Here is a 60948-nt window from a genome sequence, read left to right as displayed (position 1 = left end):
ATTGTTTCAAATGAAACTATAGCTAGATGCACTCCTAAAATTATAACTAAGTGCGTATATAACTACACATGTCAACAATTAGTGAAAACCAGCAGTGATTCTATCATCATGTACATTACAGGATGTCTGGGATGCCATCTCTGGAAGACTACTTTACTTGTACAAAAATCTCCCAACCACACTGCATGAGGATGTCAAAGTGCAATATGCACCTCAAACACTGCAGATTATACATATAGCTGTGTTCTTCAGTGTGATTTAAAGCTATAACCTTTTCCCTAAACATTCATTGAAGAAGTTGCTAGCTAGGTTATGCAGGATTATTGACATACATACATGTATACATACATGCAGTCACACACACACACACACGCATGCATGCACATACAACACACACATACATCCCAGCTATAGACTAAAATGTTATACATACATACACAAAGCCTTTGATCTGTATCTATAATGACAGCAACATGTGCTGCAGCCTTAGGATTACCTAACCTAATTTCAAGGAGTTAGACGTATTGACTTCACTGGGTGACTTGACTTAATGACTGAAAAGGTGTAACAGCAAAGGGGCCAAATTAAGAAAAAATCCCTCCAACCCCAGGATTCGAACTGCAGGTCACCCAATGTCTAGTCGGGGCCACACTCAGTCTTCCTTCAGGAGGGATGGATTTTCTTCCTTAAACCTAAAGTATTTATTATGCAGATCACTGTAAAGTGTTACTAATAATAACTAATAAATAATAATAATAATACTTATACAGTAATATTATGACTGTGCAACTTTTATTAACTTAAGCAACTTGTCTACAGCTGTTCAATTAACACAACCAATAATAGATGGCAAATGTCATGGTTGTTCTAATAGAGTGAATGTTCTATTAGAGTAGTAGCTTGCAATGGCCTTCTCGCCTTTAAACTTTAAAAGTCTAGGATTTCACCACTTCTTAGAAACCTCAGATATTCTTCTGGATCTTCTTCTGATTTAAAGCTCCTAGGAAGACAGTTTCTAACAGTAGGAAAGAGGCAACCCACTAAAATCATTGAAGATCATTGCACTGAAAATTTCATCTCTGCCAGCCAGATGGTTAGAAAGGTCGCAGCTCTTTCAAACTTGGTGTGTAGAATACTTATACATCCAACTTCATTACCATCTTATGTGATAGGATTGGCTTCTCTTCTCTTGGCTGGTAGAGCACCTCGAACGAAAAGTTTTCTCGACCCATCCGCAGAAAATCAGCCTCCTTGGAAAACACAGGCAAAATTTTACTCACTTCTATACATGGTTTGGTAGGCCAACAACACTTGATATCACACTCAGAATCTGGGAGCTCTGGACGTCTTCTTTGGAGCGCACGGAATAAAGATCAATCACGTGAGATATTAAAATCATTGTGTTGCTCCAACAAGGGAGCTCAGTTCCAAACCAAGGGTAGTATTAGTGATGGGGCACTAAGGGTAACATACTACGATAGTAGGGGATTTGTTTCTTGCAACTTCATTTTTCACGTTGCGGACCCTACCCCAGGCTATGGGCCTGGATCAGTCACAAGCTTACAAGTTCTGCTAGCAAGAAAGACCGGTGGGATTTCATGCAATACGTGGCATTTGAATTTCGCCGAGTGAAGTGAGTGAACATGTCATTCTTTCAGCAGTGTGCTAGGACTGCAACACAAGCTGTGGCTAACGTAAAGTAACTTGTATTAAATATTAACAATATAGCTCTACCGGACTGGATGAATTTGTTGGAGTACAGTTGTGGCACGTGTGATGATGCTCGACGAATGAATCATTGATAAAAGATAAGCAATCAATACTGAAGTAGTTACGTAGCTAGTTGTGTGAGCTGTAATAATACAACACCGTATGTTGGCTAGCCCACCATTGGGTCATTAGCCCTTTTTGCAATCATGAATTATTTTGAGCGTTTCGTGAGGGCATGCCTGCCCCTCCATCACCTTCTGGCTAGCTACGCCCCTGTTAGCAGGTAGCTAGGTGGCACCACCAGGAAAGGTGATGGGCTATGCAAATAATTTGGCTCATTACTACAACTCTAACGCTAGTGTTAAGTACTGAAGCAACAAAGGAAAACATGTACGCTACAACAATAGCCTAGCTCTGTCACGCTTTATCACTGCGAGTACACACGTATCGTAAGTGTATTCTAATTGATTAGTGCATGCGCTAGTGTCATCTGACTTGTAAGGAAGAGTAGTACCAGCAATTATAGCCCAATAGCGGTGTCTCCAGTGTTGCAAGAGATGGATAATTCCTGGATTATTGTTTAAAGGCTGTTTCCAGCTCAGTCCGTGGAATAAAGTAGTCCGTGGAATAAAGTAGGCCGTGTCAGCGGCACATGTGTGTAAGTAGACCCAATGAGTTGCTGTAATAGGTTTAACAGACAAGCCGATAATTATTTGCGGAGCACTTATTGCTTACGAAGGTAAAAGATAGCTACTTCAAGTGATATCAAGACACACGATAGTGTGGTGTGCGGCCCAAGAAGCTGGCGCACCACACCGTGGGTATGTTGACAGGGAGAAAGAAAACGTCACCTTTGTATCTCAGTGATACCTTCTCCAATTCAAACCAAATTTGCTGCAGAGTTTCCCGCCAGCTACGGGAGTCCACATTCCAAATTTGAAGGAAATCGCTCAAGCCATGTCCGAGTTACGAGCAGCCAAAGTTTCGGGTTTTTTTCTTCGTCTTTTTGCACACTTGCAAATATTGCTATAAAACGCAAACGCGTACTCCAATTGCTTTGAGATTTGGCACACAGAATGGGGGTACAAAGGCGAATCCTAATATCAAATTTGATGCAAATCCAATGAACGGGTAAGGATTTATGACCAATTATTCGTGTAAAATAAGATCGATTTGTTTTCACGCTTACAGGGTAAACTTTTTATTATTTATTGTTACTGGGCAGACGGCAATTCCTGCCCTAATAGCACTCCCATCCTCCCCGATCTCTAGCTAGAAGTTAAACCTAATTTAATTTATAAAAGACAAAAGCAGCCAAACCTACAGAGCCTACACAGACCTACAAAAACACCGCATGGACCGCCAGCATACACACAGCAAACCCCCCACACCTTCGACTCGATCTTTCCTAAGTGCGCCACCAGAAATATTAAAAGCTAGACGGTGTGGAGAGAGTGATAACTGAAAACCAGGATCTAGCCTTCGCTAACAGAGACGAGATTATGTACAAACGAAGATGATAAAGAGCTAAGTCTCTTGGATACAGACCCACGTAAGTTTGTGTTGTGCGTAGTGTATTGTGGTTAAAACCTACCAAACATTTAAAAAATTTAGTTGCCAGCCTTAGACCACCTTCAACCCGACCATTTAAAGTACTGCATGTAATGTTATGGTGCAGGTATTACTTTCAATGCAGAGCCGAGTTAATGTTTAACCTGTTGCTGTAGAATTCCATTCAGCACTGTATATTATTTTTGCTTCTCAAATATCAGGCCTTTTCTTACAATGGGTAGTTCCAACTGCAGCCCCCAAGTAAGGCCTACCCTCAGCAGTAATATTAACATTGATGCCATCAAACACTTGACGTGCCAGCTCCAAATACTGTGGCTTCACCACTAGCCATGTCTTCTTAGCATTTGGGTAGTCACCAAAGAGTGGTCCAAACTGAGAAAACTAATACTACAGTTTCGTGCACATAAGCGCCTTTAAGTGTGTTGAATTATGGAAATGATTACTCGGCACAAGTACAAGCTTCCAGCGAAGGCTAGATTACATACACTTTCAGGGGCGTACGGAGGGGGGTTTCCAGGGGTTTCAGGAAACCCCTTTGGATTTTACACAGTGCTTGAAACATTAAGAAATTGACACTTCAGGTTTCCAGAATCTGCATGGAACAGGACACATTTAAAACTTTTATCTTAGTTAAATAATAGTTTCTAACATGATAGCAACGCTTATAGCATTGTTCTGAATTATGATTTTGGTGAAAAGATCGAGATACTCTAATAGAGCTGTCAGGAAATATAAACTACTCTAATATAACAGTCACTTAGCTGTAGTGGAAACCCCTTTTCAAAATTCCTGCGTACGCCCCTGACTTTAATCAATAATGGCATGCAAAATGCGATTTATTGCACAAAACCAACTCTCTCGCAGCTAATATCTTTTGATTATTTTCTCGTAGCTAATATCTAATTTTACCAAAAAATAATAATTGTGGAATGTACTTGACAACTACTTTAAGTGCTGTTAAATATTTGTTTGTGATGGTTGATCTAAAACTTCAGTGACATCATGTACAAAAAATCTTTTTTTGACTGTTCTATAAGAATATCTGACTGCTATATTGGAGGGGGTTTCCTTCAAGTTATGCATAGCTACATTGTGTTCAGGGGCAGTGTAGAAGGGGTGGCTGCAGCCCCTATGAAAAAAAGTATGGAGAGGCTTAGACCCCCTAAAATTATTTAATAGCATTATTTGAGATACTCTAATAGAGCAGTCAAGATCGAGATACTCTAATAGAGCAGTCACAGTATTCTTTGAGGAGCAGTGTAGCAAGATACGTTTGTAGTTATAAATAAGTAGATATAGTCTAGTTGTTAGAGGGCAACTATTGCCAGCAGGTAGCCAGCAAGTAATGACTTTTTTTTTTGGTCTTCAACTTACAACTAGGCCATGGCATCATCAAGCTAGACCCCCCAGCCCCCCCTAAATATAGGTGTCTTCGACGCCTCTGATTGTGTTGGTACCAACAGACCTATTATAATGTGATGCTGGCATATAGCTGTATACTGGCTCCATGCAATAGTAAGATTATTGTGCCTTTTTTGAAAGGTATCTTCTTCCTCATACACAACAGGACTAACTGGTAGTCTTAACATAGCATCTTTTGCATTATGATATGCAATGTACTATTTGGTGTGTATAATAGTATAATTATATTATTATGCTGAGCCAACTATAGGGATGTGGTGGTTATGCCAGCATAATTTCGGGAATAATAGGTATGTGTGAGAATGGGCTCCGCCTCGGTGATTATTACATCATTCCTTCGGGTTGTTTATCCACTGAAGACTCCTAGCAATGCATGTCTTACCTATACTTGTACAGTAAAAACTATTACATGTTAGCAAATGGGCAGCTAATGTATGGCTAACTAAATCACTATGTGATTATGTATGACTAACTAACTCACTATGTGAATAGCTTAAGTAATTGAAAGCATAATTTGCTTTGGTATGTCAGTCAGCACTTCTAATTGGTTACTCAGAATATCAATACTTATTGTACTTTAATTCTTCTATTATTAATCAAATAGATTGGCTATAATTTATCATCTTATTTTCGTACAGTGCAATTATGAAAAAAAATAAACTGCTATTAATGCATGACAAACTAAATCACAACACACAGTAATCTGTAGTGAATTTCACTCCTAGTTGTGCATAGCTTTACCTCTTTACTGAGTCACCATCAGAGATATCTCAACGTATAATTTCTGCCACAATGCACTATTTTAAGTTATGATGTTCAGCACTTTAAGTTTTGTAGTGACCTTTGCTACATTACAGGCTGTAGGACCAGACCTTCAGCACTTGTGCTGTAAAACCTTAATAAATAAAAATAAAAATGAATAGTAGACCATCACTACCTAAAAACAGTGAGTAGCTATTGTGGCAGACAATAGTAGTGACCTTTACCATAGATATTATAGAAAAGGGATTGGAAACTGATGACGTCACATAATTAACGTGTGTACAAAATGGGCAGACAAGGTGTGTTACTATGGTGACGAAGTGCCTGTTAGACAAAACCATCTACATAGACGAGTTATGTTCCTTGTGTGGTTCAAAAGATTAGTAATTTGTTGTTGTGTTTACAGAAATTGTTTTGTAGCCATTGCGCCTGTACAACAAACACAATTTGCCAGTCGCCTAAACTGTATGTCATGATTTACTGTATATTACATACTACACCTACACCCATATAAGGCTGTGGAATATATTTATTAGTGCAATAGAACCAAGCAAGAGTTGGTATTTGAGGTTATGAAGTCAAATTATTAAGTTCATGGTGAAAGTTATGCATCTATCAACATTAAGCCCCATACCACCGCATATGTATGGGGTATTTGACAGTTTGCAAGAGCTAAAGCTCCACTGCTGGGGCATAAGGTTTGTCTAATTCCCACCACAGTTGAAAGGCGATTTTAGCCCATAGAGGGATAACTTTTACATCAATTAAAATGCGTAATGACAAATTCCATGGGGCAACAGACATCAGGTTAGTTACAAGGATAGGCTCAAAAAAATGATTGTCACCAAACAACACTTTAGTAAGAAATAATAAAATATTGTATGTTGATTTGTTGATATAAATGTTGTGGGAGGATTCGTCTATTGTACTTTTGAAAGTGTCAAAATCCTTGTGCCCACACATTTTTTGCCAATTGTTTGCTGTAACCTACTGGTAGGGAATATATAATCTATGCTGTAATTCGCCCAGCATAACCCTACACTAAAATATCTCTTACACTAATTGCTTCCTTGCTCCTGGTAACATGGTCAAATTTAGAAAGACAGTTTCAACAAACCTGAGGTTAAATGCATACATTTTCTATCCCAACGAAATGATTACATAACCACTGTGACATCATGTGCTAACTGGGGAGTACAAATAGTAATTAAATTTTCATTGTAGTTCTGTTGCTGTGTTTCCAGAACAACCCTCCTCAATGTCTTATATCTGACAACTAAAGTATAAGGATCAGTGTCATTTTAAACATAACATAAGTTACTGTAGCTAAATTCTGTTTTTTTTGTACTGTTTGTTTGTAAAGTATAAGGTTGAGCTTTTTATGTTTACATTTAGGAATACCTCTGTGAATGAAAGGTTGTACCTGTTATTATTAGACAACTACCCCTCTAGGGACCTGCAAGGATGCTAACAGTAAGCCTGTGAAGTAGGGAGTCAGAAATCTAGCTGTAACTGAAAACTGTTATGAAACACAGCAGATGAAATCTTCCATCATTTTTACCATTGCCACCCAGTTGGATGAAGTAGCTCCTGCAGGAGCCAGTCAGAATTATGATTTATAAAGCATGTGTGTTGTCGACTTTGTTCACAGCCTGTTAACACTGTTCAGTATGTTTTAAACACTGTTTACTATGACTACCTGAGGTGACTGGCAACGTATTATATACATGGAAAACACTGTGTGGCTGACTGAAATGAAAAATGTGCACTGGGTAGCCGATGTGTACCGTTATACTGCATGCTTGCCTTCTGAGGCTCATCAGCACATGGTACCACTAAAGTCCCCTTATAATTTGCCACTGCTCTCAGCATACTGCACAGACAATCCATGCACATAGCTAAACACTACAACATAGTTTATTAATTATCAACGTTAGGTCAACTGAAGTGATGTAACAGTTGAAGTAATGTATGGTACAGACAAGTGGACCAACACCTGGAGCAACCATACCAAGTCTGAGAGAACATGCTTGTTGTTTCTGTATTATTTTCACTAACTAACAAGTAAACACAATTAAGGACAGGTGCTCCCTACATTACTTTAATGAACAGATGAACAATATTGCTAACCAGCTGCCCGTATATTTGACGTCATCAGTTTCCAATCCTGTTTCGTAAGCTATAATATCTATGCCTTTACTCCCTTTAGTAGTGACCTTCATGTCCTTTAGTAGTGATGTTCCAATTTTACTGTGTATATGTGGTAATGATGGCAATTGAAAAGCATATTATGATAAGTTAACAGCTTATTTAGCTAATGAAAACCATCAATAAGAAGTCTTGCAAATAGCTACATGCACATTGAATTTCTTCACAAATCTATTTTGATGTGATGCAATATGGCTATTTCTTTGATATTACGTATTAAGGCTCTTTCTGATATGGCTATTAAATTTCTATATCTTTAATGAGTATTTCTACTAAGGCTATTTCTTTAATGTACCCACATGAGCAAAGAGATCTAAGATGGTCATGCTTTTTTTGCTCTGATGCAGGCTAAGAGCGCTCTATATCTATTTAATAGTATATTCACTGAGCATTGACCTCCATTTCTTGCTTTAATTTTCAGTGGCTTTTCAACAGTGTACATAAATGTGACTGGATCTGTGAAAAAGGACTTATAGCTTTTCCAAATTTCCAGGTTTGATGAGTCATAGCTCATCATGTATTTAGCCCATTGTCTTAAATCTATATCCAGAATAGTTCCATGTTAGGAGTGCAAGGTGACCAAATTTCAGGATGGTACCATACACACAAGTCAGTTAATTTTTTCCAGTCACAAAATTATTATTACGGTCAGGGGAGGATCCAGGAGCTGGCAAGGGGAGTGGTACAAACAGGTAGGTGGTTGGGGACAGCCAGATTATCCTGTTGCTGCATTTTTGAAGTAACAAATAATCACAGTGTCTCACTGTTGATTTCCATTTTGGCCTTTGCAGATGGATGTGAAGTCTTAAAAGCTGTTTAAAAGGCTCTGAATGTCTTGAACAACAACAACATAATAATTATTTTAGAAGCGCTTAGTACGCACGAGGGTGCTGGGTGTCAATTTCACAGCTAGTTTGACTTTGGTTTACTTTATAGTTTCAAGTGAATTTGTGCTAGAATGCATATTTTCATGAGATTCATAAACTGATTTTGGCATAATCTAATCAGAAGCATGGCTGGCTCATCCACAAGAGGGGGGTTGGGCATTGATGGTTTGTAATAACATTTTTCATGTAAAATTTAGTATGTGTGTGGTGTGTGTGTGTAGTGTATGTGCGGACGTGTGTGTGTGTGTGTGTGTGTGTTAGTGCTGTACACCGGTGTCCAATTAACCGGTTATTAACCAGTTATTAACCAGTGTTGTCTGAGTCAGCCAATAACCAGTGAAGAAACCTTTAAACTGGTTATTGCCCACCCACTTGGTAAACCATAAATTACCCCTGCTGACAAGTGTTAACATCATAACATAACCTCAAAGAATGTGTAAATATGTGATTGTAATAACTGTTATTGCTAGACAGGATGTTGATGGTCACTTTGGTAACACCCTAAACCTTTCAGCAGGCTTGTTGACTTGCGTTATGTCTGCCAATATACAAACAAACCAATTAACCAGTTATTGCCAATTATTGGTAGGCAATTAACCAGTGACAAAAATTTTGTAGGTGTACAGCACTAGTGTGTGTGTGTGTGTGTGAGAGAGAATTTTAGGCATAAAAGAAATTCAAATGAACATTGGGTTAATGCATAGCCATATATGGCTAGCTACTGTGGCTATTCTTGTAAAAGTTTAATTAATATGAAAATTTGACCTTGTGAGAATACCCTGATTTAGCTACAGGTCACAAGACGATTAGTTTCATGAACATGAACATCACGGGTGCTGCATAGTAATTACATTCTATCCTTAATTTATACACCAAGCTCGGCACTAAAGTAGGGAATTCCCGGAAATTATCAAGTGTATACAGTAATACACATAGATATTAAACTAAGTACTGGTAACATACTACTATTTATTACCTAACTACTACCAATATACTTATTACTAGCTACTCACTTAACTTAACCAATGTCAAAAGCAGGAAAATCCTCCTCAGTTAGTAAATACTGGCAGAGTATCATTTTCGCATGGTACCTCCACAAAGTCACAGACAGTTGCTGAAGAAGTTGGCGCCTAGCAAACTTTCGAGGTAAACCGTTTGTAACAGTTGTTCTGTCAGCTATGGATCCTTAAATTGATAGGGCATAATTATGGTGACCAAACACCTAAGGTCTCACATATGTACAAGAGGGATAAAACCTCTTCCGTTATTGAGTGTCCTTAGCTATCTCACCAACAGAAGCAGCCACCCCGGCCTGAGAAGAAGCAGCAGACGATATGACAGCCAACTGAGTGGTACTCCTGAAGGAGAGATCAAAATAGGCAGGATGACCAAGATGGAAATCAGTGTGGTATATGCCCAGGACGAGATTGGTCAGATGAAATTTCTTACTCCCTAAGAACACCAGGGTGAGCAAGGCATGGTGCACAATAGACACTAAAACATTATGACGCTAGATCCTCAAGGGGCCATGCAAGTACCCCAGCAGATGATCGCCAAACTAGTCAATCACAGATAGACAAGTAGAGAGACTGAGGTAAGGAAGGGAACAATGGAATGCCAAGCCACAAACGTAAGGCCCCTATTTGGTGATTATTAGTTTCTCATCCAGCCTTTCTAATTATTATGATGCGGGCGGGAGGGTATTACCATTATGCCATTATTTTATAATATTAACACACTGATGTACAGACCTTGTCCAAATTGTTTTTCTTTCTTACTACAAACATTTCCTTCACCACTTTTCGTGATCGCCAACTGTTTTTCGACAGTCAACTGGAAGTCTGCATTGATGAAGTCGATAGAACACGATTGCAACTCCATGGTACTGCAGCAATTTTCTAAGGAAAACAGCAGTTCTCCTGGCGATATATTGCGCATTGTAGCGTTCATCAACAAAAAAATTGTACCAGTTTGTGTTCTTCTGAGCATGCATAGAGTAAATAATGGCTTACAATGCGGTAGCTTAAGAAGGATGCGGGCGGTGGATGAGAAACTAATAATCACCAAATAGGGGCCTAATTAAAGCTACAGTGAAATTATGAGGAGGAATAGCTAGACCCAAAGCAGGCTGTGGCAGTGCTTTAAGCCAACCACTGCCGGTGCCAGAAGAATGTGATAAAGCACACAGACGTGCTTGATCGCGCCGGAATAGTAGAACTGCTTAGCTACAAGCTGTTTGCAAAGTGAATCATCTAAATTGACTTAGACTAAAACAACTTGAAGGTCATTTTAAGATTCCTCTACAGGAAATGGTATAAAAACATCAAAACGACAAACGTTTCCACTGTGACTAAACGTGACAGTGAAATACGGGCAGAATTACAGGACCCCACGAAAGCAGGAGCAGCAGAACACTCAGATTCACATACGCCCAAGCCTCCTAACTTCTATGGCAAAGTGGTTTGTGTCCAGCTACTATCAGAAATGCCACAACGCAAGATTTTACGAAGGCATTCTCATAACCTAAGAGCAAAACGTGAGGGAAAGGAGCCCAAAGAGGAAGATGGCACACAACGTAAAAGGTGAGTGACCTTGCAAACACTAAGACAGCTCCTAAGCAGATGCAACTCGACTTGAGGGTCCTCAATGTCAACCAATTTATCTGAATTGCAACTACGTATTTTCAAGTTGTAATCTAAGTACACGTGCTGAAAAACGCATGCGCAAATTTGTAATAGGCGGTCCCACCCTTTCCAAGAAGTCACGTCGACAAGGGTCGGCTGAGCAGTACACTAAAACTGATCATCCTCCTTAGCAAAAGATGGCGGAAATTTTCACTTTCCCTGTCAGCGTGAAGGAATCGGGCGGGAAGAACTACATGATTAACGTGAGGTCTGACTGGAACGTGACACAAGTGAAAGAAGCCATCGTTAGACAAAGTAGACTACAACTAACCCAGTTTAAACTGGTGTTTGCTGGAATGGAACTAAAGGAACAAATGACACTGCAGGTGAGCAATTAATGTACCGCGCATTTAATTTAGGGGTGGGGCTACATGACGTATCATTTTCAGAACATTCCTAGGAGCTAATAAGGAGTATCCTGGGGCGTAGTCGCCATTACTGTTCATCTTGTATCTTGTATAAATTATTCAGCTACATGAGAGAGAGACATGTCTTGTTTTGTTAAGACAATAAATTACATAACGTAAGTACAGGGGTCTATGCTCAGGGGTGCCATGCACTGGGTGGACAGTACTGGAGCCCTGGCAAGACTTACACTATTAAAGTACAATACAAAAATGATAATTATACATGGCATGCAGAAAAGTTCAAAACCGATAGGTCCCAGTCCGGGGATATATAGTCTCATGTAGCATAGATTATATAATCTATGCTCGTAGCCAAACCACTACTTTTTCTTTTGTATGTGGGCAGGAATTTTACACTTCCTGCCCACACACAGTCTGGCTATGCGAGACTAGTCCGGGGAGGCTCTAGAATTAAAAATCCTGTTTGAGCAGTAGACAGCAATGCGAGCAGCCTGCTCAAACAGGGATCTTCACTCAGTATAGTCTTCTTTGTCACTTTAAAAGCATTGGCTACTTGGGTAATTGTGTCTGGCATAAAATGGCCTAAACAACCAATCTTGATGGAAATGAGATTAACAGATAAGGTGAAAGTCATATTGTAAGCAGCTATACTGGTCTTCCTTCCAAGCTCTTAGCAGCCAAAAGATGTTGGTGGAAATAGTTAGTTCAAGCAAACAGATGGAATTACTGGTGACTAACACCAAGTCAAGTCTCCTAAGGGTGGAGGAAAGATTGGTTGGAGTGGCGCTACACTAGCAAGACATTCGATATCCTGGAAGGTCAGCATAGGGTTTAAAACTGCCAGGATTTTCAGGAAGGGAGTTGGATTGGAATATCTTTGGGGGAAGGCTGGGTACTTTCCTTGGACCACTTAAAAATGATATACAAAATGTAGCAATATATAATATATAAAAGGTGTTGTTTGTAGGTATAACTACATGTAGTTAAAACCTACACACTAGTACTGCTACTTATAGAAACTATAAAGCTATTGTAATACTATACTGTGATTGATTGGATTCATTGTACATTTTCATTTCAAGTCTACCAGTTGGGCACTGGAGGGTTTGCACAGAAGGCAGAGCCTGTACGAGGTGCTTCACCACTAGCCCAGGGAACCTAAGCGAAAATCGTTCCTCTACGGCAATGTGTATAATAAGTCGGTCCATTTTGTATCCTTCTAGTGATGCTTCTTCATAAATGGGACAGTATTAGGGTTCAAACGAATAGTGATTTTTACTATTCAAATATCCTTTAATCAAAACTACCGAATATTCGAATATTCTATTTTTATGCATACCAATTAACTTTGTTGGTGACTCACTGGAATCAACCACTTACGTAAGAATATTTGAGTTGTTTTGTTGGAAATCATCTTGATCACACATGCATGTAAGTCAAATGTGACTAAAACATACACAGTTTAGATACATTACATAGGTAACATAAGTGACAGTAGTTAGAATTACATGTACTTATACATTGAGCAGTTATAATAATTTGTAATTTTTGTTTAAAAATACTAGCATGTTCAAGTGTTCTGGGTTTAAACTTGATCGCAATCGGTTAGCTATAATTCCAGCACAGGAAAAGATGCGCTCTGATGGAGTTGAAGTAGCTGGAACACAGAAATACTTTTGAACTAAAGGCACGAGTAAACTGTAATGTGAAATACTAACTTTCCACCATTGTAGAGAAGATTCACGGGAAGGAACGTTAGCTGATAAATAAGCCCTAACTATTTCAGAGACATGATCACCACTTTGACTATTTTCAGTAGAATCATCTTTCCCAAGTAAAATATCTAGGGCAGACAAGTGATGTGGCTCAGAAGCATGTGTTTGAGAACTAGTTTGGCCACTTGCAGTAGCAGTAGTGTCCCTGTCATACTCAAAGCTGTTGATAAAGTAAATTACTGATGTTTCAAGCAAAGATTTCTGTGAGCGGTTAAGAAACTTGGTATCTTTAAACCGTGGATCCAAAAAGGTAGCTAGTAATGGAACACTAGGTTCACTTGGATCAATTTCATTCAAGTTCCATCTTTGAGTAAGTTCTCTTATAAAAATATTCTTAAAATTTCTAACTGGTGCTGAGTCACCACTTTCAGGCTACATATTTTTGATAATCCTGTGTATAATTGGTAGCATAGTTGAAACTGAAACATTGTATTCACTGCTTAAGTAGGTAGTGGCTACCTGAAATGGGTACAATACATCTCTTAGCTGTTCTAGAAGATCCCACGATGAAGGTTGTAAATCAAGGTGACAGTGATCTCGTCTGGTTACAGTGCTATCAGTTAGAACTGCACTAATTGGCAATCGTAACTTCAACAGACGATCAATCATGTAATAGACACTATTCCATCTTGTCTTTACATCCTGAACTATCTGTAGTACATCTTGGTCTGGTGACATTTGTTGCTGACGCTTCTGCAAAGCAGTATTAGCAAGTTCACTCTTCTTGAAATGCTCAACTAATCTTCGAGCCGCACTAACCACTTGCTGAATTTCATTTACTTCCAGGCCAGCCTTAATACATAATTGCAAATCATGACCAGCACAACTTTCACTTGACCACCCAAACTTCTCTGATAATATTTTTCCAGCACGAACAAAATTTGACCCATTGTCATGAACAAAGCTAACAACCTTTTGTGTACTTATGCCAAAATTTCCCAGTATCTCCTCAATCCATGATGAAATATTTGTACCCAAACAAACTGATTCCATATTCCACTCACCAGAAATAAAGTGGGTAGTTAGGCTAATGTAAGCATCATTGGCAAGGCTGGTCCACATGTCAGAAGTGATTGATATGTAATTAGCTGCTTGAAGGGTTTGTTGAACTTTGGCTACAGTTTCTTCATATTTGAGCTCAATCAGTTTCGTAAAGTAAGTTGCAGACGGTAAATGATAGCCTGGTTCAACAAAGCTCATGAGGTTTTGAAAATTTTCCCCATCTACGAAATTTATTGGCCTTAAATCTTTTTGATGATAACACCAGTTATACGGTCTGTAATAGCCTTTGAATGGGTCCGAGAACACACAATACTACGGGTAAAACTATCTAGTCTGGTTTGCTTACTTGTAGATGGAGCATCACTCGAATCATTCGTGGTCGCTTCACAAAACGCAGTATAGTGGCGTCTCTTTAAATGTTCACGCATCGATGATGTCCCTCCGTGATATGCAAGTAAACCATCATTATTTCCAACTGACACTGAACTGATTTTCTGCCTTGCAAGGCACTGAAAAACTTCCACACCACTGAACAAGGTCGGCGTTGTCTTGAAGAATTACCTCGAGAACAATTACTGGCAACGGTGCCAGTCTCATGAGTCTCTTCTTCATCATCATCATCAATTCCTTCTTCACCTGAGTCGTCGCTAGAACTATCCATTGCCACATGTAGTCACGCAGCGCAGAACAAAAGAAACAAATGGCTTAGCACGTGATAACTTATTAATTACAGAATTCGGATCCCACGTAGTCTACTTTCGATTACTCGAAGACATTATTATAGCTTCGAGTACTCGATTCAGTTCCGAATAGTCGAATATTCAGATATTCGTTTGAGCCCTAGACAGTATACAGGGACTTCTATATGTAGTATAATTTTATGTTATGACTACTGTACCCTCTAAACTTAATAGCAGCACAAAAAACTTCTTTTCCAGACAACATACTGATAGCCAACTTCAATTTCCTAGCACACAGAAGCCCTCCACATTTGGATCCCTTAGTTGGTGATACTTTCTTCTAGGTATACATTATTCTTATCCGGTCTTCTTGTTGATGGTCGAAAACTTCAGACTTGGCTTGTACTCCAATATAATTATATGAGACATAATGCGCCAGCAACATGTAACAAATAAACAAAACATTTGTCATGTAAATATTCAACTATTCACAGTTGACACACATGTATAACAAGTTTATCATAACTGCTGCCTAGTAATATATCTCAGCCAACAGTCCTTTGCCATTTCCACCTGTGCAATCGATCACATGATGCAAAACTTGACTCGTCAATGATTAATATGAAGGCATAATAATTCTGTATGTCTTTAATTGCAATTGATTATGAACTCTATATGGTAACTAATGAAAATGTACCATTAGTGTCTGTGTAAAATGTGTTATTCTAGGTAATAAACAAATTAATATTAATTTTACTGAATAAGAATTAACACATACCTACGTACGTACATGTGAAGTTTAGTAAATATGTAAGTTTGTTAATGCTTCAACTATATATGCTATTGTTAGTATTTTTGATATCACTATTATGTTTTTGTACAGGGCATTGGAGTACAGAACACTAGCACCCTTCATTGTGTCCGCGGTAACTTTTCTGCTAGTGTACAGTTGGAACGTTCCATGAAGCCCCTCAAAGATGTTAATCTTGGAGCAATGGAACCAGCAGCAGCAGCAGCAGCAGCAGCAGGTGTGTGTTAGTGTGTGTGTTAATTATATCCTTATAAAATTTCTTATATTGTATTATGTTTTGCTAGAGGGACAGAGGACACAATTTTATGTGTACTGTAAGAAGCCATGTGAAGCCATTGCACCAGGAAAATTGCGAGTGCGCTGTGCTGAATGCAAGGACACTGCGTTTGTTCTGTCAAAGGTTAGTAGCTGATGATACGGTAATACCCATGTATTATATTCAGCAATGTAGTTTTCACACCTTTACGAAAATAGTGTTAGCCCATCTAACACAGCAATACATGGAAGAAAACACAGGTGGCAGCATAAAAATTTTTTGAAGAAAATCAACAAATTCAAACTTGAATTTTGGTCTGCCTGCCTGCCCACTTGCCTGCCTGACCACAGTCACAAGGCTAGAGTCCAAACACAATAGTTAACATCCACCATTGTATGCTACAATAATAAACCCACCAATAGCAAGTGCTTTTGGGGATTTACGGTGAATGTGTGCCCTCTGCGTCTTGTTCCTTGAGTAGCATAATAATCATAAAGATGGCACAAAATTTATATTTGAAGCAATTAGGCATGAGGCTATTATGCTCCAAAAATTGAGCATTATGCTTTTGAGCAGTGCTCAAAAAATCACCTATTATGCTTTTGAGAATTTCCCATTATTCCCAAAATTATGCCACCATAATTGGCTAATAATGCCAGTTTATTGCTGTATCAGACCATTTTCATTGAGGTTTAAGCTTCCAATATTCTTGAATTCTTTAGCTGGTTGCTGTATTAGAGTATTTTGTTTCAATGTGATTGCTTTATTAGAGTAAATAATATTCAGTGACTGTTCTATTAGAGTTTCTGACTGCTCTATTAGAGTATCTCGACCTTTTTAAATGGAATTGTGCAATCTGCAAATTTTCCTACTGTTAAAGCTTTATAATCACCTCAAAATACTAGCATAATTCCTGATTCCCACACATACCTATTATGCCCGAAATTATGCCAGCATAATCGCCGCATCCCTAGAAGCAATCATAGGAGGTGGAAAGCTTGGGGGAATGGGTTAGAGGCTTATCCCCCCTTAAAATGATAAATATTATTCTTCATGGAGTGGGGCTGAAAACTGTGAAAAAGCTTGATATACTCCAATAGAATGCACAAATTCCCTAAAAGAGCAATCAAAGCAGTTCAATAATATTTGCTCCTAACTGTAGTCTAAAAATGAAAAAAACTTTGCCTATGTCAGGAATCAAACCACTGATCTCTCACCGTAAGAGTTGTGTCCTATTACTGTGCCATGTGTTTCCAAGTGTGTAAAGGCAGTGGTATAGCTAAGGTGGGTACTGGTAGGGCACAGGCCCAACCAATCAGTTTCATTGCCCCACCAACTCAGTTTCAAGAAACTGGTCATGCTAGATCAAAATACTCTAATAGAGCAGTCATCCTAATAGAACAATCACCCTAATACAACAGTTAAACCTGCAATCTTTATTATTAGTATAATATAGTAGAATGATAAACTGCTTAAATTGCTCTCGTCTTCAACTTTAGAGAGTCTAATGTCGAAAATATTCCTAGGGGGCATGCCCCCAGACCCCTTAGCACATCATAATTGCTGCAGCTGCCAAGGGTGCCCAACCAATCCATCAGGGCTAGCTACGCCACTGTGTAAAGGCTGTTTTGTATACTATTTTAAATGCTGTAGGCATAACTATGTTCTGCTGCAGCAGCTACCCAAAAATGGCTTTTATTGACTGCAAATATAGTGCGTTTTGAGTCTTTGACTAAGAAAGGTGTATTTTAGTTGAAACACTTCAAATTGTTATTATTATGCAAAAATCATCATGACAACTTGCATAGTTAAATTATCCTATACTTCATCCAAAAGATTAGGATCGGTGTTCAGTCACAAAATGATGCAAGATATGAGAGGAGCTCAGCAGTACACTCTTTTGTAGCTTGGGGATGAGGTTAGCGTAATAGATACCCAACTGCTGCAGTGCACTCTTCAAGCTTTTAGGGATAAAACCAAGTGAGCCAAGTATTATAGGGACTATAATATTATAGAGGCTGTCATTGACCACATCTTATGTGTCTCAATCTTCAGACCAGTATGACGTTGGTACTTCTCGTTGACCTTTTGAGATATGTGACTATCTCCTGGGATAGCATTGTCAATGAGGAAAGCATGCTTCTTTGTAAAGTCAACAAATATTATATCTCGTCTGCAGTGTTGGGAGTAACGCGTTACTTTACTTATGTAACGCGTTACGTAATATTATTACTTTTGTGGTAACAAAGTAATATAACGAAATACGCTATAAAAACAGGTAATATAACGCAAGATACTTTACTTACAAATGTAACGCGTTACCTAAGTAATATAATTACTGTAACGAGTCTAATATGATGTAATATTATTACTAAAAGTAACGAAGTTACTAATCTCGTTAGTAATCCTCTGAGTAACGCCTAACCACAATGAAGTAACGAGGCCTACTGAATGAAGCTTATTCACTAGCTTCTTACTTATAACCAAGATTTGCACATTGTCCAACAATGCAATCATGTCACGTGATAAGGTGATAGTTTCACACGTGACAGCTTAAGGCTGTGGACACAAAGTAATATATTATGTAATATTATTACAGTTACTTTATTTTATGGGTAATATGTAACTGTAACTAAATAGTTCTGTTGCAAGTAATATGTAATATGTAACTAGTTACTTTTACAAAGTAACTTGCCCAATACTGCTCGTCTGTTGTGGGGCAAACGTCTATCTGTTTGAACAGTAAAGTCCCATAGAAGTTTCATGTGGTCATTCTGTATTACAGGTTGTGGGAAATTTTCCCACCACTTGATAGCACACTCAAATCCACCTCTCTTGGCTAACTCCCAGTGCATGTATTACTACCATCATTATTAAAGCTTTATTTACAATGGCCAGCACTGAAGGTCTGACAGCAACATGTGCTGCAGCCTTTGGGTTAACTTAACCTAACAAACTGGAACTGGAGACTTAAAGATTACATGACCTAGTTAACAATAAGGTGAAATGGAAAAGGGCCAAAGAAAGGAAATAAAAATCCCATCCTACCCCAGATTTGACAAATGGTACTTATAAATTAATTCTGGTGAACTTTGAGCAGTAGAAGGGCCTTCAGGGATGGGTGGGCACACTCACCCACACTTTCACCCCATGCATCTAACTAGTACAGAATGCGAGTCCATCCTAAGTGGACTCTACATACATTTTGTGTTTCAAAAGTGCATAAATGTATCTAGCTAGATAGCTAATAATATGTACACTGCTGTTCCTGTAGCTTATTTCACTAGTCAAATGCTACTGCATGAATGATATAGAAGCTAGAAATAAAAGTAACTTATTATGTACACCTTCTTGTCTTACTCTCCTTTACCTTATCTGTACTTTTACACAATTCTTTATACTCCAGCCTGACTCTTAAAATAGTTGTATGGCTTAATTCAGTAACGAGATTTTCCCAACACCAGAGATTTTATTTTCGTCTATCACTTTCAAGAATCATGCTGTTCTCACAACTCAGTATTTCAGATGTGAAAAAATAGACTAGATCCCATCCTTCCTCATGTTCTTGCCTAAAGTTTGGATCTTGTGATGGCATGAATTAAATAGAAAGCAATTAATTACTCAGATCATGTGATGCAATTATTGAACTTATCTCAATATCAGCTGTTGATTTACCGTGAAAATAAGGCAGTGCCAAGATATGCACTACTTATTTTTTGTACGTAATAGCAATAGTGAGATGCGCTGCTGTCATAAGAAACTTGGGTGGGCACGTTCCCACCCACCCTTGCCTACGCCACTGATTTTGAGACATTGTGAATGCTAAAATGGTTATAAATGCTAGGGGGCTGAGCCCCCAGACCTCCTGCTGCCAGAGATCCTATGCTCTGGTCAGCCGCCCTCACATCAACCTTGTCATTTTGTCACTGAAAGCAACTACTCTACTGTAAGAGGTATTGGACATCCATTAGATGCATGTAACTTCATGATACGTAGGTTCAAGTACAGAGACCGCACCTCTCAACAATCTGTGTACTTAACAGGATGACATTACTTTCTAATATTATTGGTCTAGCTATATTTACAATGCTAGCAAAGTGATAATAAGCAATAGTTACCACACCCCTTGGTAGTTGGGAAGTTGGCTTGCGATATAATATTCTAATACAGCAGTCACCATAATAATATTATAATGTACATACAATTATAATTTTATGCTACTGTACAATAAAAAAACTTAACAAACTAATATACTTTAAAATGAAGCAGCGATCCAAGCAATAAAAATAGTGAAACAAGATATGAATGATGATATTACAGCATAGCTAGGTGGAAAATCCTCACTTGGGCATTGAGTGTAAAATATTGTTATATGTATATATAGCATGGATTTTCTCACATGCATATGTATATTATACTCATGTTATAAGGGCTTTGTGATCTTGTCACAGACAGCGAATAAACCATGCAATTAAATGCCAGCAATTTTTAATGTTCTTGTTTAATAAATCTTTATCACTGGCACCCTACTTCATTCTTATTACCCTTTTGTTCAACATGTAGTATACATGTAGCATTAGACTATGGTACGCATAGTATGCTTTGAAGTTTAGTTGTTAATCGGGTATTTAAAATCCAATAGATACTTGCAGGTAGGTATCTAAACTGGTTAGATACCGGTGACAAAATAGTTTGTCATTTGTGCCAATTGCTTTGCTGGATTCCAGTCACAATAGCTGTCAGAAATCATCGCTAGAGTGTAAAGAAAGCATCGCTGGATCAGAGAAAATGATTGTATTCATCTAGGAAGCCTACCAGTTAGTTATTTTAGCACTAATTCGATCAGGAAGCCACCATTACAGCAGTGACCAGAGCCGTACAAGCCATAGTCTAAATCAGTTATTCGCCCAAGGAGATTATGTGCCATTTCGAAGGTCTCTAAAATAGCAAAGATACCGTGGATTTGGGTGATAACCTATACATAATATAAATATAATATATGCTTTATTTAGAGTATTGCAATCTCTCCGCTGAGCTGCACGCATTAGATTAAAGGACATAGTTTAATGTCATGTCTTGCTTACTACTGATTACAGCTTGGTCATATAATATAGCAGGCAATGATCACCCAGCTATAATTTGTGTGTTGCAGTGTGTTCTGATCATTAACGGGTGTAGTCCTATCACTCATATGCATCATTGTATAAGCTACACGTTTCTACTCCCTCTTAAGTGCTTCACATACAGTAGCTTAGTGGCATCTAACTATGCTCCTCTGAGGGAATTCGAAGTGTCATTAATACCTGTGTATGAAGAAGACGTCCAAGTAATTAAAAAGACACTCGAAGACAAATACTTGTTGACAAACCAGAACAGGCACAGGCCATCTGTGAGTTTGGTAGTGTTGTGTAAATTTTTTTGTCACAAGTTACTAATTGTTTAGTCTCTATCCTGATCAGGCAGGCAGGTGGGTGGGTGGTTTTCATCAGGTGGGTGGGAATAAAGGCAGGCAAGCCAAAAATAGGGTTTAGGCTATTTTGTTTTAAAATTCAACATTATTACAGGGAGTGCATTATGGGTTTTTTAAGTTTAACACTATAATTATTTACACCAAGACTCTTCTGATATAGATAAGTTATGCCCCTTAAGATGTTTTCAGAGTAGTTTTTAAGGATATGTTTTAGTGAACGTTGTCCATTATTGAGATGTATACAGCATTGCCATGCTGTTTGATAAAAAAGTTGACTAGCTTTACTCTATAATTCATATTATACTCTTTTGATGAATGGAGACACCTAGCTTTTCCTTAGGTGCACATCACATTTTACTGTGTGTCCTAGTTACTTATGCATGTATAATTATAATACATTGTGTATATTATCTGCAGGAACCAAGTGGCTGGAGTGATGTGCTGACTCCACGAAAAATGTCTGGGAATTGTAATTCCACCAGTTGCCAGTGCAAGACAGCTGTAAGTTTAAAAATGGAGCACGTACTGTGAATATAAGAGTTGCCAAAACAAAAATATATTAATTTTAGTGATACCGTATATTATATACTGTACATAGAGTCTGGTTCATTATGATTAAGCACAGGAGTGGAGAACAGTGCTCCAATTATGTATGTTTCTACTAGGGCAATTCATTTAGAAATAATGGAGACTTTATCAGATCATTTGTCCCTGCAAACATTAGACGGTTCGTACATAAGTTGAAAAGAATTTCCCTCCACCATTATGTCTGATAATACTAAAAGTGTTTGAGAGTGCCTCAGCTGAAGTGAGAAAGATTTAACAGTCTGGGCCAACCAATAGATTTGATGGGAATTTATTGTAGAGAAAAGCTCCATGGTGGGGTGGTTATTGGGAAAGGTTAGTGCAAAATGTGAAGAGGCGCCTGAGGAAAACAATTGGTTGTACTACCCTATAACTTTTGAGAAACTACATACAGTTACAGTTGAGATAGAAGCCACCCTTTGAAATTACCAGCACAAGCATGCTGTTGACAAGGTTGTTAAATAAATTCACATATCAGTGGAGAAGATACTATTTTGTTTAGTATTCGAGATATAAGGCAAGACATACTCATGACAATCAAGTAGTGATATTACAATCCTGCAGGATGAGCATACATACTTCCAGATGCTTTTGTAAGCTAGTAAATGATAGAGCTATTACCAGGAAGAGACCTTTCATGTTCGGGCTTCTAAAATGTGGGTATTAAAGCTCAGACAAGAAGCCAGTAACACCATATCGACCAATTGAAACTGATGGAGGTGCACCCAAAGCACACAATTGATTCAAACTTAGAATCTTTTTTTCATTTTGAATTTTTATTGTAGTAGGTTAGGTTTTCGTTTGAGTACATGTGAGCCAAGGAAATCAATCCCCAGGATTATCATGTGATTTCATTCTTGTAGCGCTTCTCTGTTAATATTCATATAGTGGATATGTGCAAATTTGTTAATTCGATCTATAAGAAGTTGTTCATTTTGATATAGCTCATGGCAAAATAAAAGCATTATGTATATGTAAGCTGTATAGCATATGTATGAATAACGTTTCATGAGTACCATTGAATGTTTTAATCCCACACTCAATGCTTAGGTACTTTTGTATTGGGTAGATGTAGGTTTGTCTTTTCACATAGGTGGCATATATACCCAAGTAGTATAATTATAACATGGCCTCTTGGAATTCACCTAATATGCATGTCCACATCTGGCCTGTAGTCCTTGGGCTTGGGCTATCATGGTAAATCCCCCGTGACCATGGTATAGCTAGTACATATTCATTACCACAGGATTTCAGGGTTATAAATATTATGTTAAATATATCACTTCTTTTCCTTTGATTTGATAGGTGTCATAATTATATGCATTGATTAGCTTCACTGACCCTATGCTCCACTTTGACACTTCATTCCTGCACTTGTCCATGCATACATTAAACATTCTTGTGTGCTTCAATTTCAGGAATTTTTCTTCAAGTGTTCCAGCCACCATACACTTAATGAAGACACTTCTGTTCCACTTTACATGATTCGTTCTAATGATGTTAAAGTTGAGTGCATAATTTGTTTGGCTGTTAGGTAAGTTGTGGAATATACCTACTCCATTATTATTAATGCTGCTTCTTCCAAGATTCTTATATTCCAACTGTACATAACTAGTACTGTTTCAAAAATATCTGTTGTTCTAATGTAGATTAGACCATAATTGTACTGCATTAAAGTGTCATTTGGTGGCAACATGTGATGATTTCATACATGTTTGTAATGGGAATCATCTTCTGTTAGTAGTGACTGTATTGAATATAGAGGCATTTCTCGTACTGTTCTTCATTTGTAATGCTCTGTATTTGTAATGCTCTGTAATGGGCTGAACATAGCTAAAAATGAAGTGTTATCATGGCCACTTGGCATTATATTGGGGTGCATGTTCAGAAGAAAACAATGAGACTGGCAACGTTTTATGCAGTGTATGCAAGTTCACCAGTCATAATATTGTGTTACAAAAAGTAAACAAACAAGTGCAATGAAATTTTATTAATAATAGTTTCGAATAGGGATCATAGGAGAAAATTAGTGAAACAAGAGGGGATACCTACACCTGAAAATATTCTAATGGGCATTAATTTTAATCCCTACTGTAAGGTAGGGATGAAATATCCACTAGTATACGCAGTAAAAACGAACTAGTGAAGGTCACTACTAATGTCTGCCACAATACTTACTATTTTTGTGTAGTGACGTTCACTACTAATAGTGAGTATTGAGGCAGATATTAGTAGTGACCTTCACTAGTTTGTGTTTACTGTGTATCTCCATGACCTCCCTTGTGTTACATTTTTTTCTGTGTGATTCCAGACTTGTTTTGAAGCTTGCATATTATAACCTGGTAAAGTGTGTGTGCATTTTAAAATTTGGTGCATTTCGTTATTATATTCTTCTTGTTCTTGACAGAGAAATGGTGGTGGTTTTTGATTGCATTGTTGGTCACTCCATTTGTGTGGGCTGCTTTGTGGAGTATATGGAGCGTACTTTAAATGATCGTGGATTTGTGGAGGATCGCCAGCATGGCTATACTATCAAGTGCCCAGGTATCACAAAAATGTAATCTGCTAAAAGAAATTCATTGATATTAATCTGTATTGTAGCTGGGTGTGATGGTTCTGAGGTAAAAGAAATCCATCATTTTAGAATGATGGGCAATAAAAATGTGAGTAAATATATATATAATCAGAATTGCAAAAAGATCCATTTCACACTGCACGCACACAGATTATTTTTAAATTTTGATCTTTATTTTTATTACCATAATGATTTAACTGTCTGAATTTTCTATTATACAGTAGTTAGCTACATTTTTATAATATTATAATTGTAAAGAGAAACTTACCAAGAACAATTAATCAAGTTTTGTGCTATTTTGTTTGCTGGCATCTAAAACATGTGAATTAGTACCTTTTTGCAAATCTGATTACATAATGATATAAACAGATGTCAAGCTTCTTAAACACTGCTATTTAAACTGAAAGTTTGAATAGTAATCTTTCTGTCTCTCTGATTATGTTGAAAGATGGCCAGTCAGCATCACTGATCCAGATGACATGGTTCAGACTCAAGATTTTCATGTGGTTATCAAACAGTACAGCAGTACTGTTTAAGTAGGGATTCCAGCACGCCGCCTAAAATGCTGCCTTCAAAAATCAACCTAGAGACATCTTATGCCACGAAAATCACCTCTGCGGAATAATATTAACATGAAATAAAGCTTTTCAAGCAAGAAAACACTTACCGGTGACCGGATATAGATTTTTTTAAGTCACCAAAACTTGAATTTAGTCTGCCTCACTCACTCACTCACTGTCCACAGTTGCAAGCCTAGAGGCCAAATGAAACAGTGCACATGCTTACTAGTCTTGTGTGACCAGACCACCTTTCTCCTTCATGGCACGTATTGAATATAAGCGCCTACTCTGAAAAGGGTCTGGTCCGGTTCCAGCTATTATTTCGTTCTCTCGCCCAGCAAGGTGGTGTTGGGTGTTAATTTATCTACTGTACGTCACCAACAGGTCTGTTTTAAGGACACACATAGACTTAGAACCAACAAAAAAAAATTTTCTTAACGCGCTGAATTCCTGGACATGAAATTGACATGAACGTGAACTTATTCAAATATTTAATGTGCACCAAGAGAGTTGATAGTAAAACTGATGAGAAAACCCATAAGCGTTTTCATTGGAAAAGTAGTGTAGATGAAAAAAGAACTGTCTTCACAATTTTGAGAAAGAAAAACGTTTTCCCTCACCTACAATACAAAACCCTAATGCATTGTTAAGCAGTAAATGTAGCAGACTGCTGTGTACAGTTAAACACCAGGAAAGAGAGTTGGCAGATTCTGTAGGTCAAGTACATGGCTACCTTCAACTGTCTTATTCTTGTGCAGGCAATCATACTGATTATGACTAAAGTATGGATTAAATTTGCACTAGTGCAGCTGCAGCTCTAGATGGCGATCTGAGGGGGCCTTCTTCTCTTGCCCTTTGGACTACATTGTATTCGCACTGTATTCAGAAAGCCAATGGGCAAAGAGAAGACAGCAGTTATTTAATGAGCTTTTCAGTAAGCTGTGAGGAAAGTGAGGCATAATAAGTTTGAATTTTGTGTAAGATTGAGATACTGTAAGAGTAGTCATTACTCTAATAGAACAGTCACAATTCTAATGTTATCAAATGACAATACTACCTTATTTTGAATTAGTACACTTTATCATCAAAGCTTAATTGATAGGATTACTAATTTTATGCTTTTAAAAGCATACTTGTTAAATAAAAATATCTATCAATCCAAATTCAAACCCAGGAAGTAAAATTAAAAAAAAAAAACTTCTCAGAAGATAAACAACTAGAGTCTTAGAAAGTAAAACAACTAGTGAAGGTCACGGTCACAACTAAATGTTGTGAAGGTCACTACTAATGTCTGTCACAAATACTCACTATTTTGCATAGTAACCTTCATCACTGTCAGTAGTGACCATCACTATCATAATTATTATAGTAACGTTCACTACAAAATAGTAGTGAAAGTCACTACAATTAAAGTAGTGAACGTCACTACACAAAAATAGTGAGTATTGTGGCAGAAATTAGTAGTGACCTTCACTACTAATTGTTTACAGTGTGTGCTCTTCATTCATCAATCTACTGTATATCAAAACAAATTAATTTTGTGTAAATCAATAATAACTAGTGTACTCTTCTCCCTTAGTAGAATAACCACTATTTCATCCTAACATGTTTTGCTTTCATTAGCCCCCCTATAAGTGTCTCCTGTATCTGCCTATGCAAATGACCTTCCTTGCTTGTGAGCTTTATTTATGTGATCCCAACTCAAACGTAAAATTTCCCATAATTATACTTTAATAAAGTTTACTATACTATTATTATTGCATATGTTACAGTATGACAAATATCAGAGATTTGGGACTGAAGAATGTGTGCTGCAAATGGGTGGAATTTTGTGTCCACAAGTTGACTGTGGGAATGGACTATTACCTGAGCAGGGACAGAGAAGAATAGAGTGCAATGAATGCAAAGTGAGATGCACTACTAAATTGTACTGTAGCTGTGCATAAATCATCCTTATTAAGCTTTCATAGCGGAAGCAATCAAGTACTGCAAATTGCATAGAACAAGATATACACATACAGGAATTCCATATGGTACATTTTAAATAACAGTACCTGTAATCATAGGGAAAACAAGGTTAATGTATCAAGTTAGTGCATCTTTATAAGAAAAGAGTGCTTACAGACATAAATTTCAACAGGTAAATTATAAATTGTATAATGATTATTCTATTCATTCAGCAAAACAATTACCAGGAAGGAAACCAGAAACATATAATTAACTTTCAGGGCTTGATTTCTCCCTGTTCAATGTTGCTTGAACTTTAGACATACCTTTTTTGCCAACCCCAGTAGCTACAGCACATGCATGGACTTTACCTTGTCTCCCATTTTTTTCTCCACTAGGTGCATGTACTATAAATTTTGGAGGATATTTGTGACTGGATCTGCAAAAAGGGGTCTTATAGCCTTTCCAAATTTGATGAATCATAGCTCATCATGTGTTTAACCCATTGTCTTAAAATACATCCAGGAATAATGCTATGTTAGGAGTGTAAGGTGACCAAATTTCAGGCTGGCACCATACACACTAGTCAAGTTATGGATTGCCAAGTACATGCAGTTGGAAAGTCTATAAGACCCCTTTTCACAGATCCGGTTACATTTTTTGTGAAGTTCACTGTATGTTAAATACATGCATGTGCTTATTTTCTGCTAAGAGAGCATTATTCATGCCTGTCTTCATTATTCATGCCTGTTTTTTTTTGTTTTTTAACGTGATTTGGCAATACCAATATTCTATCAAATAGTTTGCTTCATCAAAGAAATGGAATCAAGTGCAGCTAACGGTATTATAGGTGGTCAAGCAGGTGGCATTATTTGCTAGGTACATTCCTGGCGAGGCACCCAGTCTGACCCAGAGGGTAGCATTCACAGCAATACTTTAATATGCGATTAGTGAAACATATGCTAGATCATAATTACATCTATTATTATGTCATGTAGTAACTACAAGAGTAAATATTATTTTACTCTTGGTAACTAGCATATAATTATATCCACTCACTACAGTATAATAACACAGTGTAGTATCTGAATAACGTAACACAGTATCATATAACTTCATCACTTACTCTTTATTGACCCTCTTAGCATGTCTTCTGTGCTCGATGCAAGAAAGCTTATCACAGTGGAAGTTGCAACAGTGCATCATCACGTCAACAAGGTGCTCAAGCTTATAACACTGTAAGTGTTTGCAACCATAGTGCAATAAGGTTCTTGTATTCCTTTTGTTGTGAAGCACCGAAATATTCTATATAATCCTTAAGATTGCATAATAATAAGTCTGATTAAGCTTAATATACTTCAGTTTAGTCATCCTAGTCAATTTAGTGATAAAATATTGTCTACTGTATGGTTACACATACATTATGTAAACCTCACATGTTGACAAAATGAAATACATTGAACAGCAACTTTGCATGGCATTCAATAGTTCACAATATTAATGGTTCTTCAGGTGCATGCATGAGTATTTTTTTCTTCTTTTTTTAAAATGAGCAATTAGTAACAATTACAAGTTTATAGACACAAACTAATTATGTACTGAAAGCAGCATTTAGCCAGAACAGTAGACCCTAGGTTATCCAAGCTTCAGTCTATCTCGTATACGTGTTTTGATAAGTGAATTGTTGGGATAACAGAAGCCGTACATTTGTATACAGAGCTCTGTTTAAATACTCTTATAGAACATACACTTGTACTCAAAATACTCTAATAAAACAGTCATTTCCAATTTCAGATAAATGAGGGTACGGATAATGGATAACCAAGGGTCTACTGTACTGTATTTTTACTGTCTCAACAAAACCCCACCAAACATAATTAATTGTAGTTCACACAAGCATGCATTGCAAGAAAAAACGAGATTTAAGGTAAAATAATTATGCATGCTACAAGGACGAATATGCAAGTTTCAATCAGGTCATCACTCAGAGAAACCAGTTTCAAATCAGTTAAACCTATATGCCATATAATTATGTATATATGCATGGAGTTATGTTTCATTTCTGTAGCCTCAATGGTATGTGTGTCACATGTGTTTGTTTACAATGTGGTTAACGAAAACAAGATTGTCATCAGTACTTCAATAAAGTCATTTTCATTCGTATATGCAAAATTATGTGCAAGCGATTATATAGGGCTAAAGCCATACCTTCATTGATTTGCCATGAAGATTGTAAGCCAAATTCCAACACTGTAGAGTAATGCAAAAGAGTTATTGCTGCAAATGTAAACATCTGTACATAGCTTATTTTCAGTACAGTCACTATACAAATCAATTCTTACTGTACAATGCTATAGTTCCATAACTTCTCACTACAAAGAGCTGAAACTTTGGTGATTCATTCCTTGGACACCATAGATGATGATGAGAATAAAATTATCAAAATATATAGGCACAGATAGTGTGTTTTGGTAGTTTAAGTGTATAGTTCATAATATGCCTTTTATTTCATAACAGAATCGTTTTAGTGCTGTTGATGCTGAGCGTGCTAGGTGGGTTGTGGCCAATGAAAGATACATAGAAGATAATGCCAAGCGTTGTCCCAGATGTGGTGTCGCAATTCAGAAAACTGGTAAGATTGTAAATATTCACTGCTTTATTGTACAGATATTATGCTCTGATGTATATAGTATTTACAGCTCAAACCATAGCTTATAGTGACCTGCTGAGCAAACAACTACATTAATTTTACTTCTATTTAAGACTTCTTTGTTGTCTAGAGGTAAACATCAATGGGCTGTCAAGGTTTCTTGCATCTTTACTCTAGTGAATACAGTGATAGAAAGCAGGAACACCAAAACAACCAAATTGTAAAGTGGGTTTCCACCAAGTGTGATGCTTACCTGGAGTCTGGAACATTCTGGCTGGCTTGTAGATTAAGTCACATTAGAGTAGCAACCCTTCTAGGTATTTATCCCATTTCAATTTAGTAAGAGGTTTCGTTTAGAATCCTTGGCGTTTGGTAAACGCCTTCTACAGACTCTTGCCTGGATGGCAAGACAAGCCCATGTGAACTAGTAATAAAATTCCTTAGCACTACAAATTGAAAACATATTCTAAAGAGATGGACTCTTTGTACCTCTCTATAGGAATATATATATATATATCCAGTATTTGTGGTGTGGGGACTGTTGGTGGTCATGAATTGGTGGTTGTCATTTTGTAACACTGATTTCTTCATGATGGTTTTGTTGTTCTACATGAAATTTACACCATTGTGAAGTACAAACACAATAGAATGTAATAAAAAATATAAACTTCATAAAACCTGTTTGTTGATATTTTGTACAGTAACCATTGGCTAACATGAAATATTTTCAAGGTTCTCCTAAGTGTATTATTGCATAATTTAAATGGGTTTATCCTACCTCCTGTTCCATGTTTGCCCCTCCAATGCTTATTATTATGGTAAAGCAGACAAAATTATTATAACAATAAATTACTGTACTGTATATGAATTACAAACATTTACTTGATCATAAATGCAACATACTTCAGTATTTACACTTGACTCATTGTGTTCACCACAACTGGGGAATTAAGTCAGCAGGGAATAGCAATGTTCACTCCTGCTTTTGGACTGTTAAAGCTTAGGAATGGTAATGATAAAATTTCATTTTAACCTAATGTAAACAAACACACATAACTCGTGTTTGCTTTATGGTACAGAAATCATAAAGAGGTCAATCCAATGGTACTTATAATGTTCTTTGCAAACTAGTTGGTTTGTTGTTCAGTGGGTAACACATGTTCCAAATTTTGTTAATAGTCGTCAGGCAGCTCACATACAGTACATGAACCATATAATATTATATATACCACTTTCACACCTCACTTCAAAAGGAAGAGAAGGTGTATAAGTGGTATAATAGCACTGCTATCAGTGCTCAGGAATCGAGAAATGGAGGTAGTATATACAAGTTATATCCCTCCTAGTAGTGATATTACTTGTTGTATATACTACCTCCTATTCTCATTAATGCATTCTAAGCATTCTCAGAAATCATTCGATTTCTTTGATGAAACTGTGTGATATCCTCTGCTTTAATATAGCGACAATTCACAGGATCGATAGTGGGTTTTAATTTTGTACAGTGAGCCAAAGCATAGATTATGGACTTGGGGAAGAAGATAGTTCATTGTTTTACTGAATAGAAGGTCACAGGTTAGTTTATATTGATCGTGTTGCATTCAATAGTCACGTGGCGATGTCCAGACACTGGACGTAGCGCTTATTTGATTTGGCCATTAGTGTTAATAGTATTCACTACTTTAGTTCATTCATGGCTAGTAAAAGTAAGTACTTTAGTGCACTTCAATTGTCTTTATATTGCTGTTTTTACATCTGGCGTGAATTCACACACGCATATATAGTAACTGGGCATGGAGCTTAATTGGCTAGGCCATTATAGTGCTATAAACATATTCACTGGTTTAGTTTATTCATGGCTAGTATAGTAACTACTTAAGCTTAAGCACTTAAGCTTCATTATGAACTGTTCAGCTCATAATTTGGCTTCCTGTGTTTAATTGCACACCCACAATCGAAGCGATCTGCATGCTAGTGACGATACACTTACGTTCGGCCTCTCAGTAGTGCCTTTTCGTTGCTCTTACAACGTTATCCACAATCGAAATTCACATGGTCCCATATAAATACACTCACAAAGCATTCCTGCAGTTTCTCCACACTTGTAGGTGAGTCACCCAAGTGGAATATATTAGTTGTAACATGGCCGCATGGGTACTTGTGATTTGCCTGAAATATACGCACTCGTGCCCATGTACTACTACATTATAACAAGGTCTATGTACATGACCGGATCTGCAAAAAGGAGTCTTATATCATTTCCAAATTAGTTTTGACTGATCATAATTCGTAATATTTTTAACATACGTATCACCTTTATGCTGCAGTGTGGCATAATGGTGCCATATTCACAAGTCATTTACAAGTAATGGATTGCCAAGTAACTGCAATTGGAGAGACTATAAGACTGCTTCTTACAGTGACTGTACGTATTGTGTACAAATTTACTGTTTTAATGTATGATACCACCAAAGTTCAAAAGGAAAAGTGTGTTTTATTTCCATACTGTGCCAAAGAGTGCTATAATTCCCATCAAAGTGCACTTTATTTTCCTTTGCACTGTATGTCAATAAAGCAAACTTTGTGTGAATGTGCCACAACTACACAGGGACATTGGAATCACCACAATTACCCCAGAGCCGTCATTATAGCAATTAACAACAAATTAATGGCTACACACACAAATGTTCGTAATTCCATTAGAATAGTCATATGATTCAGTCTTATTAAATAACACTGTTCATCATTACAAGTCCAGCAACTTCTTGGTTATATTCAATGGCCTCTTAATGTTGACACCTTCAACTTTGTTGCATTGATGGCCAAACTTGCGAACAACAATTGGACAACTGTATATACAAACTGTTCATGACTCATGTACATCACAGCTAGCCTTCCTCCTCATCTTCTTGTTCCACTACAGTGAATTATGGATTTGATGGATCAAAAAATTTAATTGTGTGATAACTCGGCATTGATTAACCTTCTGCTAATCACAAGCAGACACTATTTTCTCTCTGCCATCATAATGTTCCAGATCATGATGAACCATTAAATGGTTGCCTTCTTTTAGATTGTAACTCCAGATTTATACATAAAAGCAGTTGAAGCACTCATGAGTATACTTGTGCACTATGTATACTGTAGTATTTAGGTGTGGTCTTCAGTCAAATATAGCACTCGGCTTCATCTTGTGCTATATTTCTCTGTCGACTGCACCTTGTGCTCTTTTTTCTGTATTGCCCTTGTCACAGTGCTTTGACTAGTATAGTGAGATGCCTTTCTAATATACTGTTACTAGTATTATGACTGGAAGTGAACTGATTGATTGAATGTCCACAGCATATTTAACCATAGTCTGTATAAACTTTTTATTTAATAAAATATTTTATCAAAAGGTGTAAATTACCAAGTACTGTACAAGTATGCATTACTGGAATTGTAATTATTAATTTTGTTATTGTAAGAACTTTTAATTTATTCTTTTGACTCTTCGTTATACAGAAGGATGCAATCACATGACTTGTACCTGCAAGTTTGAATTTTGCTGGCTGTGCTTGATTGAATGGAATGGCAACTGTCAAGGAAGGCACTGGTTCCGTGCAACTCGCTAATTAAAACTGGTGAAGCTCAACTGTTTGCACATATCCATTTCACAATGTAAACATTACTTGTAATTGTGTCCTTTTAGTTTGTGGATATGCATGTTTTGTTTTAAAGTTATTGCATGGATGTAGTAATTTTACTGTGTGTTATCGTGAGCAATTAAGCACAACAGCTACTAATTGATTCGGTACATACAGTACTTCAACTATAATAGTTGTAAATAAAATTTGTGACTGGGGCTATGAAAACAAGGTATGAGCACACATAAAAGCATAGGCGGATCTAGGAGACACTGTCAGGGGGGACCAAGGGGGGGCAAGAAGTTTTAGTACACAACAGTGTTTATTCTACTATGAGCTATGGGGAAATTCTAGAACACAAGTTGTATTCATTTGCATAACCTTATTCAGTTGGAGAAAATTTTAAAAATCAGACCTCCCAGGTTTGAATTTCAGAGCATTTTTGATAATGCTTAGCTATAAAAGTGTATGCTTTGCAATGCATACAAAGATTGGTTAGCCTATTTGTGATAACCTGTTTGATGGTAAAGTGTATACCAAATCAAAAATGAGTAGCTAGCATTGTTACGATTTGTAAATTGATGACATCAGAATTGCGACTGTTCTATTAGAGTAGTGACTGCTCTATTAGAGTATCTCGATCTTTGCACAAAAATTCAAATTTATTTGCCTCACTTTCTTTACGGTGTACAGTTTAACTACAAATGTTAACTACATTTATAAGTGTTGTCTTCTATTTGCCGATTGGCTTTCTCTTCTTCTAAATACAGTGTGAGTGCATGATTCTAGTTTTGGTATACATATAGTACTGTAGGTCCAAGGGGGGCCAGAGAAGGGCCAGGGGGGCACAGCACCCCTTGGCCCCCCCTCAGATCCGCCTATGCATAAAAGTAGCCTGATTTTTCAAACTTTCATGATTCATAACTTTTTGTGTCATAATAATTGCGACCGGATCTGCAAAAGGGGTCTTAATAGCCTTCCAATTGCATGTACTTGGCAAACCATAACTTGACTTGCGTGTATGGTACAAGCCTGCAATTTGGGCAACTTACACTCCTAACATAGCACTATTCATTGATGCAATTTTAGGACAATGGGTTAAATACATGATGAATTATGACTTGTCAAGCTTGGAAATTTGGATTATAACTACTTTCGTAAATGGATTAGTCCTATGGATAGCTATCACGTAAAAGTGGAGTAGGGAAAATTTGGGGACTTTACAAGTGTTTTAACCCTTGGGTTCCCAAGTATTGCACAATAATTTTACACTACTTCACACACGTATTGCTTTATATCTCTTACATACATTTAGTTATCATCATAAAATTTTCAGCACTACTTGTCTACATTCTAGTGATGACTTGAGAACATGGGTGTGATCATAAAATAATCTAATTAGGGTTGGGGTGCATTTAAACATGAAAAATGTACATTAATTTTTACTTTATCTGACTGCTCTATTAGGAATGTTTAGCATTTCAATGGATAACCACAACATTCAGCTACCTGTGGAAAAAAATGGAAGTGAAAAGCATATTCTATGAGGATTTTATGACCAAAATAAGATAATTCATAACCGCATGAAAGAAAAAGAATACAAACAACAATTAAATGGATAGCTCGTGTAACCAAGATCTTTTAAAGGAAATTTATAATTCTAACTTGTGCTTAGAGGTCACTTATCAAATGAAAAACAAATGTTCAGAGAAACAACTTTCCATCTAGTCGCAAAAGAAATAACCAGATGGTAATGAGAAAATGTATTGCGGGAAACCAAGGGTTAATGCTTTCGCGTTGTTTAAAGACTAGCTAATCACAACATACACTAAAGACCTAAAAGGGTAAGCTTTGTTATAGAGTTGTTAACTCATGTCATCCATAATGCGGGCGTGTCTGCATTCAAAAACGTGCCGAAATGCTTGTGGATGCACTGTAAGATTAGTTCTCACCTTTAAGTAACATTTCCCAACTTGTAGTAGTACTGAATTCCTTCATTTGAGTGCTCCTTGTGGGATAGTTATAAAAGGAGTCGAAACGCTGGAGCTCGCGATGGGAACGAAACGAAATCAGCCTACAGTCTAGTAGAGGACAATCACTATATTATGCACAGTTACACTATAATATATGCACGCACTTTAATTGATACCTTTATATGCATCAAGCAAGTGTCACAAGGCGTGGAGGGATGTAGTCACAGATGAGAAAGTATGTGATTTTTCTACCAAGTGTTACATTAAGTGGAGGTTTATTGTTGAACTAGCTCCATGGATGGAAGGGTTTTACAAGCGATTAGTGGGATTGATGAAATGCACTCTTTGGAAAACTATTGGGACCCGATTTTAACACAGGCAATTGTCAACAGTATTGACAGAGGTAGAGGCAGTTATTAATTCACGTCCATTGGTCTATGTAGATGCTGACATCAACTCGAGCATGGTCCTCACACCCTCACATTTTCTTTCACTTCACTCAAACCATGTCATTCCGGACCTCACTGAAGAGATCGATCCAGAGTTTAATGTTTCCGGAATAATCTCCTCTTCACAGCAACTGTTCGAAATCTGGAAGCGTGGACAGAAACTCTTAGATCAATTTTGGATTATTTGGTGACAAGAGTATTTATCAAACCTACGTGAAAGATCTTGGACACTACTGAAAAGACCTCGCAGCTCTACAGACTTCACTCCAAAGGTGGGAGACGTTGTATTAGTTAAAGAAAACCTTCCTAGAGGTTCTTGGAAGGTTGGTCGTATTTGTCCAAAGTCGAGATAGGAGAATCAGGTCTGCAAGAATTTCATTTGGTCCTAATAAATTTATTAACAGTACTCTTAGCTTCCTCTACCCCATCGAGTGTCCAGATGATAATGTTACTGACACCAATGTGAATAAAAATAAATCACCATCAGCACCCACTGAAGATGATAATGATCATTTATCTGACTGTAACATGGAGGCTGATATAAATGATTTAACACCTACCATTCGTCCTACTCATAAGGCCTCAATTGAAGCAAGGCAAAGGTTTAGACGATGGCTAAACACTAGCAACTTTGATGACAGTCAAAGGAGAGATGAAGAAATGGATCAACCCAGCTTGCAGTCTCATCTCTGTGGGGAGTGTTGCAATCTGTATTGCGAGTGATGTAATGCTATTATTACTAGGGGTGAAACGAATATTAAATTTTAGGTATTCGAATATTCTTCAAATTAACGAACGAATTAACAAATTATTCTTTAAGAATTTTCTGTATAATTAGGTGCTTGAAAGGGACAAAGTCACTTTGATTACTACTAAAGCTTTAAATGTTTAAAAAGAAAAGTCCTTTACATGTACTATTAAGATGAAAAATTATATTTTAAAATGACAGTTTTCAGTTGTCAAAATGTTTTCAAGGTTGAATGTGTACATTATCCGATTAACGAATATTTAACGAATAACGAATATTTCTTAACGAACGAATAACGAATATTCGTACTACTCGTTTCAGCCTTAATTATTACATCATTCACAAACTAGAAAAACGCATTTTATTCTAATTATTGATACTTGATTTAAAGTTGTGTTGAAACATGTGCTTTGTTTTTGTTCCTAGTTATAATTGTTTGAATAGTGAACCAGTGCTCGCGTTGTCCGTAGCGACAAATACGGCTATTTCGCCTAGTAAACATATAGAGCAATCCAATGCATGAATAAGTACTCACGTGATGGAAATTAAAATCCTGGAAAATACAACCATAATCAATTCCAATGACCTTAAAATCGATTGAAATCAAATTTCAATAAGTTGTATGCATTAGGTTCAGCATCTCGATTAGCCCAGCAGTTTACGATTCTCTCTATGATGCCATCACAGTAATTGTAATTGTAATTTTTAAGCAGGGAGTCCACTCAGTAAAACTGATTTTCAGTGGAGCCCTGAACAAACATACAATAGACACATACAATAACTAATAATATACAAAAAAACAAACAAACATACATACACAACTAAGGATACATAGACAAAATTACACAGGAATTAAGAATTAAGATAATAATTACGAAATTACGACAAAGTGGCAGCCCCAGTAACAGTGTACTTAAGGTTGTTCCATAAAACAGTTCCTCGGTAGAAAAAAGTTCGCTTGCCATAGTTGATAAACACTCTAGGAACAAATAAACGATTAACATTACGACTAAGTCTAAGATGACCAGTAACATCAGTAAAAGCAGACATGCCAACTCTCACGCATTAGGTGTGAGTCTCACTCTTTGGCTAGTAATCTCACGCTCTCATGCCTAACCCTCTGTTTCTCACTCTATTAGCTTAGTTCTCACGCATTTGTCACGCCTGATCTGCTTCATCATTAGCTCTGTGCTTAAAATTGGACAGCCCTGTACTTATTTTTGTACTTTGAGCATGCAGCGACTTTTTTTTTTTTTTTTTTTTTTGGTCTTCACTACCAAAAATCCTGGAGCTGCACTGGAGTCTGGTCCACATTGCTGGTAGTATTTGAGGTCTCACTCCTAAAATTGTTCAGAGGTTGGCATCTCTGGTAAAAGGCACACCTACACTGGCCCAGACCACGCCTGAATTAACAGTTAACATAAAAAGAGTGCACTTCAAGGTTCCTTTTCAGAAATGAAAGCGATTTCAGGGTATTTCCGCGATTTAAATTTCGATCACGTGAGTGCTTATTTCATATATTGGATTGCTCTATACATTTACTGGGCGAAATAGCCGAATTGTTAGGTGCTTATAAGCTTCATATCCTTGCTGTTGGAGACTTTTTCACTGATTTATCAACAATTCTGGTATTTGTTTGCAAAAATCGCATCATTTTGGCCGGATTTCAGCATATAGATGACTCAGCCAGATGGCTAACAAGCTTCAATTATAACCATACTCTGCACGCAGGTACTTTACCTAGTACTGGTCACTGCTGACCCACGGCACAGATGCTGCTCTGCTTGTCCTGTGCTCCAAGGGAAGAAACATTTTGGTTGTCACTAAAAAGCCGCACAGATCGTGCTGCCACCAGAAACTGACCTATAAAATCAAATCATTAATACTTTGAGTTGATGATAGACTACTTAAACAATGTTGAGAGTGAATATCGTGGCGTACGAAGAACCCTATGAACTGCTGCAACAAAAAATCACCTGATTTTAAGACATTTGTATCGTTTTCTACCACAAGAAAGTGACAAACTTGGCTGTCACACTGGTGTTATTCAAGTTACACTTAGCTTAACACATGACAATAGTTAGGCAATTGATTGGATCATAGATAGTATACTATCTATATCTGTGGTATACTATCTATGATTGGATGGTATAGATTTTTCGCATTGCGGACTCTATCAATCATACTGGGTGGGAATCATACTATTAGAGTATCTCAATATTTTTAAAAAAGTATCATGTTGCAATTCCCAAGCCTATAGCTAGTTCGTGCTCATGTTTGGAAGGAGGGGAGACTACTTGCACGGGTCCTCTTCTGTATCAATAAACCATCTTTAATGCAAAAATACAGTTGCTTGGAGTATTGTGTACGTGATCTCCCAGTTCCTGGTCCCGGTTTTACCAAGAAATCTCCCGCTCCCACTCCCCTCCTGGTTTTACCAATACCCTTACCCCACACTGCCTTATTAAATCTAACTCACCTTCATCATACTGGCTAATAACATTCAACACTTTAGTGAAGTGGCATCTCCAATGCTGGTGTTGAGATGCTGTACTGATGGAACATTATTCTCATCATGTATAGTTACAACTCCTTAATGGTACCCGGCCCTTTCTACCGTGTTGCATATCCCTTATACAATTCCAAACTTGCTTCCCCCAAAACTGTCCTTGCTCAACTGTAGCTGCTTTCCCTTGAAATCATCTGTTCTTTGCTTCTTTAACTACTTGCTTTGCCTTCCCTCTAGCCTTTATGAATGCAATAAGATCCTTATGTTTGCATGTATTGATCCATTACTTTTATTGTATACAGCAGCGTTCCTGCTCTGTAGAAGTAAATGCTGGTCTCGTTGGCTTGATTATCTCTCAGGTACATCAACTAGGTGACTGTCTTGATGCACAGGTTCAGTTGCGATCCAAGTTTCACTCTAGGAGCCATCAAGAGCAACTTCAATCTGCCAATCATTTGTTCGATGAACTTCCTCCTAGCATGCGTTCCTCAGTCATGTTGGCTCAGGAGAAGGGTGCATCGAATTGGCTCTCTTGTCTTCCATTGAAGTCGCATAATTTTGTGCTTCATAAAACTGCTTTTCGTGATGCAATTGCGCTTCGCTATCACTGGCTACCATCTGCCTGCCCTACTTCCTGTGCCTGTGGTCACTCTTTTACCATAGAACATGCTCTGTCTTGCCCAAAGGGTGGGTTTCCTTCTCTGAGACATAATGAAGTGCGTGATCTAACTGCCAATTTACTTTCCGAGGTCTGTAACAATGTTGTCACTGAACCCCACCTTCAGCCTCTTTCTGGTGAGACTCTTCAATACAAAACAGCTAATCGTGATGATAACGCAAGGCTTGACATTGCAGCTAATGGTTTTTGGGGAGGACGATTTGAGAGGTCATACTTTGATGTCAGAATTTTTAACCCTAGTGCACCCTCAAATCAACCCCTACACTCTGCATACCGACGTCATGACAAGGAAAAGAGACGTGAATACCAACAACGGGTTCATGAAGTAGAGAATGCCTCATTTACTCCCTTAATTTTTACTACTACTGGTGGAATGGGTGATGCTGCTACTCAGTTTTATAAGAGATTGGCCAACCTTTTGAGTGCAAAGCACAGTCTTTCCTATGGAATAGTGATGGGATGGCTGAGATGTAAATTGAGCTTCTCTTTGTTGAGGTCTGCAATTATGTGCATTCGCGGTGCCAGGTCCAGTTTGCGCTGTCCCATTGCTGAGGCACCGATTGCTGTGCAGGTCGCTGAGGCCCATATGTAAGATAATTTGTTTTTGTTTATTATATACTGTTTTATCTTATGTCATTAATTTGTACTTAATTTAAAAAATAATAATAATATTGACAGGAAAAAAAAATTGTATACCGCATCCAATGAGTAAGTAATGGTTGTAGATGTTCTAATGAGTCATTAAACCAGTCTAGTTGTCAATGTGAGGAAAAGCCCAACACATCGTTGGCTGCAGAAGTTTGAACCAGCGTTAAAACCGGGTCGGGTCAACCGGGTCACATTTTCTCCGGGTCATCCGGGTCTGACCCGGATTGGATCACGTGAGAAACGAAATTGTTCGTTTGACGACGTGGAAACTTATAAACGCTATCGCGTAGCTCTTTCGTGAGCCACGCCCACTTATCGCATTACCAACATATGCTCAGCCACGCCCATTTGTTAGTAAGTGCAATATGTAGCACAAAACTGAGGGTATCTATGGTGAGGGGTAGCTATTGTCAGTAGATGAAGACCTCAGTTTTTTTTTTGGTTTTCAACCTACAGCTAGGCTGAAGTTGCAATATTTACTCAACACGAATCGAACGCTCAAAATGTAGACTCGTTCGCTCGCTCGAGACTAGCCGAAACACGTCTCGGCTTTAATTAATCCAGGTCAAATCCGGGTCTGACCAGTGGGTCATCCGGGTCAGCAGTAGTGACCCGGTTTCAACGTTGGTTTGAACATCTCTCACAATTTGCTACTTCTCTTCTAATGTTCCATTCTCTGACCATGAATCATTCAATCTTTGATCTACAGTCTCCAAATAACGAACAGAAGTAAAATCTTGACTATTCAATTTGCCAACATTGTACCTCTTCACTTTATGGCTTCCACTTCTAGGAATATTTACGATTATGTTTCCTTACTGCACACACAAGATGGTAATCAGTATTACACAATGCACTCCTCTGAACAGTCATGATCACATCAATGCAATACTGCCTGTGCCACTGGTTCATAACAATAAAGTCTATAGTACCATTTCTTCAATTTAGGATGTTGCCAAGTCTGTTTTTGTGTATCATTACTCTAAAAGCAAGCGTTACAAACTGTAGCCTAATATCATCATCAATCATCATCATCAATCAATCATCATCAATCATCATCATCATCAATCCTGGAACCAACGCGAGCATTGAAATCGTCAAGGATGATATAATGCTCTCCTGCTGGTATTGATAACATAAATGCATTAAGCTGGTTTAAAAGTTGTGTCCTTCTCCTCATGAGAAGCAGCACTAGTGGGTGCATAACAGGATACCACATGCACCCGTCTGGCGCAGCTACTGAACTACACAAGTGCTGACACATACCTGGAGCTCCATGCCATCCATTGCTTTCCCCATGTATCCAGGAAGCTAAAGCTAAACCCATTAGAACCAATGCAACCCCCTCTCCTCTCCGTACTGTCACTCCTTCAGCTGGCATTGGTTGGCCAGCTGCAACAGTCAGCACTACACTTCCTATAACTTCGTACACATTATCTCCAAACCATTTCATCTCCTGTAAAGCCCCCACAGACACATCAAATCTCATCAGCTCAAGATCAATCTTCCAATATTCACCTCTTTGGCCATGACTAGCTATAGGGCCCTTATATCCACCATGAAGAGCGCATTCCAACTGTTCTTGCTCTGTGTGTGGATTTAAACTGAAAACTACCTTGTCAGGCTTGCAACACCTCACTGGAGGCACAAGAATGGCAAATGTCAAGTGACACCCTGGGATTAAAAAATGAGCTCCTAACTTGCAAGAGTACTTAGCCATCAGACGATGTTGCCCATCCCCAACCACACAGAGGTAGTACTCATTGGGGACACACGCACACACAGGGGTTCATTATTATATGGAACGGAATGGAACAGTTTCGTTACATTATTTCACGGAAAGGAACTAATTTTTTATCATGTGCCATAGATATGTTATATAATCTATGGTTGTGCTTAAGCTAGTTTGGCGGTGCCCAACCCTTTTTGCTAGGGAAGACTGCATCAGTAGAAAACTACTGCTACCTCGCAGTGTCCTATATACACAACATACACCAATTACATTATTTACATACATACACAATTAGCTAAAAATGAGATTTTAAAAATGTTTAAATTTCCCTTCACATAGGTAAAGGTCAGCATAGAATTGGTGAACATAGAATGGAAAAGACATGCAGCTTATAGAGCATGCCGTATTCATAGGTAGCCAATACTCATGGTCTATACATGGTATGTGTACCTAGCCAATGCCACCCCAGATACAAAACGATAATATTCTCTGTACACAAACAGTTCAGTTCAAGTAAAGCAATACAGATGCTTTTATGTACAGCTAACATCAACCTGGCAAAATTAATTAAATTGTACAACTAAATTTGTTCGTCACTACATTTAGGACATGACCAATGTTCTTTGTAATTCAAGATGGCAGTGTTGGGTACATCTGTAGGGCAGACTTCTAAACGGAACCATGATTCACATATTGTGCAACATAAATCATCTTTGGCTGCTTTGGAGCTTTTGGCATTTGGCATACAAGTTTGCAAAACACTTCCACATCTTCCTTGCTCGCAAACTTCAGGCCATGACGTCATTTGCTTCTAACAGGGAAAATAGTAAACTTCATAGATTGTAGACATCTGATATAATGTCAAATTCTGTTTAAATACACAAGCAAAGACTTCTCCTGGCTCATCACTTCCAATATTGGTTACAGTTATTCAGTGATTCCAGTCACCATTGTGGATTATTTGTATAAACCGGCTTGACTCAATTTCAAAATCCGTAGGTAAGAACCCTGCACCAGGAGCACTTAACCAAGCCCCAGTAATTATAGTTGCTTTGTCTGAGTTTAGCAAATTTTAGATTTCCATCCACGATGCTGTGGTGGGGGTTGCGGATTTGTATGTATCTAGATCTACAACATCATTCTTTGTGTTGAGTTGCTTCTTCATTAATTTTGCTAATTTCGCTTGATTGACAAAGGTGCACAGATTCTTGCAGTAATTGTTTTTGACTTTCTTGGGGAAGTTTGCCTTGTACTAGAATCAGTGAATGGTGCATCATCCCACAATATGTTCATTGTTGTGACTGCAAAAAGAAGCAATTATCACACAGATGTGGAGCACAAAAAGTAGAGTGAAGATACATGCAAAATTATTTGTCACTGATGGAGTGTGTGTACTGTTAAGTCAAGTTCCACTGCCTTGCCTTGTAAGCCAACTATATATATCATGCATGCACATCATGCTTTTAAAAAGAGATATGGACCAGATCACTGATCCAGGCATTGCTACTCTCTTGAGGTCCTTGTGCTGTACTGGGAGTTAGCTCACCTGTACATGAGTTAGTCAGTATCGCTGGTCAAATGAGTGGCTTCTTGTGTGTGTGTGTGTGTGTGTGTGTGTGTGTGTGTGTGTGTGTGTGTCTGCGTGTGTGTCTGCGTGTGTGTCTGCGTGTGTGTCTGCGTGTGTGTCTGCGTGTGTGTCTGCGTGTGTGTCTGCGTGTGTGTCTGCGTGTGTGTCTGCGTGTGTGTCTGCGTGTGTGTCTGCGTGTGCGTGTGCGTGTGGGTGTGCGTGTGTGTGTGCGTGTGTGCGTGTGTGTGTGCGTGTGTGTGTGTGCGTGTGCGTGTGTGTGTGGGTGTGTGTGTGTGTGTGTGTGTGTGACACACAGAGAGAGTGCATGCATGCGTATACAGTAGTGAGTATTACTCACCAAGCAATGTAACTATACTTCTCAAACAAGAGCAGTGGTATATACAGTGGACCTTCAACAGCTGTGTTTTCAAATTGACAAAAGTTGTTCAGCCAGTGAATTTGTTTACATTTGTGACCCATTGATTATGTACAGAGCTTAGTTCAATAACTCCAGTAGAATATACATCTGTTGACAAAATATTCATAACAGAACAGTCATTTCTGCTGTTCAGATTAGCAAATGTTTGGATTACTAGAGTTTGGATTAGTGAGGATCTACTGTATAGTATAGCAGAAAATTTATTGCACATCTCGTTACAAGCCTCTGCAATCACAATTACCATGTAGTAGGTAGCTTCAACCATTATTCATTTATGTAAAAAAAGTCAGGCTTGTCTTGTACGTATCACAAAATAAAGTAAACACTATATGTACATACCTGATGGGCTTGGTCCATAAAGAGTGTTTCATTGATAGAGGTCATGAAAATGTTCGCTTGGAAAACTAATGTCCACTTACTGAACAAACAAGTTTTGTATCTTCATAAATACTGTGAGTAGCAGGTTAGTCACCACCAAAGACCTTCAGTAGTTTTGACAAAAAGAATATTCTCTAAACTTATCAAAAACTCTTGTCTATCTGAGGAACTTGCTAACACATAATTTCCCGTTCTCTGAAGAGTTGTCCTTCCACAGGATGCACGCACTTCCAGTCATATGTATAAATCCAGACTGTCATACCTCAACAACAACCCAGACTTCTGTCTCTATAAAAAAGGAACATTTGTTGTCAATTCATAGTTTGTTCTTAATATCTTGACAGCTTCAGGAACCGACAAGAGTTCTTACAAACTCGATATACATCAATATTATTATCTTGCCAGTAACTGCCTCGTGTTAGCTATTCACGTGCTAGCTCACGTAGGTACTTTGTTGTTCTAGACCGATAATTAACTTCTAGCTAGAGATCTGGGAGGATGGGAGTACCATTAGGCTGGAATAAAAAATATAACGTGAAGAACTAACAGGTAACTGTGGTTTTGTCCTCAGGATGCGTTACTAGTTTACTACTATACAGGCACATATTAAATGTGACCGGGCCTGCAAAAATAGGGCATGTTGGCACATAATTTTTGGCTACTTTGTCAAACTTCCATCACTCATAACTTTTTATACTATTAAGCTATGGCAATGCAATTTTCAGCTCTTAGTGATTATTTAATTGGCTTTATGATGCAAGTTACAGAATGCAAATATTCCGTGCCAGCACTGAGACCTGAACTGCAGTGTTGCAGGGTGTAGTTTGTGCCCACATGCCCTGTTTTTGCAGGCCTGGTCACACATTTTATGTTAAAAACAGGGCGGGAGGAGGGAAAATTGAGTTGGTCAGGCCATTGACTATAATGTTGAAATTGCTACTATATACATGCCAATGAGAGAGGAGCTGTTGCGCGGGCGTCTGGATTCAGTGGACTGGACTGGAATGGAATGGTGGACTGGACTGGAATGGAATGGTGGACTGGACTGGAATGGTGGAATGGAATGGTGGAATGGAATGGTGGAATGGTACTTAGGTAATTTCAATTAGTGGTCACCTCTTTTAAAGGACCACCTTCTAACAAAGACCACCTCTTTACAAAGACCACCTCTTTACAAAGACCATTTTACTTTAATATCTGAATTGTTGTTTTAGAGTCCTATAAGACAGTCTTATTGATGAATCGTGTGCCACATGTTATGTCCCCTAGAAAAGCCAGTGATATCTGATTTATGATACAATACAGTAATAGCTATATACCCCATACAAAAGACAGCTTGGCTATACAAAAAATATGTGTCCATGAAACTAAAAGCAACTGGCAACTAAAGGAGCTAATATCTAGAAATGAATGTCAATATATACTGGCAACTAAGTATAATTTAAAATAATCTTGGTCCTTTATCATTGACTTGTGCAGTCTGACTGTATTAATTCCCTGTAAATCTAATTGGCTAGTAAATTGGTACCTTTCTCAATAGTCCAGTGTTGTAGAGGAGAAAAAAGGCAGCTAGTTCTAAATCCTTGAATTAGGTTAGGTACTCCTAAGGCTGCAGCACATGTTGCTGTCAGACCTTCAGTGCTGGTCACTGTAAAGTGCTAATGATAGTAAATTACTAGCCAATTAGAGTTACAGGGAATTAATTAGGAATGCAACAAGACTGTACGAGTGAATGATGATGGACCAAATTTCTATAAATTATAGCAAGTTATTTGTCAGTATTTCTTGGCCTCACCCAAATAATATAGCTACTTTAGTTGTAAGTTACTTTTAGTTTGATGGGGACGTCACTTTATACAGCCAAACTGTTTTTGCATGGGGTATATTGCTGTATTACAAATCAGATATCACTCTGATTTTTCTAGGCATGTGGCGCACAACTGATCAATAAGACCATTCTATGGGGATACACTCTAAAACAACAAGATAGCAGCATTTTAAACATTACAGTAAAACGGTCTATATAAAGAGGTGGTCTTTGTTAGAAGGTGGTCTTTGTTAGAAGGTGGTCTTTATAAAGAGGTGACCAACAATTGAAATTACCAAAGTATTGTTCCATTCCACCATTCCATTCCAGTCCACCATTCCAGTCCATTCCACCATTCCATTCCAGTCCATTCCACCATTCCAGTCCACTGAATCCAGACGCCCCTGTTGCGCAGTGTGTGAAGTGCGAAGCACGAGCATCCTAAGGGGGTCTGGGGGCATGCCTCCACAGGAAATTTTTGAAAATTAGACACTCAGATATGCAATTTTAGTGATATTTCACTGCTAGCTAGCTATATAAATATGCTCAAGCCTATCTGTTGTTCTTCAGACTTTCTATACTATGTATAATTGTAGACCTGACATACAGGGGACACAGCATGAAACTTGCTGTATGGTTCATTTAGTTATAGCTAGCAATTAGAAGTTCAAGGGGGGTCTGGGAGTGCAACCCCCAGGAGCTGCAGAATTTTTGCAATTTAAAGGCTTGAAAATGCCTTAAAATTTAAAATTGATGCTAAATTTTAAAGTAAAACTAGCTAGCAACTTGCAACTTCCCCCCAAAATTTCACAGCAGCATGGCCCCCTTTAGCTAGGATATAATTACTATACAGTGAATTCGCTACACAGCTACAAAAATACAGTATACTACTATACTGGGGTTTGTATGAAGTGAACGGATCATCACGTAAATATACTGGTGGATGGTCACGAGACCAATCGGTATTCGAAAATGGCGCAATGTGGGTGAGACTGAGAGTTTGTTCAGTATCTTGACAGGACGAGTGGGTAGTTGGAAGAGGAGTGATTTCTACTCAACATCTCATCCAGATGGCCACCATGTAAAGTATGGGTGTACAGCTTCTTGCCGCGGAATGAGTCATCTGGTTTGTCACAAGGTTTGTCACTGCCAGCCCTTCGCCCAGTAAAAGAAGCCAAGAGAGACAAGCCAAGGAATGCTAATGATTTATGAAGATTGAATTGTGATATAAGTATGCCGGTTTAGAATCAAAGAAGGCACCTGCCTTACACGTGATAAATGCCAACTGTCAGCACACGTGATACTGTACGTAGAACCCACAATCATTTCTGTACAAAACGATAAGAATGCTATGCTGTATTGTAAGGTAATTGGAGGTACTATACGTGTAGTTCTGTGCTTTAGTTAGGCTGAGAAACTAGGTAACTCCTCGTGCCATGCATTTTCAATAACATTTGTAAAATGTATGTAGCTACATGTAGATGTGATCGTCCAAAGATTGCATGAGAGTAATCTAGTTCGAACTGGTCAGCTAGTTGGTTCAACTCCAGATTATTGGTCCGGCTCAGGCCTGACCAACCGGACCGTCTCCTCCAGCCTTGAAAAAGTAAGCACGTGAATGCTCTGTTCCTTAAAATAATGTAACGGAACTGTTCCGTTCCGCTCCCACGATAGTGTGTCGTGCGGCCCAAGAAGCCGGCGCGCCACACCTTGAGTATATTAACAGGAAGAAAGCAAACGCAATTTTCACACCTATGTAGCTCTGTGATCCCTTATCCGATTGGAACCAAATTTACTAGAGACGTGCCGCCCAGTTAGGGGAGTCAACATACCAACTTTGCAGAAAATCGCTCCAGCCATTTCCGAGATACGAGCGAACAAAATTTCGTTTTAATTTCTTCGTTTTCTTCTTCTTCATCATCTTCATTTCGCACACTTCGCAAAATTCGCCATAAAACACGAATGCGTGCTCGGATTGGGCTGAAATTTGGCACACTTAAAGGGCTCATTAAGGCGGATCTCCGTACCAACTTTGGTAGGAATCCGATGAACATTCACGGAGTTATGACCGATTATTTGCGTAAAATAAGGTCGAAGGTCTGTCGCGCCTACAGGGTAAACCCCTTGGAGGAATCAGTTGGAAATTGATATGTAGATGGAGCAACCATCGTAGGAGTGCCTTTTTGTGGTTTGAAAGGAATCGGGATCAAGACCATGGAGATATGACACAAAACCCAACCTGTGTCAAAATTACGCGATCGATTTTTATGAATAAAAAAACTATTAATTTTCGTGTTACCAGGCAAACCGCTTAGAGCAACGAGCTGAAAATCAGTAAGTAGCTGGAATAATCATCATAGAAAGTTCTAGCAGTAGTACAGAAGAATCGGATTACAAATCACTGAGTTATGATTCGAAAGGCAACTACGTGCAGCAAATGCGAGATCGAGATACTCTAATAGAACAGTCACCCTAATAAAGCATTCAGCTGCATGTATAATTTACACAGTTATATTACATTGCAAGTTATTCTGTAGGGAATTCAGCTACAAACAAGTCACCCTGTAGTCAGATCAGCTAGAAGAAGGTACCTAATAGACAGTTCAGCTACAAAGAAGCCATCATGTAGAGAGTTCAGCTCAAATAAATCATCCTGTAGAGAATTCAGCTACAAACAAATTGTCCTGTAGGGAGATCAGCTAGAAGAAGTTACCTTGTAGAGAGTTCAGTTACAAAGAAACAATCATGCAAAGAGTTTAGCTGCAAACAAATCACCGAGTAGAAAGTTCCGCTATGAACAGATCATACTATAGAGAGTTCAGTTAGAAACAAGTCATCCTGTAGAGAGATCAGCTAGAAGAAGTCACATTGTAGAGAGTTCAGTTACAAAGAAGCAATCATGCAAAGAGTTTAGCTGCAAACAAATCACCCGGTAGAAAGTTCTGCTATGAACAGATCACACTGTAGAGAGTTCAGTTAGAAACAAGTCATCCTGTAGAGAGATCAGCTAGAAGAAGTCACCTTGTAGAGAGTTCAGTTACAAAGAAACAATCATGCAAAGAGTTTAGCTGCAAACAAATCACCCAGTAGAAAGTTCTGCTATGAACAGATCACACTGTAGAGAGTTCAGTTAGAAACAAGTCATCCTGTAGATAGATCAGCTAGAAGAAGTCACTTTGTAGAGAGTTCAGCCACAAAGAAACCACCATGTAGAGAGTTCAGCTGCAAACAAATCGCCCTGTAGAGAATTCAGCTACAAACAAATCACCCTGTAGAAAAATCAGCTAGAAGAAGTTACCTTGTAGAGAGTTCAGCTACAAACAAATCACCCTGTAGAGAGTTCAGCTACAAACAAGTCATCCGGTAGAGAGATCAGCTAGAAGGATCACCTTGCAGAGAGGTCAGCTACAAAGAAATCACCCTGCTTCATCTTTTCTTCTTCCTGTAGTAAAGAAAAAATGACAGGTTAAAAAACCCTAAAGCTGGCCATAGACCGGCTTTGGGGTATACAAATACAAAAAGTGAAATCTAATCCAAAACAGCCAAGCTGTAAAAAAAGAGTGCAGCCCTCAAAAAGGCTATGGTGAAAAAAAAAGTGAAATCCAAGGTGGCGGCCAAGAAATGGCTGTGATGGTAGGTTAATGGTAAAAATATTAATAACAACAATTCAGGTGAATTTGGTGCCGCTTGGTCTTGGCACAAAATTCACCTGAATTGTCGTTATTAAAATTTTTACCATTAACCTACCATCACAGCCATTTCATGGCCGCCACCTTGGATTTCACATCTTTTTTCACCATAGCCTTTCTCAGGGCCGCACTCTTTTTTTACAGCTTGGCTGTTTTGGATTAGATAATAATGAACCCCACAAACACACACACACTGGTACTGGCTCAGGGTGTTTATTGACAAACACTGGTTTTGTCCGAGATAAAACTGGCAATTTGAAATCTGAAGTGTCACTGAGATTTAACAGGATGATAGTTCTCACCACGCAAGCAAGAAGTACATAGCGATACACAAGGATATACAGAATCATTACTTCTGTTCCAGTAGTGAGATATATCCTGTTAGGTGACAGGGCGCAGTTTGTGCCCACATGCCCTGTTTTCGCAGACCCGGTCACAAATAGATTAGAAATTATAAGCGCCCCAACTGAGGGATGTTAATAGCTAATGTCCAATCGATATTAATGCGCGAAGAAGGATGAGACTACGTGGATCAATGGTGCTAAACATACGTGTACCATGTGTATGTAGAAGTATAGCTAGGTCTCGATGTGGGTGCACATGCTGCTAGCTGACTAGGTCTCTCGTGTTTCGTTTTCACTTTCTATGTTTACGCGGGTATGCCTACGACACAACAAAGGTCGATACTGTGTGAGTGCAGAGTGAGGAGATTGTTTTTGAATTGTTGAAGACAATGGTTGAAAGATCTACTCAGTCTAGACTAGAAAAACTACCTGCGAAGGATCCACGCTACAATGAAACAACTGTTAGTGCAGTGACAGAAATGGAGTGTATGTTGATTGCAGCATACGGGCAAGAATACGATCCAGAAACTAAAGCCATTCCCAAGGAAGAAATGGACGTAAACGAGATATGGAGTAGAATTGAAAAGTTGAATTTGTCCGAGGATGGGGATGGAGCTTATACGAGAGAGTATCAAGTCGTTCAGCGTTTGTTGACTGAAGACAAGCTGAAAACATTAAAATACGAATTTGAAGAAACCGACAATAGCCAGAGACCACGACAGTTCTACATTGACAAGATTGCGGAGCTTTTTCAAACCTGCAAAGATCCAGGAGGTACTGTAGCTACTAGATTTTAGTGTGCATATGTAGCTAGCTCTTATGTAATCAAGCACCCATCAATATTATTCCTAACCTCTTTCGGGATAATGATGGCCAGGGATTCAACTTCTTTTTACACAAATTCTGAATCTATGGGGAATGACTGGTAGTTAAGTTCCCATGTAGCATGGCTATCAATAGTATAGTACACTTTTGGAAACAGGTTATTCTGACAGGAAAACTTGTAGCAGTGTTCAGTACCATATGCGTATTTTGTACCATACGCGTATACATACCATACACGTACGGTACAAAATACGCATATGGTATAGAACAGCAGTACTTGTTTCTCATCCCTGGAAATTCAGATTTCCATGTAGGTGGGAGGTCACTTTTCATTATTAAAGAAAATACTTCAAATCAATTACGCAAGCTACTATTGTGGAGTATTTATTTAGCTACCCCCCAATTTGTGTGGCATTGATTGCCTATCAAATTTTAATGCATTATTTAAAAGACTGTATTGTTAGTACTGTGTTATTGTTTTTTGTTGTTGCTGTTGTCTGCAGCTCCCTTGAAATATTGCACAGTCCTCTTTGAAATGCTATTGAAATTTCTGAAAATTATTGCAAAGTTCTGTATATTTCCTGTATACTTCCGTATTTGTAGCATCACGTATGCTACGTCCACCAGCCCTACAAATTTGCGGAGAACTCAAGAAAAAGATTCTGTGTATTTTCGTATAACGTATCAAATGATGTTACTATTCCGGATATCTAAGATTTAAATGCTCTGAAATCTTGTCACAAATTGCTTCAAATATTGCCAAATTGTGAAGATTTGAAATCTCATACATGTTTTACAGAGTTGGGGACCCCAAGTTTTTTGTAATTTTCATTTTGTTTTGTGTCATAATGTGTATTTTTATTGTTACTTTTTTGGGACACTACTGAAAAGCAGCTCTTTAGAGCTGATGTAGTTCCCTTTAATATTTTATTTAAGTTTTTACAGCACAAGTAGTGAAGCTCTATAGGACACCTGGACCTACACTCAGGAGTGATCATAACAATTTATGGGTGTCCACATTAATGTTTAAATTCAACACCCTAGGTGTTGCCGTGAAGGTGCTCTGATGATCCTCTCAGTTTGTCACAGAGAAGTTCTAAAGCATTGCAAAAAGTATAATACCAAAGATTTTACATAGCTATAGTGGGGTGTTAATGTGGCACACCAGACATTCATTCTAATTTTACAATGGTTGAGCCACTTTATAATTCCTGTACTAATATTTTTTAGGAAACTGTGAAATACAGTAATTCAACAGGATTATGAATGTACTTTCTTGTCTTTCTACACTTTATATGTAAGTTACAAATAGATTATAATCTAGATACTTTTAATGGTGGGATTTGTTCACAAGGGTGTTACAAATACACCGGTGTGACTATAATATACCTCTTAAGGTGCTCAATGGTGCAGAAATAACATGCCGTCAAATTTTGAAACAGGTAGGTGTTGTGGTACCACCTCAATTTTAACAGTGTACAGCCTGTTTAGAGTTGTTCTTATAAAGTATGTTTGAAAAGGTGGAGAAAGGACGGAAAAAATCCATGATTGGACCTGAGCAGCCTTTAGCATGTTGCCATCCAATTAATCATACTTATATAGCAAACTGTCTGTTACTTTAAAGGGTACCTCCTTTTAAAAACTAGCACACTTACATTTTACCGCTGTCTCTTAGTTGCCAGTGACATTTGCTGTGCTGTATGGCTAGCCTTTTTATCATCAAAAATAGTTATGTACATGATTGATAACAGCAATAATGAAATTAGGAGGTGGTAGGGTAAAAGGGATGTGGGTGGGGATGAGAAAGTATTAATCAAGTTTGCCCGGCTGTATGTTGCTTGTTCAAAATTTGGAATAGTCAAATGCCCCACTGGTAGGGCAAACTTTCAGGACAAAAGTTTAATAGTGATAAGTGCATTTATTTATGGACTCCAGCTTGTGATTTGAAAAATCATCTTTTAAGCTTCTCGATAAATAGGCTAAAGACACTTCTTTTAAGTTTAAGGTATATTGTAACTATATTCACCTGAACCCCCACCAAATATGCAGTAGTTAACACGTGTTCACTCTTAATGGTTTTAATTGTAGTGGAATAAGCATGTTTTCATGTTGTAAACATGTTTGTATGCCTGAATCATCCATACTAAATGTATGGGATATATATATATTTTTAAAGCTTCATAACTTACTTATTGTTGCTCGCTTGTTTGGTAAACACTTAATACAGTTCCAATGCCAAATATTTTCGGCAGCTGGTTCATGTAATAAGGGTTATTAACAAGAAACAGGGGCTCAGGTGAATGTGACCTGATTATATTTTAGCATGCAGGTTGCTACCTATCATGTTACAAGTACACAAAAAATTATAATTTTCAACAGGACCATAGCAAATTGATAAAAACGTACTGAAACAAGCTGGAGTAGTGCATGACATTAAATCACAAAAAAATGATAAGAAGTTTTATATCCCTGCTGTGCTCAAGATACTATAATGGAAATGCTCAGTGCAGCAGATATCACTTCTTATTGCTTTAGTGTGATTTAATATCGTGTACTACTCCAGCTTGTTTCAATATTTTATTGATGTGCTATGATAATTAATACGGTCCCTACTCTAGTTGAAAATTCCATTTATTTGTGTACTTGTTATTAAGGTAAGTGATTGCTACCTTAAACAAAAATGTAACAATTATTTATAACTCATTCAACCAAACTTATGCTGGCATTATTAGGGGCCCTAATGTATTGGTGAATAGGGCACAAAAGGAGGACAGTGGTAATATGTTGCAAAAGGCATGTGTCCAGCTGATTCGGTGATGTTGAACAATGAAAAAATGAAGCCCGTAACCCTAGAAGATATGCTTGTCTGAAGACAGTCTGTAGAAAATTCCATTTAATATATTTCTGTATATATGACCGGATATGCGAAAACCAGACACAATCGCACATTTTTCAATTTCATGTTTATTAAATATTTATAATCTACTTAGCTAAGTGTACCCTCTGGCGAAGTTTCAGCCTGATATTTAATAGCTATATAGCTCTACAAAGTAGCAACAACAGAAAAATTGAATGGTACAGCAAGTATTGGGAAATAAATTGGCAGTGCTTGCAAAAGCAGTTGTAACTTACCAACGAATTGAGGTAGGGAGTTAATTTTTCACCATCATGTTCACCATGAATAGGGGAATAAGTTATCAGGTAAGTTTGTCCTTTGCTCACCTTTCTTCACTGCATACCTAAGGCAAAATTCATAAAGAAAAATTAGTCATGTACAATTGCTTCAACTTGACATACTGTAAATAAACGCTCATAACTTGCGTATGCTTAGGTATACTGCAACAAAACTAAGGTTTTCCAACTCCTCTTGAGCAGGTGAATAAGATGATATCCAGTTTTTTATTGTTAGTTCCTTCCTTCACTAAGAAAGAGGCATTCAAAAAATTTATGGAATTTTTTCAATGTTATGCAAGTAGTTCATCCATTGTATTCAATGCTTTATGCTGTAAATTTAGGCTTGTGTCCGGTTTTCAAAGATCCGGTCAGATATGTGACTGAATTTTGGAAAATCACCCTTATGGGCACATGTGAAATAGAATTTTCATGTTTAGTGGGTTGCTTATAAAAGCAGGACACGGTTTTGAAAATATTGGTCACATAATTATATCAACTTGCTGAGAGTGTTTCAAGTTGATCTGATGGCTTGTTTGGGCTAAACTGATCCTGCCTCATCATCATCAGGGAAAGTAAAGCTGGATTTTAGGTGATGTTATTGTGTGGGCCATGTCCAAACCTTTGTGGTCTCTACTATACCGTACTTTCATACTGTATGACTATTTCAATCAGTAGAGGTGTAGCATGACCAAATTTCAAGGTATTATTCACTGGGCAAGTTATGGATTGGCATATTTTTGCAAGTGGAAAACCTTTTTCACATATGAAAAATGACAACACAAAAATGCAGTTAGCATCTGATTAAAATGAGTTTTCAATCAGCATGTTAGATGTTGGGGTTAATGTGACTGGATTTGCAAAAGACTACCTTTTTCACACACAAAATTTGACCACTTTTTTAAACTTTGAAGCATCATAACGTTTTTATCATGGCATATAATTACCTGAAAGTTTCCATGAGTACAGCTGTAGTATCTGGCTACATTTGATACTAAGAGCAGTTTTATCAGAATAAGAAGTCAAATGGTACATCATTTTGTTTGCTGGTATGTACATGAGTGAAAAAAGCAAATCTGGTCACATTTATATTAATAGTTGAGGTTCCTTCATGGTAAAATTCCAACTTGACTTGCTTTTTTGATTAACATGTAACTCTTAGACTATTATTATTATTATGTTGGTTCTATTTTTTATGTAGCATTAATCTGGTACACTGGCTATGGTGAGCGTCATACTGGGAACTGGTGTTTTAAAGATGGTACGATTAGCTTTGCTCTTATCATCGACCTCTACCAAACATTCTTTCAAGGAAAAGTGCTCTATTTAATTTGTGACTGTGCCCATGCTGGACAGTGGGTAATGAATTTTGCAAAATTTTTGGAAGATCACTCAATAGCTGCATGTGGTCATAAAGCTAAAGAAAATGGTTATCTGCTGAAGATCTTTACCTCATGCCGACCAGAAGAAACTGCTAAAGATTTCTGTTTTTCCACCAGCTGCAGTGGGGTTGAAATCAGAAGTGATAAATGTCTTGGTTTTCCTACCTCTAATGAACTTTCACCAACACAAACTGCTTTTGGAAAAGATTTTACAAAGTTGCTTTGCTTTCAAAATATCGATCAGAAATGCAAAGTGGGAGAATTGACCCACAAATGGAATTGGGTAGATTATGTCACAAACCAACGTACTTCAACAGTGTTTGATTATGTATATCTTGTACGTGGTACAGAAAATGGCAAAGATGCATGGTACTATGTGCTTATCAATAGTGGCTGTAAAGAACAATTCAAAATTGCTCTGGATGATGATAAAATTGACCTGGAAAAACATGGAATTGTTGTGTACAGTGGATGGGGAAAGAAACCACCAGAAAACATTGAAGCTAAAGTACAAGCATTTGCACATGACTAACTAATCAGGCAGTTTTTATTTTAAAGTTTTACACTTTATTATTGTATTGTAGTTTTGGTTTCGAATCACACATACACTGATATGTACTAACATTCATACCTACCCTATGTGCTAGTTTAATTTTACACAGTGTGCATTGCCAAGCACAAAATTTAACAACATATAAACTTCATTTACAGTAAGGCCATCATTATTAAATTCCTTGTTTCCTGTCACCGCTCTAATCAAGGTTTAGGTAGTCGCACCAATTTTTAATTATTTGATTTTAGATCATGTGAATACAGCTATTTCATGACAAAAGAAGTAGTGCATAAATGAATGCTAGAATTGATCATTCGAATGTTTGAATGAAAAACTGTGTATTATTCAAATGTTTCTAATATTTAAAACTCACAATCAAAATGTATAATATATTGAATCTAAGAACTAAGACCTATTGTTGTGGGGATTCTATGCACTTAATTAATTGTTGAAATACTTTTTGATATAGACAGTAGAGTGAGTGTAAACAACAGCAAAGTAGTACACCTGGAGTGCTGTTGTGCGTAGCGTGTTTGGCTTCACATGCACCTGACTGTAGACAACAGGCCATTAAGTAAGTGTAAACAACAGCGAAGTACATGTTAATTAACAACTTGACACCTGGCACACATCATCTCCTGTGCCAGTTTCAGCTGCACATGACCTAGTTATATACATTGGGCCTTGGGCGCCCGCCCACAGGATTCAAATGTTATGAACTTGTATTCGAATGCTCCCAAACGAATGAACATTTGAATTTCAGAACATTCGTTTATTCACTAAAAAGAAGGCACAGAGTGAACATGTTGCAAGGTAAATGCATTAGCTGTGCTTTTAGGTTAGGTAATCCTAAGGCTGCAGCACATGTTGCTGTCAGACCTTCAATGCTGGTCACTGTATAGCTCTAATAACAATAACAAAAAATATATGTAGCTAAACATAGCAAAAGGGTGGAAATCTTTTCAACAGAGTGTATAGGTGATACAGTCCTGGCAGCCTTCAAAATTGAAATACTCTAATAGAGCAGAAATAACAAGAGATAAGTGTTTATTAATTAATAATCAATAATCATCTCCCACCTGCATCAGTTTTTGTTCTGTTGGGTGATGGGTAACAATCAATATAATAATGGTGGTGGCCTAATAATAAACTGCTGTGTAAACACATTTTTTCTTTTTAACTCTGTTGATATAGTTCTACAGATGTACTGTAGGCTTTCATTTTTCAGCACAGCTTGTCAACTTCATAGCTTTTGTTGAAAAAGGTGCAACAAAAGAGCAACTGGAAATTGCACATTTTCAAATGGAAGAAGCGATTCATTTAGAGTTGCTTAGAATAAAATTGAGGTATGGGTGATGCTGCATGCTTATGTCTTAATTGTCTTTGGTGGTAGCATAGCATGCATTGCATGTTTGCACACTCAGTACCATTGGTGACTTAAGAAAGGATCTTTGGCTATATAAAATGAAGTTGATCAAGAAATTTTTACATTCCAATAGCTATAATAATAGTAGATGGATTCCCGAAGAGTATCAACTGCACGAGTGAAGGAGCCTCAAATTATGTTGTATCTCACAATTAAATTCACTGCGTTGTAAGGTACATAGCTCACGTGATTGATAAAGCAAACTAGATTCATATAGTCGATCATTCCTACTGTTTCATTTGCTGTTCGGCACTACTTGGCCCTTTTCATAAAAGTCTATTTCATAATTGTCATGTGACTATCGGTTCAATAGCGCACGCATTATTGCACCGACTCGTTTCAGTAACCACTGCCTAATAAAATATTCACTGAGCAATAACCTCCATTTCTTGTTTATTTTTTAATGGTATACATAAATATTACAGCTTGTATAATGTTTTTCATGTAAAATTTAGTGTTTGTGAGAGAATTTAAGGCATAAAAGAATTGAAATGATGTTAGGTTTACTAGGGAATATCTATATATTTTCATTGAATTAAGCTCCATAGTTTGAAACCTAATATACTAGCATTATGCTGGCATAGCACTCCAGCCTATTATCACAGGAACAATAGCTGCATTTCAGGTATTCGGAAATCCCCAATAAATGTACAGAATTTCTATTATTTCTGTAAATTTCCGGTGTACATGAAATTTGCACATTTCATTGACATTTCCTGAAGTAGTATAGGGCACAATTTCCATGACATTTCGTAATAGCAGTATTGATGGTATTTCTTTACATTTCCTAATTCAGGATAGATGAAATTTACTGGCATTTCTGAAACACAGGAAAGATCAAATTTTCATAAATTTCTTGACATTTCCTGCATTCAGGATAGGTGGTGTCAAAATACAAATTTTCTGTCTAGGAAATGTCATGTGTCATCACATTTCCTAAACACAATATAGATGGGGGACAGTATGGTGCCAATGTGCATTATCCTCTCCACTAGTTCAGGATGCATCGCATTACATGACATTTCCTAAATGGCAAGAAACAGACAGCATAAGTACTTTACAAGTAGCTAGCTTACATACTTTAATAGAGTTTGCAAAATGTATAAGAAACCTATATTACCAATATACTATTTTATTGTGGGTTTGGGTAATCACGTTTCCTGTTACTGTAGGAAATGTCCACTAAATATGATACTAATTTTCTCGAAATTTACATGAAGTATCCTTGGCCTATAATGTACAGTATATGTTGTATTTCCAGGTTACACAGAGACCTTATCCTAATCTGTAAAGTGTTACAGTAGTCAGGTATGACAGCAGTTGGAGGGACAATCTCGGACTATAATGTCACTACATGCCACGTGTCCTTGACTTAGAAAATCTCACATAAATGTAAAATTTCTGAATAGTATAGGAAATCTCACTGTATGCTATGTGTCCTTGACTTAATAAATCTCATGTAAATGTCAAATTTCTGAATAGTATGGGAAATCTCAATGCATGCCACGTATCCTTTACTTAGGAAATCTCATGTAAATGTCAAATTTCTTGATAGTATAGGAAATCTCACTGTATGCTATGTGTCCTTGACTTAATAAATCTCATTTAAATGTCAAATTTCTGAATAGTATGGGAAATCTCAATGCATGCCACGCATCCTTTACTTAGGAAATCTCATGTAAATGTCAAATTTCTTAATAGTATAGGAAATCTCATTACATGCCATGTGTCCTTGACTTATGCAAATGTCAAATTTCCGGAAGTCTCACTGCATGCCATGTGTCCTTGACTAAGGAAATCTTGTGTAAATCTCAAATTTCTGGATAGTGTAGGAAATCTCACTGCATGCCATGTGTCCTTGACTCAAATATGTCAAATTGTAGGCAGAGGAAATGTCCAGACACATGAAATTTCCAATGTTTTAGGAAAGGTCACATGTTGTGACTTTTACAGTGTACAGGTTTACTCAAGGTTTGATATAGAAAATTCAACACTGACATTTCCTGTACATTTCCATACTGATTTTATCTGGAAATGTCACTTTGTTTCTGTATAGGCTTTCTATTATGCTGGCATATTTGATACAGGCCTAGACATGGTTGCTATAGCCTTCTCGTAGGCCTCTAGTAGAAAGCCTTGCCTATGGAAACTGGACATATGGACATGTTACTGTTTCAAACTTTTATTTTTTCAGGATGTACAGTATAGTTTACTGTTATCTTAAAATATGAGACTGTTCTACTAGAGTCGTTTGTTAACTTACTATTACTGATAAACATGTGACTGCTCTAATAGAGTATTTTTGTTAGTATGTTATTCCTAAGTAAATATTTGACTGTTTTATTACATCAATTGCTATAGTTTCTGCTCAACTGATAACTGCTCTGTTGGAGAACAGTAGTTTGTGTTGCTCAACTCTTTAGTCATATGACTGTATAGTATTAAAGTGATAATGTACAGTAGTAGCTAAGCCTGAAAGAGAATGTATATAATATCAGTGGCGGATGAAGTCGCTGATATGAGGGGGGCTAGGGGCGGATCCAGACTTATAGTCAAAATGAACTGAGGCACTACACTATCTCTGGTTTGATAAGGTGAGTCCAAAAAAAAGGTCATATCCAGCTGATAATACCTACTCACCTCACCAGCTACGCATGTATAGCTGATAAACTACATAAAAATCCTTACATAGCTCTAGTACTGTGACTGCTTTATTAGAGTGACTGCTCTATTAGAGTATCTCGATCTTTATCACGGTTTTCAGCCCCACTCCTAGAAGGATAATTTCAGCGTGATATCATTCTGAGGAGGAGCTTAGCCCCCCTCAGCAGACCGAGGGGGATTCAACCCCCTCCCCCTTTCGCCGCCTATGTATAATGCATATTGTAAGGTGAAACATTTGACATATGTAATCACTAGTAATTATGTGACCACTTCAATCCCTGAGTGGCGAAGAACTTACCCCTCGATCAGCTAACTGCCAAGATGATGCCAGGGCTGACATTCATGCACGCGGATTTTGGGGGCGGCGGCAAAGTACCTTTTTTGATGTAAGGGTTTTTCACCCAAACGCACAAAG

At 37.7% G+C, this 60948-nt stretch overlaps 2 protein-coding genes across 3 annotated transcripts; both read left to right on the top strand.

The window, feature by feature from the left end:
• Nucleotides 1-11289: 11289 nt before the first annotated feature.
• Nucleotides 11290-33674, top strand: LOC136247542 (E3 ubiquitin-protein ligase parkin-like). Of its 2 annotated transcripts, none has more exons than XM_066039299.1 (11): nucleotides 11290-11571; nucleotides 15954-16092; nucleotides 16166-16281; nucleotides 22025-22108; nucleotides 23611-23726; nucleotides 24600-24736; nucleotides 24794-24855; nucleotides 27100-27234; nucleotides 28420-28512; nucleotides 29792-29906; nucleotides 33429-33674. In XM_066039299.1, exons 1-11 carry the CDS (start codon nucleotides 11383-11385, stop codon nucleotides 33536-33538), a joined length of 1296 nt encoding a protein of 431 aa, XP_065895371.1. In that variant the 5' UTR covers nucleotides 11290-11382; the 3' UTR covers nucleotides 33539-33674. The 2 variants fall into 2 exon arrangements, with proteins under 2 accessions (XP_065895371.1, XP_065895370.1); XM_066039298.1 differs by having other exon boundaries at nucleotides 15954-16098.
• A 17161-nt stretch (nucleotides 33675-50835) lies between these two features.
• Nucleotides 50836-56577, top strand: LOC136246238 (uncharacterized). Its single transcript, XM_066037667.1, has 2 exons — nucleotides 50836-51286; nucleotides 55710-56577. The coding sequence occupies exons 1-2, from the start codon at nucleotides 50902-50904 to the stop codon at nucleotides 56420-56422; spliced, it is 1098 nt and encodes a 365-aa protein (XP_065893739.1). The 5' UTR covers nucleotides 50836-50901; the 3' UTR covers nucleotides 56423-56577.
• Nucleotides 56578-60948: the final 4371 nt, after the last annotated feature.

This window comes from Dysidea avara, chromosome 2, assembly GCF_963678975.1.
Source record: "Dysidea avara chromosome 2, odDysAvar1.4, whole genome shotgun sequence".
Lineage (NCBI taxonomy): Eukaryota > Metazoa > Porifera > Demospongiae > Dictyoceratida > Dysideidae > Dysidea > Dysidea avara.
This window is presented reverse-complemented; position numbering and strand designations above follow the sequence as displayed.

Bases quoted from the DNA above. Each gene is read 5' to 3' on its own strand.
- LOC136247542 (XM_066039298.1), top strand. From the start codon at position 11,383: ATGGCGGAAATTTTCACTTTCCCTGTCAGCGTGAAGGAATCGGGCGGG. The intron at 23,727-24,599 runs GTAAGTTGTGGA...TGTTCTTGACAG, and splicing joins ATAATTTGTTTGGCTGTTAG to AGAAATGGTGGTGGTTTTTG. The intron at 28,513-29,791 runs GTAAGTGTTTGC...ATTTCATAACAG, and splicing joins GTGCTCAAGCTTATAACACT to AATCGTTTTAGTGCTGTTGA.
- LOC136246238 (XM_066037667.1), top strand. From the start codon at position 50,902: ATGGTTGAAAGATCTACTCAGTCTAGACTAGAAAAACTACCTGCGAAG. The intron at 51,287-55,709 runs GTACTGTAGCTA...TTTTTTATGTAG, and splicing joins AACCTGCAAAGATCCAGGAG to CATTAATCTGGTACACTGGC.